Here is a 72,089-nt window from a genome sequence, read left to right as displayed (position 1 = left end):
GTTTTCCTCTATTTCTTTTCATTGATCACTGAAGAAGGCTTTCTTATCTCTTGCTATTCTTTGGAACTCTGCATTCAGATGCTTATATCTTTCCTTTTCTCCTTTGCTTTTCGCTTCTCTTCTTTTCACAGCTATTTGTAAGGCCACCCAATTCAGGTATAACATATCTATGAGATATGTCTTTTTTTTTTTTTTTTTTTTTTTTTTTTGGCCATAGAAGGTCAAACAGAGTTGTGAGCATCAGGTCCTGGTGGCAGATGTATCTCAGACACAGTTTTCTGTGTATACAAAGAAGGAAGATAGGAGATAATTGCTGTGGATTCTCTCCTGAAGTGAAGTGAAGTCATTCAGTCATGTCCAACTCTTTGTGACCCCATGGACGGTAGCCTACCAGGCTCCTCTGTCCATGAGATTTTCCAAGATTCTCTCCTAGAGATATCGATTTCTGTGTATAGGTTAGAGGTACAGATTCCCGTGACCATGGGAAAGGAAGGGAGGGAGAAAGGAAGAGGATAATCCTTGGGGATAATTGATTACACATACAGGTTTCTATGTCTGTGTTCAGATCTCCTAATTCATTTTCTGGCCTTTCACATTCTTTTCTTTTTACTTTTTTTTTCTATTTCTTGGAACCCTTTGTTTGTGTTTGAAATCTCAGAGTTTCTTTGGGCTCATAAATAAGACACTTTGTATGTCTATTAATAATTTGCCTAGCAGGTACATCATACACTATTGTCTTCCTATGCTGACTGACTTCTGTTAGAAATGATCCTTTAAGGTCCATCCTTGTGGATACCTGTGGACACGTGACCCCAGGTTCAGTCTGGGAGGGGGTCACCCTGGAGACTGTGGACATGTGACCCCGTGGGGTCACCTTCAAGAGTGTCCACATGTGACCCCAGGTGCAGGGTCTGGGGGTTGTGTATGTCTCACCCCTCTGCACGAGTCACGATGGTGTGTACGTCGAGACCCTCTCTCTCCCCTTTTACTGTAGCATGTCTTGTTCCCCTGAGATTTCCAACAGCTGAGTTGTGGTGAAGGAAAGGAAGCATATGTTGCAGGTTCTGAGCAAGGGAGCCAGGGCAGACGGAGCTTAAAAGGCTCACGCTCCCAGAAGGCTTTCATGGGAAGTTTAAAGACAAGGTTGGGAGGGGGTTATGGAGTGGGTTATCTGCTCAGGGACCTTCTCCTGATTGGCTGGTGGTGAGGTCATCAGGAGTCAGCATCATCACCTTCTGGTTCTAACGGGTTTGGAATCTGTGTGCTTGTGGGCAGCATGCAGTCAACTTTTCCACCTAGTGGGGATTTGAGTGTGTATAAGACAGCTCACAGGACATGGCTCAGAACACTATCCACAGCCCTTTAGAAGGAGCTTAGGTCCTTGACTTTGTTTAATGGCTATGTTACTGTTTTCTCCTCTTTGACAGTTTTCCTTTCTTTCTGCATGTCCTCACTTCTCTGGTTAAATGCACGCTTTGGATCTCAGATAAGCCGGGGAGTCTAAAGGTTTTCTACAGACAGGAGGCAGGTAGAGGACATGGAATGTTTTCCCTTAAAATTGGATGATTTTTGGATTAATGGATTAATCAGTGCTTCGTAGGATCTTCTCCTCTTGTTTTATTCCCACCTCTTCCCAGGAAGATCAATTTCAGTGATTAAACTGAAGAGGAAAAGTTAACATTTTGCAAACCTCCTGCTCCTTCTGCCTCTGTAACTCAGCTTGCTCCTTGCAAAGTCTGGATCACATAGTTCTCAGAAAGTGGGGACTCACAATAGTAGGAACTGGAGCTTATTGCACTCACCCTTGTCCTGCTCTCTGCAATTACCCAGCCCCTTCAACCCCGCAAACCCACTTAATCATGCCTGTCTGTGTATAAAAACTCTGTAACCCCTTTGTTTGGGGCTCAGAGCTTGGAGTGTTAACTCCTCTGGGCCCACTAGCGTAATAAACCAGAGTTCTCCAACTCTCCGAGTGTGGTGCTTGGTTTCTCGAGTGCTGGTTTCTGCAACAAAGGACAAGGTAGGGACTTCCCTGGTGGTCCAGTGGCTAACAGCTGGCGCTTACAATGCAGGGGACCCAGGTTCAGTCCCTGGTCAGAGAACTAGATCCCACATGCCACAGCTAAAAGATCCCTTGTGCCAGAACAAACTGACCCTGGAACAGAAGATTAACTGTACTTAAAACAAGATTACACTGGTCAGACCACTGATGACCAATTTGAAGGTGACTGACAGAGCTGACTGTGCTGTTTCTGCATGTAGCCCCTCTGCCCCATTCCCACCCACTCCCCCCCACCCCAATCTATAAAAGCTCTCACACCCTGCTTGTTGGTGGTGGGCATGGCCTTGCACAGATGTCCACCACCCAACTCTCCAGTTTCTGGCATCTAAAATAAAGCCCACGTTTCTTTCTGCCAACCTGGAGTGTTTATTGGCTTTCAAGAAGAGAGCAGCCAGACCCCAGCTACTCTTTTCAGTAACATGCTGATTCACAATTGTTTTAATAAATAATTAGGTATTGATTGGGCTTCCCTTGTGGCTCAGCTGGTAAAGAATCTGCCTGCAGTGCGCAAGGCCTAGGTTCAATCTCTGGGTTGGGAGGATCCCCTGGAGAAGGGAAAGTCTACTTTCCCCTACTCCACTCCAGTATTCTGGCCTGGAGAATTCTATGGACTGAATAGTCTATGGGGTCACAAAGAATCGGACACAACTGAGCAACTCACTTTCACTAGGTATTGGTTTAGGCTTATTTTACTGTTAACTTTCAGTGTATGCATTCTGATATAAGCTTTATGCAAGGAGAAACATTTCTTGTTACTAATATGAGGAGTATTGCTTCTATTAATTAATAAATTAAGTTTAGTTCAGTTGCGCAATTATGTCCAACTCTTTGTGACCCCATGCACTGCTGCATGCCAGGCCTCCCTGTCCATCACCAACTCCTGGAGCTTGCTCAAACTCATGTCCATTGAGTCAGTGATGCCATCCAACCATCTCATCCTCTGTTGTCCCTTTCTCCTCCTGCCTTCAATCTTTCCCAACATCAGGGTCTTTTCCAATGAGTCAGTTCTTCACATCAGGTGGCCAAAGTATTGAAGCTTCAGCTTCAGCATCAGTCCTTCCAATGATTATTAAGGACTACTTTCCTTTAGGATTGACTGGCTTGATCTCCTTGCAGTCCAAGGGACTCGCAAAAGTCTTCTCCAACACCACAGTTCAAAGGCATCAATTCTTCAGCACTTGGCTCTCTTCATGGTCCAACTCTCACATCCATACATAACTACTGGAAAAACCATAGCTTTGACTAGATGGACCTTAGTCAGCAAAGTAATATCTAGGTTGGTCATAGCTTTCCTTCCAAAGAGCAAACCTCTTTCACTTTGATTACTGCAGTAACTATCTACAATGATTTTGGAGCCCAGGAAAATAAAGCCTGTCACTGTTTCTGTTGTTTCCCCATCTATTTGCCATGAAGTAATGGGACCGGATGCCATGATCTTCATTTTTTGAATGTTGAGTTTTAAACCAGTTTTTTCACTTTCTTTCACTTTTATCAAGAGGCTCTGTAGTTCCTCTTTGCTGTCTACATATCTGAGATTATTGATATTTCTCCTGGGAAATCCTGATCCCAGCTTGTGCTTCCTCAATCTCAGCATTTTGCATGATGCATTCTGCATTTAAGTTAAATAAACAGAGTGACAATATACAGCCTTGATGTACTCCTTTCCCAATTTGGAACCAGTCTGTTGTTCCATGTCCAGTTCTAACTCTAACTTCTTGACCTGCATACAGGTCAAGGCCTGCCTGTCAAGAGGCAGGTCAGGTAGTCTGGTATTCCTCTCTCTTGAAGAATTTTCCACAGTTTGTTGTGATCCACACAGTCAAAGGCTTTGGCATAGTAAGTAAAGCAGAAGTAGATGTTTTTCTGGAACTTTCTTGCTTTTTGATGATCCAACAGATATTGGAAATTTCATCTCTAGTTCCTCTGCCTTTTCTAAATCCAGCTTGAACATCTGGAAGTTCTCAGTTCACATACTGTTGAAGCCTTGCTTGGAGAATTTTGAGTGTTACTTTGCTAGCATGTGAGATGAGTGCAATTGTGCAGTAGTTTGAGCATTCTTTGGCATTGCCTTTCTTTGGGATTGGAATGAGAACTGACCTTTTCCAGTCCTGTGGCCACTGTTGTGTTTTCCAAATTTGCTGGCATATTGAGTGTAGCACTTTAACAGCATTATCTTTTAGGATTTAAAGTAGCTCAGCTGGAATTCCATCACCTCCACTAGCTTTGTTCGTAGTGATGCTTCCTAAGGCCCACTTGACTTCAGTCTCCAGGATGTCTGGCTCCAGGTGAATGATCACACCATCATGGTTATTTGGGTCATTAAGATCTTTTTTTTTGTATAATTATTCTGTCTATTCTTGTATAATTAATAAAGTAGTCTGATATTAATTAGTTGTTTGCCGGGGTCCAGCCCCAGTGGATCCAGGGAATTCGAAGCAGGGACGGAGTCGGCGAGGAAAAACTTATTTATTTAGAAATATAAAGAGAGATTAGGAAAGAATAGTGTAGTAGGAAAATTAGTGAAGAAAAGATGCTGGATAACTTGGTTTATGTGGAAAACCAATAAAACTCCGAGACAAGGAATTTGCACCGTCTATGTAGGCCACCGGCACCCACTTGAATAGCAGAAGGTGCCTCGCCTTGGGCTCCCTCTTGCATGGGTCTTAGAAGCCAGGGCAAATAAGTAGACACTGTGACCCTCCACGCTCCAGATGGGAATTCATCCAGAAAAGGGAGAAAAGAATGACATGGGGGAGCCAAGCATTGGTGCCAGACCCACAACTTTATTTTCAAAAGCAGCTTATATACCCGAAGTTGTACATAAAGAAATAATGGAATATGCAGAGTTATGCAGGGGCAGCAGTCCTGACCCTCATTGAGACCAGGCTTTCCTCTTGCATACCTTCCCGTATACAAAAGGTCCCAGGTGGTTTTACATCATCTTCTGGCCAGGGGGCCTGTTAACATTTTTATGGCTCTTTTCCTAGATAAATATCTATTCAACCAGGAAACTCTTTTTCCCTAGAAGTGTTTTTTCTTTAATCTGCATCACCCTCAAAATACTAAATAAAGTTACATTTCTGTAGAACAAAGGTGCAGTGGGTTATAACAAAGAAAGTATTTAACTCAAAGATCTAATGTTGCTAATACCAGGTCTACTACCTCATATACATATATATATGTATACTAACTATATCTACAAATAAAAGATATGAAAACTTGGCAGCAAGAATTGGCTCAACAAATGAAATCCTTAATCAGTCCTATTCTAATGATTTTGACTCCTCGGAAGCCGCTACATTCCTAGGATGTTTTAAGCTTCCTGTGCCTCTTGCAGTCGGGAGGCCACAAACAATCACATACACAGCTGTAAGAGTCCGGCAGGCAGGCTAGAAAGCCATCAGAGGGGTTTTTGGATTGAAACACTCTTATTATGCCCAGGAGACTTATTATCTAAAACCTCTAAATTAACTTTTTCCAGAAAAAGGTGGTGGGGGGACAGCCCCTGTTAATGTCAGAAGAGTAGGTGGAAAGCATAACACAGTAAAGCAGACAGACTCTGGTTTTTAGGGGTAGATGCTCGGGAACAGGGGGTCTCCTGAGGCTTGATCCCGCCTTTGCTTATGCCGAGCCTCCTTCCTCATGACCTTTGCCACGGGCTGAGTTCCTCAGTTCCTGGCAGTTGTTGATGTATTTATAGGTGATTATGTGGTTGACCTTGAACGCTTTCTTCATTGATGACTGCTTTTAAGCTGACTGTGGTATTGTGTATGCTTATTCTCTAGAGAGTTTCTTGTTGTTTAGTTGTCCAGTCATGTCCAACTCTTTGTGACCCTGTGGACTCATGGCCTACCAGGCTCTGGCCTGCCCTGGCCTACCAGGCTCCTCTGACCATGGAGATTATCCAGGCAAGAACACTGGAGTGGGTAGCCATGCCCTCCTCCAGGGGATCTTCCCGACCAGGGATCTTCGAGTTTCCTGCATTGGCAGGCGATTCTTTACTGCTGAGCCTCAGGGAAGCCCAGAGACGTTAGTACCCTATAACTAAAAACCTGTGTCTAAAAACTTATACCTTTTAAGATAACACTGAAAGTTATGTTAAAAGTTATGTTTTTAAGTAATATTTAAAGTTGAACTAAAGTTCTTTTCTGGAAAACCAGCTATCACCATGCTTATAAGGCTTATTAGCTTTACTCATAAATGATAGGATGAGTTTGTTCTTGTAAATTGTCTAAAGCAGCTCCTCTGGCTCCAGGATATTTAACTTCTTTTATCATCCTTTATGGCACTTTATCCATAGCACCAGCTTTAAATCTCTATCTCCTACACGTAGATGCTAAGTGAGTCTTTTATTTACTTATGAGAGTTGAATCTGGTGCGAAGTTTGCTCTGATTTTAGCCTAAGTGTTGCGAGGTTTAAAATCTCCCCTAGGCTTCACTTAGTCCATTAAAGAACACTTTCCAGGATGCTCATCTTGTCAGGACTTATCTCCTCTTGTATGTTAGGAGCTTATTAATGGGTTATGAAGTTATTGATATTGGAGGGAGTGACTGTGTGTGCTTCATGACTCAATCAAGCTCTCTATTCTTTATTTACCATTAATTCTCCTTTTTTTTTATTTCTTAAAAACTTTTGTATAAGCTATGTTCCTGAGGTACAAAACACAGCCTACATCTTCCCCTCCCTTGGGCTACGCCTTGACTGAACATCTGATCATTATGGTAATTATGCTTTCTTCTGTTCCTCCCCAGGGTTCCCTGAGGATGGGGTTTACCAGAGGGTTGATTATCAAACAGGCTCCTCTAGAGGAGAGTGAATCACCACCAAGTTCTTTGACTTTTAGGCTGATGCTCATCCTATTCTGGTGAATAATTTTGGTGTTATAATTATGTGAATATAGGGCTAAGGGGATGACAGAGGATGAGATGGCTGAATGGCATCACTGACTCGATAGACATGAGTCTGAGTAAACTCCAGGAGTTGGTGATGGACAGGGAGGCCTGGCGTGCTGCAATTCATGGGGTCGCAAAGAGTCGGACATGACTGAGCGACTGAACTGAACTGAACTGAGGGCTAAGCATAGAAGGATATCTAATCCCAGGGTGAATCTTCCTTGTGGTATAATCATAAGTGTTAAAGTCAGCTTTATGGCTTATTTATGCTTTTTTATTACTTTATTTTTTAATTTAAAAACTTGTCTTCCACTTTTATTGCTATTCAAATGACATATAGAGACCTTATAATTTTAAAATATACACCATAATAAGTTGACTTACATACATGATGAAATGATTATCACAAAAAATTTAGTGAACATCCAATCTTACATAAATACATTAAATAAATATGAAAAAATAGTTTTTCTTTGTGTTGAGAACTCAAGATTCTCTTAACTTTCATATGTAACATGCACAGTGTTAAATTTACTTCATAGTTCATTTTCTTTTAACTGTGGATTTTTACAACTTCACTAGGACTTAACTTTATTTTGAGGTAATCCCATGCTTTACACTGGATTTCTACTGATATGAATTAATCTTAGGACCAAAGTGGCTGGCATGCAATGTGCCAACCCTAATTAGTTAATATAAGTTCCTCAGACTCCTTCTTGTGTGTGCTTTGTCTCTCAGTTGTGTCTGACTCTTCGCAACCCCATGGACTATAGCCTGGCAGGCTTCTCTGTCCATGGGATTCTCCAGGGAAGAATACTGGAGTGGGTTGCCATTTCCTCCTCCAAGGGATCTTCCTGACCTGGGGATAGAACCTGCATCTTCTGTGTCTCCTGCCTTGCAGGTGGGTTCTCTACCTGCTGAGCCTCCTCTTGTGGCTTACCTTTCATCCCTACTGTTTCCCACAGGGTAGGGTTACACAAGGCATAGTTTTTTGCACAGCTGGTGTCTGCTTCTTCTAATCTTCTATGTTTAGAGACCATTCTCACCAGATGCAGATAATTGCATCTGTAATTATACCAATATTAGACATTAATAGACTAAGATCATGGCATCTGGCCCTATCACTTCATGACAAATAGATCGGGAAACAGTGGAAACAGTGGCTGACTTTATTTTTCTGGGCTCCAAAATCACCGCAGATGGTGACTGGAGCCATGAAATTAAAAGACACTCCTTGAAAGGAAAGTTATGACCAACCTAGATAGCATATTCAAAAGCAGAGACATTACTTTGCCAACAAAGATCCATCTACTCAAGGCTATGGTTTTTCCAGTGGTCACGTATGGATGTGAGAGTTGGACTATAAAGAAAGCAGAGTGCTGAAGAATTGATGCTTTTGAACTGTGGTGTTGGAGAAGACTCTTGAGAGTCCCTTGGACGGCAAGGAGATCCAACCAGTCCATCCTAAAAAGATCAGTCCTGGGTGTTCATTGGAAGGACTGATGCTGAGGCTGAAACTACAATACTTTGGCCACCTGATGCGAAGAGCTGACTCATTGGAAAAGACCCTGATGCTGGGAGGGATTGGGGGGCTGGAGGAGAAGGGGACAACAGAGGATGAGATGGCTGGATGGCATCACCGACTCAATGGACGTCAGTTTGGGTGAACTCCGGGAGCTGGTGATGGACGGGGAGGCCGGTGTGCTGCAGTTCATGGGGTCACAGAGTCGAACATGACTGAGCAACTGAACTGAACTGAACTGAACTGAAACTGGAACTTGTTTGTTTATGGGGTTATTAAATCCATCCAGGTATTTACAGGGCTTCACTTTAATTATTAAGCTATATCACCAGGTTGAGTAGGACTTTGTATGTACAAGTTTTAGCATTTAAGTGATATATTGGTATTCAGTGTAGTAGTTTGAGTTAAATTAAAATCAGAATTGAAATATTTAACATTTTTTTTCTTTTGAAGATTATTAAAATGTACTTTATTGCTTATTTTGTTTGAGGTACATGACAGTTTCAGAGTGATGCACTTTTTTTTATACACATTATCTTTTTTATTGGGGTATAGTTGCTTTACAATGAAGTGAATCATTGTGTAGTTGTGAATCAATGAAGCAAATCCCCATCCCACACCTCTAGGTCATCACAGAGCACAGAGCTGAGCTCCCTAGGCTACACAGCAGCTTTCCACTAGCTGTCGGTTTTACAGATGGTAGTGCATATATGTCAAAGGTACTCTCTCAGTTTTCTCACCTTCTCCTTCCCCTACTGTGTCCACAAGTCTGTTGTCTAAGTCTGTGTCTCTAGTGCTGCCCTGCAAATAGGTTAACCAGTACCTTGAGTCAACATTTTGCTTCAGGAGACAAAGACACGGGGGCTCACATGTGGTTTCGTTAGCTGGAGCACAATTAGCTCCTTGTGCCATCTACTTCTTGCCCAGAGGCCAGAGACAGACTGGTCTGGAGGGGGAAGGGCATTTATTCAGCAAAGCTAACTGGAAAATGGGACAGCTGGGAAGGCAAAATTGTGATAATTTAAAGTGGCTCTGCATGGTGGCTTTTGTTAAAAAACCAAAACCAAAACCCAGTTCCAGGAGCCTCTCCAGGAACCAAGGCTGCAGCTGACACAGAGCTGTATTAAACCCAGCCACACCACTCTTGGCACGTCACCACGTGACATTTACATGGAGTTTGTTAATTTACTGGGCTTCCCTGGTGGCTCAGCTGGTGAAGAATCTGCCTGCAATGCAGGAGACCTGGCTTCGATCCCTGGATTAGAAAGATTCCCTGGAGAAGGGACCAGCTACCCACTCCAGTATTCTGGCCTGAAGAATACAGTCCATGGATAGAAAAGAATCGGACATAACTGAGTAAGTTTCACTTTCACTTTGTCAATTTATTACAACTGCTACACTCAACAACACTTTGATATGTCACAGGTATCTCTGCCACTTGCTATTGTAAAATCACATAGAATCTATAGTGATACAGTTCAGTTTAAGTGTGGCTTTCCATTAAACAGCTTCAATTTATTCATCCATATGATAAACTTTTAACCATGATCAGAGTTGGCCTACCCAAGATATTTTTACAAATTAAATGAAGTAATTCATTTTTAATTAATTAATTTTTGTCTATGCTGGGTCTTCACTGCTGCTGAGGCTTTTCTCTAGTTGTGGCAAATGGAGACAGTTCACTAACTGTGGTGTGTGGCCTTCTCCCTGCAGTGGCTTCTAATGCTATAGAGCAGGGCCTCCAGGGCACAGGCTCAGTAGTTGTGGGGCACAAGCTGTTACTCCATGACATGTAGGATCTTCCTGGACCCAGGGATCAGGCCCATGTTCCCTGCACTGGCAGACAGACTCTTCACCTGCACTACCAAGGAAACCCGTGAAGTAATTAATACACAAGAGAATTTTATAGAAGCCATACATGCAAGCAATTCCAGTAGCTGGAATTCTTCAGAAGGAAGTAATGAGCATATCATTTCAGTTTTATATTTAAAGCTTTGCTTGCATAATAGTTTAAAATCATTTCTTAAAAACACAGCAATATACATGCCTCTAAGCAGGAACTTGATGTAGTGTAATGCTGTGGAGAGATAGCAAGAAACATACACATTAATCAGAAATGTTATTAGTGGCTGTTTTCTCTGGGTAGTGGAATCACAGAAAATGATTAAAACTTTGTTTGCTTTGCAGTAAGTTATGAATTTTCCCCCATATATGTATAACTTTGATAACTTTTAAAAAGGAGATTACTTGGGGAGGGGAGAAAATCGATGATTCCCTGTAAAATAGCATTTAGATAGCTCTCCCCAGAATTTTCATTCTACAGAATTCCATTATTCGAGGCTTGCAGTAGAACAGTAAGTGCAAGGCCATTCCTGAGTGCTATCAGAAAAGTCTTTATAGCAAAATTATTGCCTTTCCAAGTAATCATACCTGCAAAAGAAAAGGATTTCTCTTCCATTTCCCATCATTATAAGTTTAAATTAAATTCTGTCTTCTCTTTGTTTCCTTTTTCTCTTGTCCATGTTGTTTCTCTGTGGCTTAGAAGGGGATCATTCTGTCTCTATGGAAACTCTCAAAAAATACAGAAAGAATTGGCCAAGTTAGAATTGGCCAAACAGTGAAATCCATTTCATAGTCCTTTTGTGGACTGTGATTGTCCAGTCCATCTCTTTCTTTTCTGGTTCTGATGCTGAAATGCTTAATCTCTTGTTTTGCATGGCCTCAGCCACCTCTGAGACATGGTGTCTCTCAGACCTGAGGAGGAAGGCTTTACTCCCTATGTCACAGCACCAGCAAGACAGTTGTTCTCATCCCCGCTAACGTGTAGGGGGATCCGAGGTAAAGGAAGCGATGCTTTACTTGCTCTGTTTAGTTCTTTTCTTTCTCCTTGATGGAAGCTAAGGCTCTGTAAATGTTATTGTAATTTATTTATTTTATAACAGCTACTTGGCAAAAGGGTTTAGCCTTTCTTCTCTACTGAATCTCAAATGAGAGCCTTTAAAAATATAACTTCTCTTCTCTCTTGAGGTAATGCAACAGTAACACATATATTGATTTGGGATATGACAAACTCTTGGACAGTTTTTCTTTTTTGTATCCTGTTGGTTGTGGAAGCATGTTCCCTGCGAAAAGTCATCAAGATGCTTGAAGAAGTGGTAGGTGGTTGGTGAGAGTGTGTGTGTAATTAGCATACACTTTTCCCAGATGAACTTATAATAGCAACAGTATCAATGAAATTATTTAATACGTACCATTTTCTAAAATATGTGCTGTTGAAGACCAGCTCAGTGGATGGACTGAGTACAAGCTTGAAAGCACTTCCCAAAGCCACACTTGCAGGAAAAAAAATGTCATGGTAAATGTTTGGTGGTCTGCTGCCCGAATTGATCCATTACAGTTTTCTGAATCCCAGTGAAACTATTACATCTGAGGAGTATGCTCAGCAAATCAATGAGATGCATTGAAAACTGCAAGGCTTGCAGCCAGCACTGGTCCACAGAAAGGGCTCAATTCTTCTCCATGACAATGCCCCACTGCGCATCACACAACTAACTTCAAAAGTTGAACAAATTGGCTATGGTGTTTTGCTTCATCTGCCATATTCACCTGACCTCTCACCAACCACCTAACACTTCTTAAAGCAACTTGATGACTTTTTGCAGGGAGAATGCTTCCACAACCAGCAGGATGCAAAAAATGTTGTCCAAGAGTGTCATATCCTGAAGCATGGATTTTTTTTTTTTTTTTTTGGCTACAGGAATAAACAAACAAATTTCTCATTGGCAAAAATGTATTGATTCTAATGGTTCCTATTTTGATTAATAAAGATATGTATGAGCCTAGTTATAATGATTTAAAATTCACAGCTTGAAACCACATTTATGTTTCCCCCAAACTAATAGATGGACAACAGGCATATAATAAGATGCTCAACATCATTAATTATTAGAAATATAAATCAAAATCACAGTGAAACACGACCTCGCACCAGTCAGAGTGGCCATCGTCCAACCCTTCTCATAGATAGGACACAAATCAGGGATCTTTATGTATCTTTGGACCTATTTGTGTCTTTCATTCATAAAAGTGATTAATAGCAGAGAGGCAGAAAGTAGCATGATGTTTCGAAAGTTTCTTAATTCTCACCAAATGAGAATTTCTAGAAAAGCAATTATTTTATATAAAACTGAAAGATGGTATTAAATGAAAAATTATGAAGAGGAAGGAACTGAAGAAGCTCTGATGCAAACATTGTTGAATTCTTCTTTCAATCTCAGGGAGAGAGTATTAAAGGTTTAATGGCATTTTAATGATGATAACTTTGGAATTAGATTTCTCCAGCAGTGTTAATGCTAAGGGAGGCTATTTAATACACTTTTAAAATGTCATGTAGGTGAGATTTACATAAATAACAGCAGTTATATACGCATGCAGATAACTGAGATTTGCTTTGCTAATGTACATCACTGTAATTCACAGAACAATAGATTAAAACATTTGTGCAACTAATATAACAGGCAAATTAGCTAGTTGCCTTGGGATTGTTAACTGGAAAATTGCTGACTAGATCTAGGTATGGTAAGGTATTTTAAATTAGTGCCTTCCTTTATCAGATAATTTCAATAATTTGAGGACGTGAGAAAGAAGCAGCACATCTTTTGTCTTCAATAGTTCACGATTGCATGAAAAGGATGATGAGTATTCTACATCTGAAAGAGTGGAAAGCTCTTAGTCCTCAGGGCAATAAGCAGTATGATGTAATTCTGTTCCCTTGGGCACATGGAGCTTTAGAACTTCCTGTAAACCCAAGTTCAGTGCTGTTCCTTTGCTTAAGTCTTACATCTCTGAGTAAGTTAATCTTCACGCTACCATCAAGGAGCATGGGTAAGCCAGTTTCATCTAGAGAACTAGAGTGCATGTCCACAGAATTTCATGTAGAAAGAAAACAATGCCTCAGATCCATGAGACTGGCTATTACATGGAAGTTCCTGAGCATGAATGTGTGTGATTTAATCTGCTTCTCAAACCCAGGACACCTGAACACTTGCTCGAGATCCCCAAGGAAAAGAGAGGTCATGAAAGGATAAAGCAAGCTTCATCACCAGGTCCTTTTTGATGGTCCCTGGTCGTAGACATTACAACATGGAGAACATGCCTACATCAGATGGTCCCCAGAGCCCAGGACCCCAGCAGGAGGGCCATAACCACAACCAGGGGCCACTCAACTTGGAATATCAGGCCTTCAGTCTCTACCACGTCTCCCAGCATGCAACAAATACTTAAAATTGTGGAACAGATGAGAGAGTATCACCCTCATGACAATAAGAGATGATCTGGAGCAAAGAGCTTGGAAGAAGGAAATCATGCTTGTCTGATCAGCTACTAGGGCTCATCCCTGTAAAATGTGAGAGTCGGTGGCCTTATTCAGCACAACACACACACAACATACACATGGAACACACACACGGAGAACACATACACAGCACATGTACAGAACACAACACACGCGCACAGAAATTGTTTCATGGGAGTAGAGTGAGGGGAGGGCCTGGGTCCCTTTGGGTTACTATAAAAAAAGACCCCAGCCATGGAGTTAATAAACAATAGATGATTCTGGAGGCTGAAGGCCAAGTGTGGTTCGGGTCAGGGTCAGGGTCAGGATTGGGTCCATGTGGACCCCACAGGGAGAAATGGGGAAGGGCTCCATGGTCCTTCTGTAACAGCACTGACCCCATTTCTGAGGGCTCCACTCTCATGATAAGTGTCTCCCCTGGGCCCCACCTCCTAATACAATCACATGGGCATCAAGATCTAACACATGAATCTGGGGGAGACACAAACATAGCAGGAGCTGAAGTGAACATTCCTGGGCCATACTTTTGAGGTATTGCTTTTTCTGTCTTTTTCCTTAACAAGATAAATTTGAAAGCCTGATGTGATCAGCCAGGATTATTATTCTTTTTAAATTAATATTAATAGAAATGTTGCATCAACTTTGCCTACTTGGAATAAACTACCCTTGATTGTGGTGTATAACTATTTTTATACATTGTTGGGTCCTATTTGCTACCATTTTGATGTAGATTTTTACACTTATGCTCATGAGAGATATTGGTCTCTTCAGTTCAGTTCAGTTCAGTCGCTCAGTTGTGTCCATCTCTTTGTGATCCCATGAATCGCAGCACATCAGGCCTCCCTGTCCATCACCAACTCCTGGAGTTTACTCAGACTCACGTCCATCGATTCAGTGATGCCATCCAGCCGTCTCATCCTCGGTCGTCCCCTTCTTCTCCTGCCCCCAATCCCTCCCAGCATCAGAGTCTTTTCCAATGAGTCAACTCTTCACATGAGGTGGCCAAAGTACTGGAGTTTCAGCTTTAGCATCATTCCTTCCAAAGAATACCCAGGGCTGATCTCCTTCAGAATGGACTGGTTGGATCTCCTTGCAGTCAAAAGGACTCTCAAGAGTCTTCTCCAACACCACAGTTCAAAAGCTTCAGTTCTTCAGTGCTCAGCTTTCTTCACAGTCCAACTCTCAAATCCATACAGGACGACTGGAAAAACCATAGCCTTGACTAGAGACCTTTGTTGGCAAAGTAATGTCTCTGTTTTTCAAAATGCTGTCTAGGTTGGTCATAACTTTTCTTCCAAGGAGTAAGTGTCTTTTAATTTCATGGCTGCAGTCACCATCTGCAGTGATTTTGGAGCCCCAAAAATAAAGTCTGACACTGTTTCCACTGTTTCCCCATCTATTTCCCATGAAGTGATGGGACCAGATGCCATGATCTTCGTTTTCTGAATGTTGAGCTTTAAGCCAACTTTTTCCCTCTCCTCTTTCACTTTCATCAAGAGGCCTTTTAGTTCCTCTTCACTTTCTGCCATAAGGGTGGTGTTATCTGCATATCTGAGGTTATTGATATTTCTCTAGGCAATGTTGATTCCAGCTTGTGTTTCTTCCAGTCCAGCGTTTCTCATGATGTACTCTGCATAGAAGTTAAATAAGCTGGATGACAATATACAGCCTTGACATACTCCTTTTCTTTTTTGGAACCAGTCTGTTTTTCCATGTCCAGTTCTAACTGTTGCTTCCTGACCTGCATATAGGTTTCTCAAGAGGCAGGTCAGGTGGTCTGGTATTCCCATCTCTTTCAGAATTTTCCACAGTTGATTGTGATCCACACAGTCAAAGGCTTTGGCATAGTCAGTAAAGCAGAAATAGATATTTTTCTGGAACTCTCTTGCTTTTTCGATGATTCAGCGGATGTTGGCAATTTGATCTCTGGTTCCTCTGCCTTTTCTAAAACCAGCTTGAACATCTGGAAGTTCATGGTTCATGTATTGCTGAAGCCTGGCTTGGAGAATTTTGAGCATTACTGTACTAGCATGTGAGATGAGTGCAACTGTGCGGTAGTTTGAGCATTCTTTGGCATTGCCTTTCTTTGGGATTGGAATGAAAACTGACTTTTTCCAGTCCTGTGGCCACTGCTGAGTCTGTAGTTTCCTTTCATTTTTTAGAATTTACCTTTGGCTGTGCTGGGCCTTCACTGCCGTGTGGGCTTTTCTCTAGTTGCGACAAATGGGGGATACTCTCCATTTCTGGTTCATGGGCTTCTCTTTGAGGTGGCTTCCCTTGTTGTGGAGCGCAGCTCTAGAGCACAGGTTCAGTAGTTGTGGTGTGTGGGCTTAGTCGCTCAGTGTCATATGGAATCTTCCCGGACCAGAGATCAAACCTGTGTCCCCTGCATTGGCATGTGGGTTCTTATCCACTATACCAACAGGGAAGTTCATTACGTGATTTCTGTTGTTTTAAATTTATTAAAGTGTGTCTGTGGCCCAGAATGTGGCATGGTATATCTTTGTGAATCTTCCATTTGAGTATGAGAATAATGTGTGTTCTGTTGTTGCCATAATTCATAGATGTGAATTATATCCAGTTGATGAATGTTATTTTTTTTAATATTTATTTATTTGGCTGTGTTGGGTCTCAGTTTTGGCATATAGGATCTTCATTGTGTTATGTGGAATCTTTTGTTGCAGCTCACAGACTCTCTAGTTGTGATGTGCAGGCTCAGTAATTGGGGATGTGGGCTCTAAAGCATGTGGCTTCAGCAGCTGTGGCAATGGGCTTAGTTGCTGCATGGCATGTGGGATCTTAGTTCCTGAACCAGGGTTTGAACTCATGTCCTTTGCATTGTAAGGTGGATTCTTAACCACTGGGCCACCAGGGAAGTTCCTAGACGTTATTGTTGAGTTTTACTGTGTCCTTCCTGATTTTCTGCCTGATGATCTGTGCATTTCTAATAGACAGGTGTTGAAATCTCCAGCTCAGATAGTGGATTCATCTATGTCTTTTGCAATTCTATCAGTTTGTCCTTCACACAGTTTGTCCGTTTCTAGGTTCATTCACATGAAGGATTTTTATGTCTTCCTGATAATAGATCCTTTCACCATTATTTAATGCCCTCTTTATCCCTAACACCTCTCCTTGCTTTGAAACTTGTTCTCTGTGAAATTAATAGGCTACTCCTGCTTTCTCTTAACTGCTGTTTACATGTGGATTTTCCTTCATCTGATTGTCTTCATACTCAGTGTGAGTTTCCTATAGACAATGTGTGACTGAGCCAGCTGTTTTGATCCAGCTTATAATCAATTATTGGTCATTTAGATCACTGACTTTCAAAGTGTTTACTGATGTAGTTGCATTAGTATCTACCATATTTGTTACTGTAGTTAATTTGTTGCCCTTTTACATCTAATTTTTTGACACTCTTCCTGCCTTTTGTGATTTTCCCTGAGCATTTTGTATGATGTCACTTTCTCCCTTTTATTAGCATATCACTTAAATATTCAGTTCTACTTTTTTTAGCGATTGCCCTAGAGTTTGCATCATACATTTACAGCTAACCATTGGCCACTTTAAAATAATGTTATAATTAAAGAATTGATGCTTTTGAACTGTGGTGTCGGAGAAGAGTCTTCTTGAGAGTCCCTTGGACGGCAATGAGATCCAACCAGTCCATTCTGAAGGAGATCAGCCCTGGGATTTCTTTGGAAGGAATGATGCTAAAGCTGAAACTCCAGTACTTTGGCCAACTCATGCGAAGAGTTGACTCATTGGAAAAGACTCTGATCCTGGGAGGGATTGGGGGCAGGAGAAGAAGGGGACGACCGAGGATGAGATGGCTGGATGGCATCACTGACTCAATGGACGTGAATCTGCGTGAATTCCGGGAGTTGGTGATGGACAGGGAGGCCTGGCATGCTGCAGTTCATGGGGTCACGAAGAGTCAGATACAACTGAGCAACCGAACTGAACTGAACTGATAAATACCTTAAAATAACAAAACAATCCTTGTCCCTTCCTTCAATCCCTCGAATCTTTGCCGTCAATTTTAAAATTTATATACAAGCATGTTTTTGTTGTTGTTTAGTCACTAAGTCATATCCAACTATTTGTGACCCCATGGACTGTAGCCTGCTAGGCTCCTCTGTCCATGGGATTTCCCAGGCAAGAATACTGGAGCAGGTTGCCATTTCCTTCATCAGGGGATCTTCCTGACCCAGGGATCAAACCTACATCTCCTGCTTTGGCAGGCAGATTCTTTACTGCTGAGTCACCTGGGAAGCCCTTATACAAGCATCAGTTCAGTTCAGTTCAGTCGCTCAGTCGTGTCTGACTCTTTGCGACCCCATGGATTGCAGCACACCAGGCCTCCCTGTCCATCACCATCTCCCAGAGTTCACTCAGACTCACGTCCATCGAGTCTGTGATGCCATCCAGCCATCTCATCCTCAGTTGTCCCCTTCTCCTCCTGCCCCCAATCCCTCCCAGTATCAGAGTCTTTTCCAGTGAGTCAACTCTTCACATGAGGTGGCCAAAGTACTGGAGTTTCAGCTTTAGCATCATTCCTTCCAAAGAATACCCAGGGCTGATCTCCTTCAGAATGGACTGGTTGGATCTCCTTGCAGTCCAAGGGACTCTCAAAAGTCTTCTCCAACACCACAGTTCAAAAGCATCAATTCTTCGGTACTCAGCCTTCTTCTCATTCCAACTCCCACATCCATACATGACCACAGGAAAAACCATAGCCTTGACTAGACGGACCTTAGTCAGCAAAGTAATGTCTCAGCTTTTGAATATGCTATAGAGGTTGGTCATAACTTTTCTTTCAAGGAGTAAGCGTCTTTTAATTCCATGGCTGCAGTCACCATCTGCAGTGATTCTGGAGCCCAAAACAATAAAGTCTAACACTGTTTCCACTGTTTCCCCATCTATTTCCCATGAAGTGATAGGCCCGGATGCCATGATCTTCATTTTCTGAATGTTGAGCTTTAAGCCAACTTTTTCACTCTCCTCTTTCACTTTCATCAAGAGGCTTTTTAACCCCTCTTCACTTTCTGCCATAAGGGTGGTGTCATCTGCATATCTGAGGTTATTGATATTTCTCCCGGCAATCTTCATTCCAGCTTGTGTTTCTTCCAGTCCAGCGTTTCTCATGATGTACTCTGCATAGAAGTTAAATTAGCAGGGTGACAATATACAGCCTTGACATACTCCTTTTCCTATTTGGAACCAGTCTGTTGTCCCATGTTCAGTTCTAACTATTGCTTCCTGACTTGCATACAGATTTCACAAGAGGCAGGTCATGTGGTCTGGTATTCCCATCTCTTTCAGAATTTTCCACAGTTTATTGTGATCCACACAGTCAAAGGCTTTGGCATAGTCAATAACGCAGAAATAGATATTTTTCTGGAACTCTCCTGCTTTTTCCATGATCCAGCGGATGTTGGCAATTTGATCTCTGTTTCCTCTGCCTTTAAAAACCAGCTTGAACGTCAGGGAGTTCACAGTTCACGTATTGCTGAAGCCTGGCTTGGAGAATTTTGAGCATTACTTTACTAGCATGTGAGATGAGTGCAATTGTGTAGTATACACAAGCATATATAAGTATACAATATATGCTCAGATAACTGAATATATTATTGGTAGTCTTATTTAACAAAATATTATCTGATAGATACATGAGAACTAAGAAAAATAAAAGTTTATTTTTGACTTCACTTATTCTTTCCTCAATGTTCTTTCTTCCTTTATGTATGCCTGATTTTCTGATTTTCTCTCTAAACAACTTTTTTCTTCTATCTAAACAATTTATTATTTTCCTTCTATCTAAACAATTTATTATTTTCCTTCTCTAAACAACTTACTTTTACCATTTCTGCCAAGGCAATGAATTCACTCAGTCTTTGTGTGTCTGAAAAAGTCCATATTTCTCCTTCATCTTTGATAGACAGTTTTGCAGGATATAGAATTCTAAGTTGGTCATTTTTTTCTCAACACTAAATATTGGACTCTCTTCTTGCTTTCATGGATTGTGAGAAATGAAATGTAATCCTTAGCTTTGTTCCTCTAGGGTGTTAGAGAATGATTAAAGAAAATTCAGGAAATACAGACAAACTTTAACCCTTCATGAAGCAAAAAGTCTCCATTTGGAAAATTGCAAAATGGAGGAGAAGACAAGAAGTTTTTCTAAGAAAGAATGAAGAACAAAATGGAGATGAATAGAAAATTTCTGATTGGCTGGACAACATAGTTGATCTTGTTTAGATGAAAAGGAGCAGGCAATAAATGTAGAGCCCAGAACTAGCTTGGCCTTTGGGGATTGACTGACTGGATATGCAGTGTTTCTGGTCAAGAGGAACATGTCCAGAAACACAAAAACCATGTAGTTTCAATTTGCTGCCATGGTGCCCTAGGCAGGAGCAGCTCCACCGTGGACCTAGAAAGTTATTTCAACACCAGACAAGTTGCTTTGTTTTTGTCCCCTCCCCCTCGCCACTCCCCCCCCCCCCCGCCCCCGCGCCGGTGTCTCTCAGGATTTCTTGTTTGTCTTTGGTCTTATCTAGGTTGAGCATAAAATTCCAGCCAATATTGTTTCATAACCCTAAAAACGAGGATGTCATACAATTGCTACACTCAGTGTGCCAGCAAATTTGGAAAATTCAGCAGTGGCCATAGAGCTGGAAAAAGTCAGCTTTCATTCAAATCCCAAAGAAAGGCAATGCCAAAGAATGTTCAAACTACTGCACAACTGTTTATTTCACATGCTAGCAAGCTAATCCTCAAACTCCTTCAAGCTGGGCTTCAGCAGTATGTGAACCAATAAATTCCAGATGTACAAGCTGAATTTAGAAAAGGCAGAGGAGCGAGAAGTCAAATTGTCAGCATCTATAGGATCATAGAAAAAAAAAAGAGAATTCCAGAAAAACATCTACTTCTGTTTCATTAACTATGCTAAAGCCTTTGATTGTATGAATAATAACAAACTGTGAAAAGTTCTTGAAGAGATAGGAATATAAAACCATCTTACCTGCCTCCTGAGAGACTTTTATGCAGGTCAAGAAGCAGCAGTTAGAACCAGACATGAAACAGTGAACTAATTGGGAAAGGAGTATATCAAGGCTGGATATTGTCACCCTGGTTATTTAACTTATATGCAGAGTACATCATGTGAAATGCTGGACTAGATGAGTCACAAGCTGGAATTAAGATTACTAGGAGAAATATTAGCAATCTCAGATATGCAGATGATACCTTTCTAATGGCATAAAGCAAAGAGAAACTAAAGAGCATCTTGATGGAGAGTGAAAGAGAAGAATGAAAAAGCTGGCTTAAAACTCAACATTCAAAACTCACCATTTCATGGTTACTGCACCTTGAAAATTAAAAGACATTTGCTCCTTGAAAGAAAAACTATGACAAAGCTAGCCAGCATATTAAAAAGTAGAGACACCTCTTTGCTGACAGGGCTGCATCTAGTCAAGCTATGGGTTTTCCAGTAGTCTTATATGGATGTGAGAGTTGGACCATAAAGAAGGCTGAGTACTGAATAATTGATGCTTTCAAACTGTGGTGCTGGAGAAGACTCTTGAGAGTCCCTTGGATAGCAAACAGATCAAGCCAATCAATCCTGAAGGAAATCAACCTTGAGTATTCATTGGAAAGACTGATGCTGACCCTCCAATACTTTGGTCACTTGATGCAAAGGGCCAGCTCATTAGAAAAGACCCTGATACAGGGAAAGGTTGAAGGCAGAAGAAAGGATAACAAAGGTGGTTGGATGGCATCAGTGACTCAGTGAACATGAGTCTGAGCAAAAGAAACTCCTGCACCATCCAGGAGACGGTGAAAGACAGGGAAGCTGTTGTCCATGGGATTCCAAAGAGTCAGACATGACTTAGTGACTGAACAATGATAAATTATTTCATGTATTTCATTGGTTTCTTTCTCTCTGCTCCTTCGGTTAGGCTCTGATGATCCCCACGTGGGTTAGGTTCTTCTTCTGTTGCTGCTGCTGCTAAGTAACTTTAGTCATGTCCAACTCTATGCGACTCCATAGACGGCAGCCCACCAGGCTCCCCCATCCCTGGGATTCTCCAGGCAAGAACACTGGAGTGGGTTTCCATTTCCTTCTCCAATGCATGAAAGTAAAAAGTGAAAGTGAAGTCGCTCAGTCGTGTCCTACTCTTAGCGACCCCATGGACTGCAGCCTACCAGGCTCCTCCGTCCATGGGATTTTCCAGGCAAGGGTACTGGAGTGGGGTGCCATTGCCTTCTCCGTCTCATTCCTAGGCTTCTTCAAGTACAGCCTTATTAAGAAGAACAGAGTGCTCTCTCTGTTGGAGCATAAAGAGTTTTCTCATTTATATTTTATGTGAGGACCTGATGACCTGGTTGAGCTCCTCAGGGAAAACCCGACAATCTTGTGGGTGTCAGCCCCCTTCATTATGTCCCTTCTGGATTTTTTAACACAGGTTGTCTCCCCTGAGCCTCTGGCAACTCATATATTATAGTTAAGGCTTTCCTGCCCCAGGACTGGCTCCTGTGGTAATTTCCACTTGTGGAGTCTCCACTCCAGATGTTTTGTTCTCCCATGTGGGATGCAGGAGGGAAACAGAGGTGGGTAGTTCCCAGGGCAGCTAGGCAGTGAGGAAACCTGAGTAGGTTAGCCTCTGTAAAGTGGTTTCTCTCAAGGTCAGGTATGGCGAAGGCCTGGAGCATTGGGAAAAAATGACACTCAAACATAAAAGTGTTGTGAAGAAGTCCTTGGACCTTATAAGCAAAGGTAACATTCTTTAGTGCCAATAAAAGTCAAAACATTATGTTTTGACTTGATTCACTGATCATTGATCCTTGAGTTGACAAGATCCCATGGAAAATGGAATGGCTACCCACTCCAGTATTCTTTCCTGGAGAATTCCATGGATAGAGGAGCCTGGTGGACTACTGTCCACGTGGTCACAAAAGAGTTGCACGATTAAAGTGACTGGCACACTTTTACTTCTTATCCAGTATAATGGAGCAAGATGTCACCAGTGACACGTTTTCAATGTCATTTATATTATAATAACATTTAAAGTTTGTGATGGACAGGGAGGCCTGGCGTGCTGTGATTTATGGGGTTGTAAAGAGTTGGATATGACTGAGCGACTGAACTGAACTGAAAGTTTTGAAAATGCAGGTTTGTTAGTCAGACTTCATCCTCTCTACACTCAGAAACCACACCCTGTAAGTATAAACTGGGAGGACATTTGTACGAGTAATTCGAGGAAGCTTGAGAATGTGACTGTGTTGTCAAGTTGTGATGAACTCCGTGTCAGACAAGTGTGTGTGTGACTTGCAGATGAGATATTCAAGGCCACATAGAAAGTTAGTTCAGACACTGTCTTGACCGAGGCCTTCCCAACAGGGTGATTCCTAAATGACAGACTCTGAAGAATAAGTAGTCTGTTCCTTGGAACCACAGGAACGTCTGTCTCCTCATTAGATGTTTGTTTACACAACAAATTGTTGCCTGAGATACTGAGCCATCCTGAATCCTTGACATACTGTTTTTGTGCAATATAGAAACTCACAAGTGTTTTCTTATGTGACTGTACAAGCCACCTAAAATATTTTAGCAGGTTCAAGGCAAATTCTGCTTTCACCTGACTCATTCATTTTGGAGAGAGAGATCTGTTTTTAAGGTAAAGTTTGAATGGTGCATGAGACCAGAATCTCTTTTTTCTTTAAAAAAAAAAAAATTCTTGGAGTATAATTGCCTTACAGTGTTCTGTTCATTTCTACTGTATAGCAAACATAAAAGTTTGCACATTTCAAAAACAGAGGGGATTCAAAATAAAAAAAAAGATATAGTTATACATACAGCTGAATGTATAACTATATCCCCTCTTTGTTTGGATTTACTTCTCATTTAGGTCACCAAGGGGGACAGAGAGGTGGGATGATTTGGGAGATTTTGATTGACATATACACACTACTGATGCTAAGAATACAATAGATAATTAATGAGAACCTATAGTACAGTACAGAATCTTTACAATTTTTCTTTATTTGCTTAAGGCTGTGCTGGGTCTTCATTGCTCTGTGGGCTTTTTTTCTAGTTGTGGTGCATTGTGGCTTCTCTTGTCCTGGCTCCAGGGCTCCAGAGCACCGGCTCAACAGTTGTGGCACTGGCTTAGTTGCTCTACAGCATGTGGGATCTTCCTGGACCAAGGATCGAACTCATATCTCCTGCATTGGCAGGTGGATTCTTTACCACTGAGCCACCATAGAGCCCCCAGGATTGCTCCATACACTCTTCTCTTGGCCTTTAACACACGCTGGCAATCAGATTGATAGACTGTTTAAATAAATTTAAGTTTCTTTTTCTTTGGGTAGGGGAAGTTGATACTGCTTCAAATATCTTCTGAAGTTAGGCTTTAAATTTCACATTCGTATACCCCAGGAGGTAGGCAGGACTTTCCGATATATGACAGTAAGGGTCAATCACATTTAAATTCATGCTTAATCATAACATGCTTACATTGTGGAAATTTGCATAAATTATTAATTATAGCTCATTAAAATTTTACAAATAGCAGCCCACACCAGTAGTCTTGCCTGGAGGGCTACAGTCCATGGGTTTGCAAAGAGTCAAACAGGACTAAGCAACTACAATTTCACTTTCTCAACTTTCCTCAAGGCAAAAAAAAAAAATCTAGTTGTTTATACTCTCATAAATTCAAGAGTGTCTTGTTAAGATCTGTTGGGATGTACCTTGGTCTTCATGGTCTGAATTTCTGCAGCTTCTTCTCAAAATGCCTCCAGCTGTCACCAAAGCTACTCTTGGTCTCTACTCAAAACTTGCCCCCTCCACTTTTAGCAGGAGTGAGCATACGGCTTTAAGTTAAAGGGTCTAGAGACTTCAAGCCAGGCTCCTCAAGAAGTTTATAGCTGGTTTTTCAGGGGTCATAAACCTAATCCCAGAACACCAACCAAGATGACAACACATCCAGGAGACAACTTCTCCAGAAAACCCAGGAAGCAAGCTCCCAATATCAGAGGCGAGTTGTCCTATTCCAGTCTGCTCTCCCGAGTTCTCTCCTTGTACCCTCACTTTCTTCTGCATTTACTTAAGAATCTAGATTATTAACAGATACTCACACCTCTTATTTACAACGTGTATGTGTTTCCCATCTTTAATTTTTCTTGTGATGCTTTGAATCACTCCTTTGTGTGTCTTTTGATTAAGGTGCACGTTCAGGATAATGTTTTTACTAGTGTTCCTTTGGATGACAACCAGCTTTATTTGATTCTAGTTCATTGCAGTAAGAAAGTTGGTTTTCTGTGTAATTGGAATCAAGCAATAAGTGCTTTGTAAATGACAAAACACTGGGTCAAGTGGCCAAAAAAATAAAACTCCCATCAAACCTAGACATGAAGATGTCTTCCTAAACAATAACAACACTTGGCAACTTTGTAGCCCATGTTTCAAAGAAATAGAGCTTGGGAACCCTTTCAGTTCAGTTCAGTTCTGTTCAGTCGCTCAGTCATGTCTGACTCTTTGAGACCCCATGAACCTCAGCATGTCGGGCTTCCCTGTCCATCACCAACTCCCAGAGTTTATCTAAACTCATGTCCATTGAGTTGGTGATGCCATCCAGCCATCTCATCCTCTGTCGTCCCCTTCTCATCCCGCCCTCAATCTTTCCCAGCATCAGGGTCTTTTCAAATGAATCAGCTCTTTGCATCAGGTCGCCAAACTACTGGAGTTTCAGCTTCAACATTAGTCCTTCCAATGAACACCCAGGACTGATCTCCTTTAGGATGGACTGGTTGGATCTCCTTGCAGTCCAAGGGACTCTCAAGAGTCTTCTCCAACACCAATTGTTCAAAAACAATTCTTCAGCATTCAGCTTTCTTCACAATCCAACCCTCACATCCATACATAACTACTGGAAAAAACATAGCCTTGATCAGATGGACCTTAGTCGGCAAAGTAATGTCTCTGCTTTTGAATATGCTATCTAGGTTGGTCATAACTTTTCTTCCAAAGAGTAAGTGTCTTTTAATTTCATGGCTACAATCACCATCCCCAGTGATTTGGACCCCAAAAAAACAAAGTCATCCACAGTTTCCCCATCTATTTGCCATGAAATGATGGAACCAGATGCCATGATCTTAATTTGCTGAATGTTGAGCTTTAAGCCAACTTTTTCACTCTCCTCTTTCACTTTCATCAAGAGGCTCTTTAGTTCCTCTTCACTTTCTGCCATAAGGGTGGTGTCATCTGCATATCTGAGGTTATTGATATTTCTCCTGGCAATCTGGATTTCAGGTTGTGCTTCTTCCAGCCCAGTGTTTCTCATGACGTACTATGCATATAAGTTAAATAAGCAGGGTGACAATATACAGCCTTGACATACTCCTTTTCCTATTTGGAAGCAGTCTGTTGTTCCATGTCCAGTTCTAACTGTTGCCTCCTGACCTGCATATAGGTTTCTCAAGAGGCAGGTCAGGTGGTCTGGTATTCCCATCTCTTTCAGAATTTTCCACTGTTTATTGTGATCCATACAGTCAAAGGCTTTGGCATAGTCAATAAAACAGAAATAGATGTTTTTCTGGAACTCTCTTGCTTTTTCAATGATCCAGCAAATGCTGGCAATTTGATCTCTGGTTTCTCTGCCTTTTCTAAAACATTTCAGTGTGATTTTATATTGGAATATAAGTGATTTCTGAATTTATGTGTGTTTCAGTTGTACAGGAACTTGATACATTCATGAATGAACATTTATCTATTCTCTTTCAAGTTCTTGTTCCCATCTAGGTGATCACAGTGTGTTCAGTAAACTTCCACCTGCTATTCAGTGGGTCCTTTTGGATCATCTATTGGATATATATGTGTGTGTCTATGTTAATTCAAATCTCTTCATTTACTTCACCTATACTGAAGATTGAGGGCTCCTGCAGAGGGCAAGAGACACTGTAGGAACATTGTGGGGTCATATTGGCTGCCACATCCTCCCAGGACCCTGAGCCCCAAAGCAATCAATCCAGCCCGGGACTCAAGCCTACCCAGTCTCCAGAGATATGATACCAGCCAAGGTTACTATGGGATGAGGGGAATAGAGTCGGCATATGTTTCTATATTTATTGTGTTTATCTAGTTATTTGAACTTGAGTGTATAGGTGAATTACAAGCCAGTTTTTTTTTTTTAATTCATAGTCACTTGATTCACTCACACATTGATGTCTACATGCTGTATTTCAGGGATTGGTCCTGTATAGATTATGACAGATAGTGGAGTATTATTCCTAGTGTTACCCAGTAGGTCCTTGGGGCTTATTTTATAAACAGCAGTGTGCACGTTAGACAAGTAGCTTATTTCTATGTGCCCAACCCCTTTCTTCTCTGCTAACAGTAAGAGAGATGAGTTTTTTCTAAGTCTGTGAACTGTTTATCTTGGCTCAAAGAGCTCCTATGTATCCATTTTTAGATTCTACTGATAAGTGAGATCATGTTCTATTTGTCGCTCCCTGTCTCTCTTACTTCACTTGCTATGATCATCTCTACCTTCTTGCTGGTGCCTGAACATGGTATTGTTTCATTCTTCCTGTTGGCTGATTCCTATACCATTATGTGTATAGGACCCATTTTCTTTATTCATTTCTGTGTCCTTGTCCACTTAGGTTGCAGCTGTGGCCTTCCTTTGGAAACTGATCTAGTGGGGATGGCATGGGTACCCTTGTCTTCGAAAACCTTTCTTTTTCCTGATTGTATGACCAGGTACGCAATTGCTGTTTCCTCAGGCACTTCCATGTTTCATATTTTAAAGGTCCTCCATATTGTGCTTTCTAGTGGATGAACCAATGGAGATTTTTTAGTAGTCCAATCCAAATTAATTTCTTGATGGGAGTTTCTATTCCTAAACTTTTCTCACTTTTATTTTTGCAAACCTTCAGTCTTGATTATTTCTTGTATTTGTAGCCATCCATCCACTCTTTCTTTTTCAAATGAGGTACAGTTGATTCACATTACTCTATTTGCTTTGGGGTACAACAGCATGATTCAATATTTTCATGGCTATATACCACTTAAAGTTACTGCAAAATCTTGGCTGTATTTCTCTCTGCTGCACGTGGTATTCTATTATTTTTCTTAAATTATACATAGTGATTTTTATTTCTTAATTTCTACTTCAATCTGGCAAGACAGCACAACCAAATCCCCATAGGCATCCTTTGTGTGTGTGTATATTAGTCACTTAGTCATGTCTGACTCTGTGACCCCATGGACTGTAGCCCACCAGGCTCCTCTGTCCCTGGGATTCTTCAGTCAAGAATACTGGAGTGAATTGTCATTTCCTTCTCCAGGGTATCTTCCTTACCCAGGGGTCGAAACTGAATTTCCCGCATTGCAGGCAGAATCTTTACCATCTGAGATATAAGGAAGTCCACACACAGGCATCTGTTTGTTCCTGGATTTATGAGTCTCTCTCTTTCATAGATAAGTCCATTTGTGTCTTATTTTAGATGGAAATTAAATGTGATTTTCTATGGCAGTTTTCTCTGAGTTTCTGACAACTTCATAGATACTCTTGCCTCTTGCTGGGCCATGGGGGACCCTGGGACACAGCCTTCTGCATGCCCCTTCAAGAGTAGGTGCTCTGCCTCTTGCTGGGCCATGGAGGACCCTGGGGTCACTCCTGCCCCATGCCTCAGCAAGAGTAGTCAATCATAATAGTAAAAAAAGCACCATTTTCAATTGTGTAAATTTAAAGGAATTTCCTATTAGATCAGGTGCAAGACAATGATGTCCATTCTCACCATTTCCTTTCAGAAGAGTTTTGGAAGTTCTAGTCATGGCAATCAGAGAAGAAAAAGGAATAAAAAGAGTCCAAATTGAAAAATAATAAGTAAAACTATCACTGTATGTAAATGACATGATATTATACGTGTGTGTGTACTAGATCACTTCAGTCGTGTCTGACTTTTTATGACCCCATGGACTGTATCCTGCCAGTCTCCTGCATCCATGGGATTCTCCAAGCAAGAATATTGGTGTGGATTGCTGAACCCTTCTCTAAGGGATGTTCCCAACATAGGGACTGAACCGTCTCTCTTACATTGCCTACATTGGCAGGCAGGCTCTTTAGCACTAGCACCACAGGGGAAACTTAATACCATACGTAGAAAATTCTAAAGACACTTTCATAAAACTAAAAGAGTTAATCAATGAATTTAGTAAAGTTTCAGGATACAGAATTAATACACAGATTTCTCTTGCATTCCTATCCACTAAAAATGAAAAATCTGAACAAAATTAAGGTAACTATTCTATTTACTATCACATCCAAAAGAAAAAAAAAAAAAAAAAACACCTAGGAAAACCTCACCTAATGAGGCAAAAGATCGATACTCAGAAAACTCTAAGATACTGATGAAAGAAATAAAAAATGAACAGATAGAGAAATATAACATGATTTTTAATTAGAAGAATCAATACTGTCAAAATGATTGTACGACCCAAAGTAATCTACAGATTCAAAGAGATCTCTACCAAATTACTAATGAGATTTTTTTTGAAAACTAGAACAAATTTTTTTAACAATTTGTTTTAAAATAGAAAAGACCCCAAATAAACAAATCAATATTGAGAGAGAAACATGGTCTGAAGGAATCAAGCTTGCTGACTTCCAACTATGCTACAAAGCCAGAGTCATCAAAACTATATAACACTGGCACAAAAACAGACATATAGATCAATAACACAGGATGGGAACCCAGAAATAAACCCACATACTTATTGCCAGTTAATCTATGACAAAGAAGGCAAGACTATACAGTGGATAAAAGACAGTATCATCAACAAGTGGTGCTGGGAAAACTGGACAACTGTATGTAAAAGAAAAAAATTAGAATAGTCTCTAATATCATATACAAAAATAAATTCAAATTAGATCAAAGATCTACGTATAAGGCTGTATACAATAAAGCTCTTAGAGTAAAACATAGGTAGAACATACATTGCAGCAATATATACATTTATATATGTCTCCTAGAGTAACGAAAGTAAAAGAAAACAGGCAAATGGGACCTAATTAAACTTAAAATCTTTTGCAAAGCAAAGGAAATCATAAACAAATTGAAAAAACAAACCAGAGAGTGCTAGAAAATATTTGTAAATAAAGTGATTGATAAGATATTAATTTCTAACACAAAGAGCACATGTAGGGCAAAAAAGGATTGATGATCTAAATAAACATTCCTCAAAAGAAGACATACAGATGGCCACTAAAAATATGTAAAGATGCTCAATATCACTAATTTTTCAGCAGTTCAGTTGCTCAGTCAGGTCCAGCTCTTTGCGACCCCAGGGACTGCAGCAAGCCAGGCTTCCCTGTCCAGCACCAACTCTCAGAGCTTGCTGAAACTCATGTCCTTCGAGGCAGTGATGCCATCCAACCGTCTCATTCTCTGTCGTCCCCTTCTTCAGTCTTCAATCTTTCCCAACATCAAGTTCTCTTACAATGAGTCAGTTCTTCGCATCATGTGGCCAAAGTACTGGAGCCTCAGCTTCAGCATCAGTCCTTCCCATGAATGTTCAGAGTTGATTTCCTTTAGGACTGACTTGTTTTATACAGTCCAAGGGACTCTCAGGAGTCTTCTCCAACAGCACAGTTCAAAAGCATCAATTCTTCAACACTCAGGCTTCTTTATCATCCAGTTCTGACATCCACACATGACTACTGGTAAAGGCATAGCTTTGACTATATAAAGCTTTATAAGCCACATATGTCTTTGCTTTTTAGTATGCTGTCTAGGTTTGTCAGAGCTTTTCTTTCAAGGAGCAAGTGTTCTTTTAAGTTCATGACTGAAGTCAATACCTGCAGTGATTTCGGAACCCAAGGAGATAAAGTCTGTCACTATTTCCATTGTTTCTGATCTATTTGCACTGATGTGATGGTGTGTGTGCCATGATCTTCATTTTTAGAATGTTAAGTTTTAAGCCAAATTTTTCACTCGTCTCTTTCACCTTCATTAAGAGGCTCCTTAGTACCTCTTTTCTTTTCACCATAAGGGTGGTTTCATCTGCATATATGAGGTTATTGATATTTCTCCCAGAAAAATTCAAGCCTTGACTGCATGGAACTTTGTTGGCAAAGAGACGTCTCTGTTTTTTAATATGCTGTCTACATTCCTCATAGCTTTCATTCATGGAAACATTTTTTAAATTTAATGTCAGCATTTTTAATGTTGTTAGGCTTTTGCCCAGCTGTTTCACTCCTTGTGGAGCTAAAAGTAATTGCCCTCTGCTCTTCCCAAGTAGTATATTGGACAGTATCTGATCTGAGGGACTCGTCTTCCAGTGTCATATATTTTTGCTTTTTCATACTGCTTATGGGGTTCTGGAAGCAAGATCACTGGCATGGTTTCCCATTTCCCCCTTCGGTGGACCACATTTTGCCAGAACATTTCAAATGACCTGTCCATTTTGGGTGGCCCTGCATGCTGTGGCTCATAGCTCCACTGAGTTATGCAAGACCCATTTCCACGACAAGGCTATGACCCATGAAGGGGTAGGAAGCTCTTAGAATTACCTTCTTTTTAATGCATTCTATTTATTCCCCTCAGCTAAATTCTAAGTGTAATTTGTCTTTTTTTATTCACTGATATATTTCGCACATGTAGAATAGCAACTTTTATTTCTAAAAGATTCACAATAATTCTTTATATATTGTCTTTTATATAATAAATAATTATTTACTATATAAAGCATTTAATATTATATATAATATAATTCATATTTATTATATAAATAAGTAATTCCTTTATATATTGATATATCATGTCTAAATCATTATGACAGTGATGATTTTTTAATAATTTTCAGAATTCACAAAATGACAAATTATTTACTATAGAGTACTTATAATTAAAAGAAATATCTGCCAATTATGTTCTTTATGATCTCCTCAACTTTCTGTCTATGGTAATTCCAGAAAAGTGCAAAATTTTATCTCAGCATTTCATATTACATTTCTTCCTTGTGTATGAGTCCATAATATGTGAACTCAGCCAACTACACAAACTGTTCTGTTATCCAAGTATTTATCAGGTGCCTGATACTGCAGTAGGCCTGATGGAACACAACATAGGTGCATTACACAGCGACACACTAAATATTTCTGATACACATTAAAGGAATGAATTGAAAAATATTGACATTAAGGAAATGGCAATTTTTTGAAATTTATAAAAGATTTTGCATTATCAAATATAGATGTCAATTTCTATAAGCTCAACATACAAAAATGAAAAACAGTGGGCTACAGAGAGAAGAAATATATAAACATTAAAATCATCTAGTGAATGTTGTCTGGCATTATAAAATAAATACCTCCTGGGCACTAAAGCAATACACTCATTTTTCATAAACTCCTAAAAATTAAAAGCTTAAACAGAATTGACAAACGTTAAACCAGACTAATCAAAAAAAAAAAAAAAAAAAAGGAGGAGGGCCCATAGAATATAATCAGTAATGGAAAAGGAGAAGGTACAACAGATTACACAGAAATTCAGTCGACTATAGAGACCTCTACAATGAACTACACACCAATCAAATAGAAAGTCTAGAAGAAATGGATAAATTCTTAGAAATGTGTAATACCCCAGTACTAAAGCAATAAGAAATAGAAAACACGAACAGACAAATTACCAGTAAGGAAACTGAATCAATAATTTTAAAACTCCCCAAAAAATAAAAGTCCAGGGCAAATTGGTTTTATAGGTGAATTCTACCAATTTAGAGAAGAGTTAATACCAATATTTCTGAAAAGACTCCAAAACTTTGCCATGGAAGGGATACTTCCAATCTCAATCTAAATGCCACCATCACCTTGATATCAAAATTACAGAAGTTACCCCCCAAAAGAAATTACAGTCCAATAACTGTGATGAACATAAACACAGAAACCTCAACCAAATACTAGAAAACCAAATCCAACAATACATTAAAAGGACCAGACGCCATGATCAAGTGGTCTTTATCTTAGGGACACAAGGCTTTTTCTCTATCTACAAATCAAACATTGTGATACAACACATTAACAAATTGAAGGATAAAAGCAGTGTAATTATCTGAGTAGATGGGAAAAAAAAGAGTTTTTTGACAACATTTAGCAACCCTTTAAGATAAAAACAAAACAGAACAAACTGTTCCAATAAGTGGACATAGACAGAACTCACCTAAACATGATTAAGCTCTGATTAAGCTCATATACAACAAACTCGAAACAAGCATCATTCTCAATGGTGAAAATTTAAAGGAATTTCCTTTAAGATCAGGAACGGGACAATGATGTCCATTCTCACCATTTTTATTCAGCATAGTTTTGGAAGATCTAGTCATGGCAATCAGAGAAGAAAAAGAAATAAAAAGAAACCAAATTGAAAAATCATAAGTAAAACTATCACTGTTTGTAGATGATATGATTTTATACATGTGTGTGTACTAGGTCACTTCAGTTCAGTCACTCAGTCATGTCCAACTCTTTGCAACCCCATGAATCACAGCACACCAGGCCTCCCTGTCCATCACCAACTCCCGGAGTTCACCCAAACTCATGTGTATCGAGTCGGTGATGCAATCCAGCCATCTCATCCTCTGTCATCCCCTTCTCCTCCTGTCCCCAATCCTTCCCAGCATCAGAGTCTTTTACAATGAGTCAACTCCTTGCATGAGGTGGCCAAAGTATTGGAGTTTCAGCTTTGGCATCATTCCTTCCAAAGGACACCCAGGGCTGATCTCCTTTAGAATGGACTGGTTGGATCTCCTTGCAGTCCAAGGGACCCACAAGAGTTTTCTCCAACACCACATTTCAAAAGCATTAATTCTTCGGTGCTCAGCTTTCTTTATAGTCCCACTCTCATATCCAGGCATGACCACTGGAAAAACCATAGCCTTGACTAGACGGACCTTTGTTGGCAAAGTAATGTCTCTGCTTTTTAATATGCTGTCTAGGTTGGTCATAACTTTCCTTCCAAGGAGCAAGCAGCTTTTAATTTCCTGGCTGCAGTCACCATCTGCAGTGATTTTGGAGCCCCAAAAATAAGGTCTGACACTGTTTCTACTGTTTCCCCGTCTATTTCCCATGAAGTGATGGGACCAGATGCCATGATCTTCGTTTTCTGAATGTTGAGCTTTAAGCCAACTTTTCACTCTCCTCTTTCACTTTCATCAAGAGGCTTTTTAGTTCCTCTTCACTTTCTGCCATAAGGGTGGTGTCATCTGCATATCTGAGGTTATTGATATTTCTCCAGGCAATCTTGACTCCAGCTTGTGCTTCTTCCAGACCAGACTTTCTCATTATGTACTCTGCATATAAATTAAATAAGCAGGGTGACAATATACAGCCTTGACATACTCCTTTTCCTATTTGGAACCAGTCTGTTGTTCCATGTCCAGTTCTAACTGTTGCTTCCTGATTTACAATAGGTTTCTCAAGAGGCAGGTCAGGTGGTCTGATATTCCCATCTCTTTCAGAATTTTCCACAGTTTATTGTGATCCACACAGTCAAAGGCTTTGGCATAGTCAATAAAGCAGAAACAGATGTCTTTCTGTAACTCTCTTGCTTTTTCCATGATTCAGCGGATGTTGGCAATTTGATCTCTGGTTCTTCTGCCTTTTCTAAAAGCAGCTTGAATATCTGGAAGTTCATGGTTCATGTATTGCTGAAGCCTGGCATGGAGAATTTTGAGCATTACTTTACTAGCATGTGAGATGAGTGCAATTGTGTGGCAGGTCACTTCAGTCATGTCTAAAGCATTATGACTCTATGGACTTTAAATTGTATACTTTACTGTATACTTTAGATAATGCTTGCAAATTGCTTTGTACAGTGAACACACATGGTAGATACTCAACAACTGTCACTATGGTGTTATTATTGTTGTTAATTGAATCAAACCTTGTGCTCTTTTTACTGAAAAAAATTTACTGTCTGTATATAAGTACAAAACTAGGGGAGCTCATTTGAGGTAGTTACAATGGCCCAGCATTTTTGGAAGAGGGCTGCAGGCATAGGGAGGAGGAAGGAAGAAATGAAACAGTTCCTGGAGGGTGCACAGAGAAGGTGCTAGAATGGAGGTGCAAAAATGTGGAGGATAGCTTTGCGTAGTTGGAGGGCTTGAGTCAGTATGTTGAAAAATAACTCCATGGAATTGAATTCACTCAGCAGTCACTGAAGGTCTGCTTAACTCAAAGCAAAGATAAATCTGATTTTACTGTAAGGTCATTGCCCAGAGAACAAGACATGTAAATTATACCTGTTTGAATTTGGAGTGAAGAATCCAGGTGTGTGTGGTGAGGAGTTAGGGGACACTCTCATCTTAGGAAGTGGTATAAAATATCAAAACGAAGCAGCGGGAAGAACTAGAAGTCAGGTGGGACAATCTGTATATATAAAATAAATAAATAAAACATTAAAAGTGAAATTTAAGAATTGCCAGAGCAAACAAAGGGTAAAAACAAGTATGAAAACTGGGATATGGAACCAGAAACTGGGAATGTGGGAGGTGTAAATATGTTTAAACAAGTTGGGAGGAACTGGGTGGGGTGGGGTTGGGAGAGGCAAATATTTTTTACAGTTCTTTGTGCTCATAGAAGAACTTTATGACAAATAGCATCACACTTTTTAATTAACACAATGTACCTTTTCATTATAAGTTGACTTTTAAATTTATAATGTTTTTTATTGAATAAAGTAGATAAATTTGATGGAAGATTTATTACTGAATGATTGTTCACAATCTCTCACCCCTGCTTCCTTCTCTTTCTTTGCTTCTGTTATGTGGGGAGGTTTCCTGCTTCTTGGAATGTCTTCCAGGTAGGGAAAGTTGACTAATGCATATCACAAAGAGGAAATGACAAGAAGCCAGAGCGTAAATTAACTGATACAATCAAGGGCTAAGAAAAGGGAGGGAGAGAGAAAGCAAGATGAAGTGCAGAGTAAGGAGTTTCAAAGATCTGAGAGGGGATGTGAGTAGAGAGAGACTGGGAACAGATGAGCAAAGTCCAGAGTGAGAGGGAGATGCTGGGGGTAGGGCCAGGGCTGAGAGAGTTGCAAAGGGATTGACAAGATGGCACTATGGGTTCCCAACTGGAAACCCGTTAGTGTTCTTCCAAGAGACAGAAGTAAAGTGTGGAATTGCTTTTTGATCATTTCTGGTTGCTGCCTGTCTGGACAAAAATACACTGTAGGCTACATGTGTCTTTTATACATATAGAACTCAGTGGGCTTTATCTGCATGATACTGATAAATGGAATATTTCCTACCATGAGTTCAGTTGCTCAGTTGTGTCCAACCCTTTGCAACCTCACGGACTTCAGCACACCAGGCTTACCTGTCCATGACCAATTCCCAGAGCTTGCTCAAGTGCTTGTCCATTGAGTTGGTGATGCCATCCAACCATCTCTTATCAGTAAACAAAGAATGTCACAATCATCAGTGATTGTAGCCACCAGGGAAGGTGAGCTGGTGAGCCCTAATGAAACTCAGGAAGAAAAGAAAACCTGCCATCTAGCAGTCATCAGATAGCACCCACTCCCCACAGTGAGCCCTGAGGCAACTCTGGGATGAGAAAATACAGAATCCTGGCCCCAAACAGCTGAGAGAAATGATTTTATCATTCAAAGATTTTATCATACCAAAGAAATGATTTCAGTGAGCCCAGGCTCTTGCATCTTCCCACATACAGAAAAGTGCTAAACTCCTTAACTTGGGATATATGGTTTTCTTCAATTTACAGTAATCTTTTAGCATTCAAACTACCTGCCTTTTGTCGCAAAACCTCTATGTAATCTGTATCCCCTTCACGCCCCTCCCCGCCGCCCCTGGTCCCATGCCTCCTCACCTCCTCAGAGCAATTCTTCCTGGGTTACTTAAGATGCTGCCTCCCCAGCTTGAAGTCCTAAAAATTCCTGACTAATAAAAAGTAACTGTCAACTTTTATGTTGTGAATACTCTTTTAATTTCACAATACCATTCACTTTTACTTCCATTTCTTCTTTTGCTACGCAATCATTTAAAGGAACCATAAAAAAAAAAAAAAAACAGATGTGTTAGACCTTTTCTTCAAAATGGTCTGTGTCAAATAGCTTTCCTTAGAATGAGTATGCTTCCTACCACGTACACATTTGCTGGGCCTGCATTCCAAAAATGTTGCAAGAATACGTGCACAGCTTGGTTGCCCCATGACACAGCAGCTGCATGATGTGTTGCCATTATGAATCTGCAGGAAATGTGCTTTGCATGTGGAGTGGTCTTCCTTTCTTTCCTCATGAGCAGAAACATATCATTAGGGAGGAGCTGCTGGGTCAGCACTCAGGGTGGATGTGGTGATGACTAGAGGTTCTGGAGCTCTTTCCTGGACTAGGGCTGGAGGGTGGGAGCAAAGGTACAGGGGTGCCAACAACCAAGTCTTCAGCACAGATCTCTGTTAAAGGAGTGGGGTCTGGGGACATATGGTGCTAAGCCTTTTGTACCTCCAGAGATCCTCAACTAGCATTTGTGTGGTGAGAGGTGAGCAGCTAGAGGGCTAGCCCTGCTCAGGCAGACGTTCATTTAACAGGGAAGAGCCAATTCTGACTCCTTGTTTGATCTGTTTCTTTGACTTTAAACTTTGCTTTTTGTTGCTTTTGTTATTATAATCATACATAATGGCCTGAAGCATCAAAGAATTGATGCATTCAAACTGTGTTGCTGAAGAAGACTCTTAAAATCCGTTGGACTGCAAGGAGATCAAACCAGTCAATCCTAAAGAAAATCAACCCTAAATCAACTGAATTATTTTGTCCACCTGATGTGAAGAGCCTGTGCATTGGAAAAGTCCCTGAAGCTTGGGAAGATTGAGGGCAGGAGAGAAGGGGGCGACAGAGGATGAGATGGTTGGATGGCATCACCAACTCAATGGACATGAGTTGGGGCAAACCTATGGGAAATAGTTAAGATTAGAGAAGACTGGCGTGAGGCAGTCAACAGGGTCACAAAGAGTCAGACACGACTTAGGGACTGAGCAACAACAAATAATGGTGTTTCTCAGGGAACCCTGCCCCTCTGCCTGACTGTGGCTTTGTTCAGCTCACACAGAAACAATCTCATTCTGTCCACCTGTGAATGACTGCAGGAAAGAAGATATTAACACATCCTCACCTAGTTTACAAAATAAACGGCCTTTATACTTTGTTTCCTCACCTCCCTTCCCCTCCCATCTCTGTTCTATAAAAGAAACTGGCATCCAGACCCTGATAAGATGGTTATTTTGAGACGTGGGTCTGCTGTCTTATGGGTCTGCCAGCTTTCAGTTAATTCCAATAAGTCTGTAGACTTAATGGCCTGATATATGATGAGCAGAACAAACTTGGACTTGGTAGCGTTCAGGCATGCTGAGGGAGGGCTCAGGTTTTGCCCTGACTGCATCATCGAAAATTTAGGTAAGGTTTTTAGGGGCCTCCCTGGTGGCTCAGTGGTAAAGAATCCACCTGCCAATGCAAGAGACATGGGTTCAGTCCCTGATTCTGGAAGATCCCACATGCCATGGACCAACTAAACCTGTGTAAGACAAATATTGAGCCTGTGTCCTAAAGCCTGGTAGCTGCAACTACTGAGATCACATGCCATAGAGCCTGTGCTCCACAAGGGAGAAGCCCCTATAATGAGAAGCCCACACATGGCAACTAGAGAGTAACCCCTTGCCTGCAACTAAAGAAAAGTCCATGTAGCAGCGAAGACCCAACACAGCTGAAAATACATAACTCAACATTATTTTTTAAATTAGATTAGGTTTTTACATCAAGTCTGCCAAGAAATTTGATTCCATCAGCCTGTAAATGGAAGAGGCAATGTGAAAAACTGGGCTTTACTAGAGAGGAGGTTAGGGGTTTCCTTATAATGTAGCAGATCCTATTTTCTAGAGCAAGGTGAACCAGCTAAGGCTGAGCTGAAGGATGGAGGCTGGATCTCTTAATTTGAAATTTTCCTTCTATAATCCTTCTCTGCTTAGGTTTCATTAGAGTTTAAGAGCTATGGAGAAAGCCACCTGCATTATTAATAGGTTGCATGTGTGCATGCTAAGTCACTTCAATTGAGTCCAACTCTTTGCAACCCTATGGACTGTAGCCTGTCAGGTTCCTCTATCCCAGACAAGAATACTGGAGTGGGTTGCCATGCCTTCCTCCAAGGGATCTTCCTATTCAGTTCAGTTCAGTTCAGTCACTCAGTTCAGTTTGAAACACCGTGGACTGCAGCACGGCAGGCCACCCTGTCCATCACCAACTCCCAGAGTTTACTCAAACTCATGTCCGTTGAGTCAGTGATGCCATCCAACCATCTCATTCCCTGTTGTCCCCTTCTTCTCCTGCCTTCAATCTTTCCCAGTATCAGGGTCTTTTCAAATGAGTCAGTTCTTCATATCAGGTGGCTGAAATATTGGAGTTTCAGCTTCAACACCAGTCTTTCCAATGAATATTTAGGACTGATTTCCTTTAGGATGGACTTGTTGGATCTCCTTGCAGTCCAAGGGACTCTCAAGAGTCTTCTCCAACATCACAGTTCAAAAGTATCAATTCTTCGGTGCTTAGCTTTCTTTATAGTCCAACTCTTACATCCATACACGACTACTGGAAAAGCCATAGCTTTGATTAGAGGAAACTTTGCTGGCAAAGAAATATCTCTCCTTTTTAATATGCTGTCTATCTTGATCATAACTTTTCTTCCAAGGAGTAACTGTCTTTTAATTTCCTGGCTACAGTCATCATCTGCACTGATTTTGGAGCCCCCAAAATAAAGTCTGCCACTGTTTCCATTATTTCCCCATCTATTTGCCATGAAGTGATGGGACCAGATGCCATGATCTTCGTTTTCTGAATGTTGAGCTTTAAGCCAAGTCTGACTTTGGCAGTAAGGAGTTCATGATCTGAGCCACAGTCAGCTCCCAGTCTTGTTTTTGCTGATTGTATAGACCTTCTCCATCTTTGGCTACAAAGAATAAAGTCAATCTGACTTCAGTATTAACCATCTGGTGATGTCCATGTGTAGAGTCTTCTCTTGTGTTGTTGGAAAAGGGTGTTTGCTATGATCAACATGTTCTCTCGTTTTGACCTGCTTCCTTTTTCACTCCAAGGCCAAATTATTCTGTTACTCCAGGAAGTTCTTTACTTCCTACTTTTGCATTCCAGTCCCCTGTAATGAAGAAGACATCTTTTTTGGTTGTTAGTTCTAAAAGGTCTTCACAGAGCCGTTCAGCTTCTTCAGCATTACTGGTTGGGGCATAGACTTGGATTACTGTGATATTGAATGGTTTGCCTTGGAAATGAACAGAGATCATTCTGTAGTTTTTGAGATTGCATCCAAGTATTGCATTTTGGACCCTTTTGTTGACTATGAGGGCTACTCCATTTCTTCTAAGGGATTCTTGCCCATAGTAGTAGATATAATAGTCATCTAAGTTAAATTTACCCATTCCAGTCCATTTTAGTTCACTGATTCCTAAAATGTCATGTTCCCTCTTACCATCTGCTGTTTGACAACTTCCAATTTGCCTTGATTCATGGACCTAACATTCCAGGTTTCTATGCAATATTGCTCTTTATAGCATCGGACTTTACTTCCATCACCCATCACATCCACAACTGGGTGTTGTTTTTGCTTTGGTTCCATTTCTTCATTCTTTCTGAAGTTATTGCTCCACTCTTCTCCAGTGGCATATTGGGCACCTACTGACCTGGGGAGTTAATCTTTCAGTGTCATATCTTTTTTCCTTTTCATACTGTTCATGGGGTTCTCAAGGCAAGAATTCTGAAGTGGTTTGTCATCCCCTTTTCTAGTGGATCACGTCTTGTCAGAACTCTCTGCCATGACCCATCCATCTTGAGTGGCCCTACGTGGCATGGCTCATAGTTTTATTGAGCTAGACCAGACTGTGGTCCGTGTGATCAGCTTCATTAGTTTTCTGTGATTGTGGTTTTCATTCTGTCTGCCCTCTAATGGATAAGAATAAGAGGGTTATGGAAGTTTTCTGACAGCATCTAATGTAGAGCTACTCCAGCCATATGTAGGTTAGGATGTTAGGCAATGCATTGCCAGAGGTCACTTATCCTGGGAGTGTCCAGTTTAACCTATTGACTGAAGACTTCTCATTTGCTAATGACTTTGCCAGGCTCTGCGGAGGTCAAGAATGAATACCACATTGTCTGATGCTGGTAGTCCTGATAGCTCCTTAAATAATCACAGAAATATAGACTCATACATTTCAAAAGTGGAAAGAGCATTGACCTAAAACATTTAGATTTAATTTAACTTTGACCATTCATTAACTATGAGGCACATCCTTTGACTGCTCTTTTATCCTGTTTCCTCAGCTGTAAAGCAATGATTTATCCTGGTTAAACAGTCATTGAACATATTTAATAAGATAATGTGTATTAATGGGACTTCCCCGGTGGCTCAGATGGTAAAGAATCTGTGTGTAATGTGGAGACCCAGGTTCTATCCCTGGAAGGGGAAGTATCCCTGGAAGGGGAAGTTTCCCTGGAGAAGAAATTGGCAATACCATTTCAGTATTCTTGCCAGGAGAGTTCCATGGACAGAGAAGCCTAGTGGGCTACAATCCATGGAGTTGCAAAGAGTCAGGCACAACTGGGCAACTAACACAATGTACCGTAAAATATTTTATAATTTATATGGGACCACCACAATGTGGAAGAGACAGCTGAAAATGACACAGCCAACTATTATCAGATGTCAATATAATGCTCAAGTGTTATCGTTAAGAGATAATTATGTCTTAATTATATCTCTTAATATCTCAAGAGATAATTACTAAAAATACTCTAATAATAATAATGTGCTCAGTTGCAGGCCAACTGTTTGCAACTCTGTAGCCCACCAGGCTCCGCTGTCCATGGAATTTTCCAGGCAACAATACTGGAGTGAGTTGCCATTTCCTTCTCCAATAATAAAAATATTGAGTGCTTATTATGATTAGACATTCTGTTCATGCTTCACCTGCATAATTTCATTTATAACAACAGTTTTGAATACAGAACATGCAACTATTTTCAAATTGCTCCTACTTTATAACTTTATCCAAAGCTGTTAGAACTCATGAGTATTATCATATTTTAGACAGCTGTATTGGAAATGAAGGATATGTGGGCAAATTTTCACACTGATATGATAAGAAGGAAGAGGATCTTGTTTCAAGTTTATGATGCCATAAACCTATAATACTTAAATTATACTCATGAGTTCCATATTAGAAAGTCATGCAAAATGATTTCAATATGAGTCATAGATTCAGGCTAAGAAGTCATGACTGTGACAATTATGATGACCAAAGTTTCTTCCTTGGTGGTGGAGTTCTCCAAAAACTTTTTATAATCCACTTTAGTTACAAACTCTTATTCCATAACCCATTGTAGTAGTTTGTAACTACTATAGAAAAGTTAAATTATTATAGTCAATCTCATGTCCTGCCAAAGTGTGGACAGATAAACCAACACTTTCAAACAGGTTTGGCCAAGAATTTCGCTTGTGTTTTTCCATAACCCAAACGTACTTCTTGGCAAACCCAATATTAAGGCAACAAGCTTGTGGGGGCAAATATGGAAATTACCAAGAAATAGGATTAAAATAGTGTTGGAAGGGTGATAAGAGCAAAATTCACTGAGACACAATATACTTTGGGGAATATTCATTCCTTTGATTCAGACTTCAGATCTGTCAGAGCTCCAAACGAATAGATTATGTAACTAGAAGCAAATGTCAGGGGGAAAAAAAAGTTATCACAAGTCCAGACCTGATGGAAATCTGAGATGTTCTGATCTTTGTATGATTTCATTAGCTTATTCACTTCAGTGTCATTCACATAAATCATTTATTTCTTTCAATGAGACTAATAGTCTTGCCAATCTCACATAATCTATAACCTAAAAAGTGGTGTTTAGCAGCACCTTTAAAAATTCCTTTTTCAATTAAAAGTTTTACTAACTTCTTTTTGGAGTCAAGTGTCCAATACAAAACTTGGAAAATGAAAGCAGATGGAGTAGTCTTCTTCCCCTATAAAGTCTACTTTCTATGGCCTTGACCCTTATCATCTTTTAGTTCTTTGCCTCCTTCCTGAGTACTGATACTTCCTCACTGCTTAGAACTCTTGGGGTCCCAGTTTCACTCAAACTCTGGAGTAGAGGAGATGATTCCCCTTCTACAGGCCTGACACCCTCCATGCTTGGTGTCCAAGATGAATGGGGTCTGTTCCTTTGCCTACCTGCCCCTGAATTTCCCTGAGCTCCCAGACCCAGGATCCCAGCGTTCACCTCATATCCAGTTCATGGGACCCACTGTTAACTATTCTCTGTCCTGGAAGGTTGGGTTTTTGAGAAATGGAGTATTTGCTGCCATATCAGTTAAAAAAAAAAAAAAAAAAAAGGACATCACAGTCATCAGAGATTGCAGTCACCACAGATGGTGAGCTGGTGAGCCCTGAGTAAACTCATGAAAGAAAGAGTATCGCCATCTAGCAGTGATCAGACTACACTCACTCCCCACAGTGAGCCCTGAGGAAACTCGGGATGTGAAAACAGAATCCGGGCCCCAGACAGCTGAGATACATTCCAAAGGAATGATTTCAGTGAGCCCAGACTTTTGCATCTTCCCACATATTGAAAAGTGCTAAATTCCTTAACTGGGGATACTGATTTTCTTTAATTTACGATAATACTTTGACATTCAGACTATCTCCCTTTTGTTGCAAAACTTCTATATAACCTGGCTCTCCCCCATCACCTTGTTTGGAACAGTTCTCTCAGGGTTACTTGAGATGCTGCCTCCTGGGAAATTCCCACCAAATAAAATGCAACTCTCAACTTTTAGGTTGTGGGGTTGTTTTTTTTTTTTTTTTCAGTTAACATTTTCTATCGTCATAGAGAAGGGGAAGGAAGAAAAAACCACATTTTGGGTAATTCAGTAATTCTACAGAAGATCAATATCGAGACACAAAAGTTCACTTTCAGTTTAGTTCAAAAAACAGTAAGTAGGTATCCACAATGAGCACATATTATACCAAATTACAAAATGATACATCTAATTTCTGCCCTGAAAGAGACTTAGGGGGAAACAAATATGCAAAGATAGCACTTTGATATAATTTCCAAGTATATATTAGAGGTGATAGTAATCAGTGAATGATTAATCAATGAATGTGATAGTAATCATTAATTTTGATTACTTACTATGTGCCAGCTATTGGCTTGGCCAAAAAGTTTGTGTGGATTTTTCCATAATATGTTATGGAAAACCAAAAAAACTTTTTGACCAACTCAATATTATGCTAAAAACTTATCTAGAAGTCTTTAATGTGGTTGGAGAGGAAGGCATGGGCTAGATAATAAATGGTCCTGGACTCATGTAAACCCAGTTAGGACTTTGAGTGTGTGTGTGCTCAGTTGTGTCTGATTCTTTGTGACAGTTTTGGACTGTAGACCACTAGATTCTTTTTTCTATGGGATTTCCCAGGCAAGAATGTTGAAATGGGTTGCATTTCCTTCTTCAGGGGATCTTCCCAACCCAGGGATTGAACCCATGTGCCCTGTGTCTCCTGCATTTCAGGTATATTCTTTACCACCTGAGCCACCAGGGAAGCCTTACTTGACAGGTAGCATAATGGAGACTCACTGAAGAATTTGAAGAAGAATCCAGGCTGGGTCAGATTTACATTGTGAATACAACAAGCTGTGGCTTAAAGGACAAGACATGGAAGACAGATCAGGGCAGAGATGATTAAGATCTGAGCCCGGGCAATAGTTTAAGAGGGAAAAAAAGAGAAGCTTGTCAACTCAACATATCTTAAAACTAAAATTAGTGAGATCTGCTAAATGATAGATGTGACAGTGGATAAAAATAAAGGCATCAAGGATGTGGCTTTGATTTTGGCTTCCTAGTAGATGGGGAGTATATGAGGAGAAACATGTCTGGGAGAATGATGTGGAGATGACGTGTCCAGTTTTGGACACGCTGAATCCAGAGTGGCCATGGTCAAACAGTGGAAATGTCCATAAGAAGTTGGATTTGGCATTTCAACGTCTGGGAGAGGCAAAGGCTGGAGACTGAGTTGTAGAAGTCTATGCTGTTTCCTTTCCCTCCTCCCTAGTCATCCACGCATCGCACTCACAACCCCATATTGCTGTCGATACATTCCATGAATTGTGACTAATGGATGGGAAGACCTGAGCAACAGTTTCCTCCCCCTCCTCCTCATTTGACACAAGCCTAAATAAGGCTATCATAGTTTGAAGATAATCTGGATTCTCTGGTTTGATCCTGTGATAAAACACATCCCTGCCTCACACTTCATCTAACTTTTCTCTGCCATGTCCTTCCTTCCCCCTAATCATTTAATATGAGATCAAATCTGAATCTGTATGTGAATCAGGCATGTAACTTAGTAGTGAATGTCAATTGGTCTCAGGTCTTTTATCTACTCAAAGGAAAAAGAAATACAGAAATTCATAGAAGTGTAAAACAAAAGTATTGATACCTCCATTTGGAGTACCTTAAATAATTAAGTGATTATTTACCATCTATGTATGTTTTATGAAGGTTGAAACTAAAATGTGTTCCTTTTACTAGGCATACACCATTGACTGAGATGTAGTAGGAACACACTAGATAAGAGAGAGAGTAAATTAAGGCATGTTACATGATATAATAATCCATTTTTAGGAAAATGATCACAAGGGTAATAGAGGGTTGAGTGATGCATGCAACTGTGGCTACAGGAGTCCAAGAATATATCACTAGATCCTTGAAGGAAATGCATCATTGTAAGTGTAGTTTCACCTGGTGTGCATGGTGAGTGAATTCGTGATTCATGATGCATTCTGAGGCTGCTCTGAAAAAGGAGTCTCTTTGCATGCTTTTGTCATGACAAGTTTTAGGAAGGTTGTTGACTTTCTCAAACAGCTGAGCCACAACACCCCGGATATATGTTCCCACAGTCTTCCAACCACAGCATCCATGTTGGGTTTATCACTTGGCAACAAGATAAATACTCTGATGAGGTGTTACACTCCCTAACAAAGCTTGTTTCATGTACAAACTTTCTCACACTCATGGCTAGCCCAGGGCAACATCTCAAAATAGGTGAGGCTTGCTTTCTGTTGTCCTGGATTCTGGAAGTGTCACTCTCTGTGGCCTAGCCTCAATCTCATTAAAAACCTTCTCATTCTCTTGCTTATCTTCTTCACACACCCCGAAACTCCTTCCCTGACCATGTCTCCATCTACTCCATCAAAATCCTCTCTGCAGGAATTTGAAAACATGTATTATCTCTCCAGGAGACATTAGCATGCTATATTTTATTTTTATTGCTAATTGTAAAAAGAGATGTTTATTCTCTTGGAAAGATACTTCAGGGAAATTATGTTGGAGGATGTTTTAGTCAAGGTGACCCCAAATTCACACTACAGGGCTAACTACTTTCATATATACTTGGTCCTGCTCCCAGCAACAACTATTTAAATTTCTAGAGTGAATCATGCTATTTAAACACACAGGTTAATTTGTTCTAATGATCTTTGTTATAAAAACCGTGTTGTAATATATTTAACTGAAAGTCTTTTATAAAATAAGATTACTATATGGAGTTTTGTTTTTTTAACAATTTATTCTCCTTACAATGTTATGGGTTGTCTGGACTTTTTTCTTTTTTCATTTTGTTCCAGTGATATTTGTTGGAATAATCTGATATTTGTTGGAAATGTCTGAGTTCAGCTGGTGTTCAAGTTGGGGTGTTCTCCATAGCTTTTCTCTCTCTTGATGTCTTATCTTTAAGGGCTGTTTTATTTTTTTGGCTATGCCTTGCATGAGGGATCTTATTTCCTGGACCAGGGATCAAGCCTGTGCCCCCTAAAGGGGAAGTTCAGAGTCCTAACCACTGGATCACCAGGGAAGTCCCACTATATGGACTTTTGTGTCAAACGGGACTTCCTTTTTGACCTACATTTACATTATCCTTTGGATAACTTCATTAATGACATTACTGCTGGGGGAGATACATCTTTCTAAATTGTACAGTCCCCAATTACCAGCAAATCACATGGAAAGGATAATTGGGAAGAGTTAGTGTTTGTTCACTTAGCATGGAGAGAACAGAAAGACATCAAAATGTGTTGAGGATGAATAAGTCATTTAACAAGCATTTAGTGGGAAACAATCTGAGCCAAGTGTCTATCCTGGCCATCAGGAAAGATGATTGTGGTTGTGGAACTCCTCATGTTTACCCATCTGGCAGGAAGACAGACACTGAATAGTTAACTGCAAGTGCTATTCAATCACAGTTGAATGTGTGTTTTGAAAAAAAGGACACTGTATGTCATCTCTAAATTAGAATATTAGAACCTTATTCATAAAGTTGTTTTCTAATTTTGGGTATTATTTCTACATATTTTTCTACTTTATGCACACTTTATTGTAGTGCTACTGGAAAGAAAATGAACACTTCAATATACTATGATAATATATTTCTGATTTTAAAATAAATGCATACCAATTATAGTACACGTGAAAATTTCTGAAGTAAATGAAAAAATGACAAGTATCTATAAAGCCATAACCCAGAGAGATCACTGTTTACATTTTGACATATTTCCTTCAAATCATATTTCTGTACATATTAAATATATATATAGTCGATGTCATACTGTATATTTAATTTTATATCCTTCCTTTTTCCACTTAAGATAATTGCATACACATTTCCTAGAAGATAAGAAAATAAGGTGAAAGATATTCTGCTCATTTTATTCTTTACTTCTATAGAAATGATCTGTCCTATAACTGTTACATGTACTATTTCAGGGTCACTAATCTTACCATAAGACCTAATCAAACATATTTTACAACAGTAAGGAACACTTTGTAGAAGCTGTGCTTTTCAAACTGGTATCCTAAGATGTGTCTCATCCTTTGGGTTCTTTCTCTTCCAGACTTCTCAGATTTTTCTTGGTAAAACACCACTTTTTACAAGTTACTTCCCTTCTCCAGGGTGTGCAGTAGGCTGCCTTTAGATTGGGTTTCCCTGGTGACTTAGTGGTAAAGAAACTGCCTGCCAATGCAAGACACATAGGAGATGAGGGTTTGATCCCTAGGTCAGGAATATTCCCTGGAGAAGGAAATGGCAATCCACTCCAGTGTTCTTGCCTGGAAAATTCTGTGGACAGATGAGCATGGTGGACTATAGTCCATGGAGTTGCAAACAGCTGGACAAGACTTAGCAACTGAGCACCCAAGCACACCTTTAGATTAGCTCTCAACTCCATCTAGCTTTAAAGGGCCCTCTGTAAGATGCTGTCTTCTTTCCTCTCTCCAGCTCCTGGACACTGACTGCTCCAGGCAGACCTCAGCCAGCCAGTCAGTGTGCTTCCCACTTTGTAATTTTAGTGTCTTTCTTTTTCAATCTCCATTTTTAAAAATTTATCTCAACTGTTTCCTTGAGGTCCTCACACACAGTTTTAATGCTTTCCTCTCCTCCCTATAACACTTCCTACCTTTGACCCTATTCAGTTTGGCTCTGAATCATATATTGCCTTTTACAACTTTCTCTAATTGCTTGATTGGTGAATGTCTTTTTTTTGGATGTTGAGCTTATCAAATTGCTTTAATCTAGGCAGGGCGGCGACTTCCACACCTGATCACCAGCAATCACTCTGTTATACCAGCTAACACCATGGGGCACTTGCCATGTGAAGAATAATATGTTAAGTACTTGACAGACAGTAACTCATTCATTCTTCACAAAATTCTGTGTCTTTTAGGAATGCTTTTGGCTGCTAATGAGGACCCGAGATGGTTCACAATGCCTAAACAATACAGATTTATTTATAATCTATTGACAGTAACAACAAGAACAAAAACTGAATGTAGGTGGTTTCCAGCATTGGCTAGGAACTCGGATGTCAGGGTTCTGGTTTGGCATCTCTACAAGTCTTTCCAGCTTCCCGTGGTTGCGATATGGCTATAGCATTTCCCCATATCATATCCTCACACAACCCTGCTCAAGGTCAGGCAGGAGGTGTGATGTAAGGCAGGGGGTTCTCTTTGCATATCTCCCTCTTATCAGGAGAGAAAAATTTCCCCAGATTTTCCCCAGCAGACTTCTCCCACATCTCATTGACTAGAACTGGGTTATCTCTCTGCCTTCTAGATGAACAACTAGGTCCTTCTTCCCAAGATCAAGAAAACTCTGAATAATACTGAAAATCAGGAAGAAAGATGTGAAAAATGAACTGCTCTTGCACTGGCAATGAAATGCTCCAGCTGTGGAGCATGTTAGGAAATGTAAGCTTAGAGAACCTGAGGTATTTGCACAAGATTACCCACTCCAGTATTCTTGCCTGGAGAATCCCTATGGATAGAGGAGCCTGGTGGGCTACAGTCCATGGAGTTGCAAAGAGTCAAATGCAACTGAGCGACTAAGCACAAGGATAGGACATACAACTAGTAAATAGCATCTTTGTTGTTGTTTAGTCACTAAGTCGTCTCTGATTCTTTTGTAACCCCATTGACTGTAGCCCACCTCCCAGGCAAGAATACTGGAGTGGGTTGCTATTTGTTACTCCAGGGGATCATCCTGATCCAGGAACCAAACCCTCTTCTCCTGCCCAGGCAGGTGGATTCTTTACCGTCTAAGCTACCAGGGCTTCCCACTAAATGGCATGAAGATGTTTCAAATCAGACTTTTGGAGTCTCTCAAAATCCGCATCTTTGCTCACCACACTATAAGGTCTTTCTAGAGAGTTTTAGCATCTTGTTCAGTTCATCAAAAAATATTCAGTGTCCATTTGATGCTCAGCACTGTTCTTACTGCTGAAAAGGAATGAAGTATATAACCTAGTCAGTGACAGAATCTCAACTCAGGCGAAACAGCTGGAACACACAAGGTTAATTAATCAATAATCATACATTTTTATGTTGCAAGTTCAGCTTGAAAGGGTATGGTTCTATATCACAGGAATTCACCGAGTTTGGTAGAAGTCAGACTGGACACTATGGAGTGTGAATCAAATCATACAGATTTGATTCAGTGGGAATAAATTGGCTTAGGAGACTGTTGTGCTGCCTATGTGTGGTTAAAAAACAGTTGAACAAATTGAAACAGGAGAGACCTAGACCACTAAGCAATAGCACCCACTAAAAGTTCACTGAGGCAGAGAAGTGGCTGTGAAATTTTATAAAAGGGTCAGTGGTTGCCTGCAAGTTTTCTGTGGTCTAATGGAGAAACCGAGGATTTGAAAGATCACTCTTGAAGTGAAATTTCAGCTCTTTTTCTTTATGTGACCTGACATCTTCCAGAAATTAGTAAACCGAATAATTTGGCTTTTGATGCCCAGATACAGATTCTGAAGAACACACCTATCTCATTGTCCCTTTAATAATAACGAGGGGTTTGAGTTAATTCTGGTGGTTCAGGTGGTAAAGAATCATTCTGCAGTGCAGGGAACCTGGGTTCGATCCCTGGGTGGGAAGATTCCCTGGAGAAGGGAATGGCTCTCCTCTCCAATATTCTTGCTTGGAGAATCCCATATACAGAGGAACCTGGAGGTCTACAGTCCATAGGGTCACAAAGAGCTGGACACAACTGAGCGACTAACACTTTGGGTTAAGTCAGCCTCCTCCTTTTTGACCAGAGACTCACATTAGCAAGAAGAGCTAAAGATAAGTCTGGCTCTGTGGACCACAATAAAGCTAAGAAGCTCACACAGGGCTCAAACTCACAAGCTTGGTTTCATGGACACCCCAGACTGTCAACTCAGCTCTTCAAGTGGAGACATGGGGCTTGCTACACCAGCAGAGAAGAAGCACAGTGCTTTTACTTCTTTTCATCCCTATTGCTTTGGAGATTTCCTATGCATGAAAGTTAAGTGTGCCACTAGAGATTATCTTACTAGGTGAGGTAAGTCAGAAAGAGAAGGACAAATATCATATGATATCACTTATATGTAGAATCTAAAATGTGGAGTGAGTGAACATCTGTGGAACACCTTCAGACCTAGTGATCAGACTTGTGGTTGCCAAGGGGGAGAGAGGAGAGGAAGTGGAATAGACTGGGATTTGGGGGCTGGTAGATGCAAACTATTACATTTAGAATAGGTGTATAACCAGGCCTTACTGTATAGCACAGGGAAAGTATATCTAATCTCCTGGGATAAGCCATAATGGTGTTTGTGTACACTCAGTCATCTCTGACTCCTTGTGGTCCTATGGACTGTAGCCTACCTGGTTCCTCTGTCCACAGGATTTTCCAGGCAAGAATACTGGAGTAGAGTCCAATTTCCTACTCCAGGGGATCTTTCTGATCCAGGGATCGAATCTGCCTCTCTTAGTCTCCTGCATTGGCAGGAGGATTCTTTACCTCTAGTGACATCTGGGAAGCCCATGATAGCAGAATATAAAAAACAAACAAAAAACTATATATACGTGTAAAGCTGAGTCACTTTGCTGTGCAGTTTTACATCAACTATGCTTCAATAAAGAAACAAAGTGAAGAGAAGAAAAGCTATCTTTACAATGTGTTGTAAACACTTTTCAATAAGCTCTAACAATATGAACATTTTAAAACTCAGCTTCTCTTTCATTACGCATATCTTTTATCTATTTTTACTCCTCAGATTCCTTTGATTGTATGTAAAAATCTAGTAATTTTCAGAATCATATTTTCGACATCACAAATTCCAATTAACACCTTAAAATAATTTACCCACTTAAAAGTTAAAGTACACAGTGGATTTTCACTGTTTAGTTAAAGATAAAATTTATGTTCTATAAAAGGGCAAATGAAACATTCTTTGGGTGTGGTTTGTGACAGGAGATTAGGGTGGAACCCAGAATTATTTCAGAAATTATAGCTTGAGAAAATGTAAGAGGGTTTAAAATAGAGAATTTATAAGGAAGAAAAGTGGTTTTTTTTTTTCTGTTCCCAAAGAATTGCTTGGGGGCTGTCTAGATTCAAAAGACAAAGGATTCCATTACTTTTAAGTATTGCAAAACGTCAAAAGATAGAAGAGATGTTGTAGAATTTCTTACTAGGAGAGCAAGTTATAGCGGGGACTGTTGAAACTAGGGCTGACAGATTTTAGCTAATTTTAACAGGCATGTATAGGTATTGCCAAATTCTCAAGTTTCTGAATGATGTCATCTTTCCAACAAATTTCTTAAATGATGTCTTAGCAAACAAGCATTTCTATTCTAATGAGGTCTGAGTAAAATGTTGAATCACTCAAAGGATACAGATAGAGAGAGAAAAAAAATGCCATGTGGGAGGGGCAGAGCTTTATAAAACTAGTCATTGCCATGTCTGAACTCTAACAACACTCAGAAGACCGTTTCCTGTCAGGCAGAGAAGAACCAGGTATTTCAGTCATTTCTTTATCTCTGTCTATGAAATAGGGTTTTATTTTGCATACTGGTATTATTAATATAATGAAAATTAAACTGTGGGATGTTTTCAGAGGATGAGTAAAAATTTAATGGTGTTTTCTTGTTTAGTTGCTTGTTTGAGAATATTTTGGTTCAAGATTTGAATTAAATTAACTTAGACCTGATCTTAAATCTCAGAGACCAGCAAATGCCTATGTAACATTCATCAAACCAAAATGTACATTCTGGTTGTGATGTCAGTTTTACCAAACAGCTCAGAATGTGTGTATTCTTTACTAGTTAGTATTTGGCACTGAATTTAATGAAAATAGCCAGACCAATTAAAAAGGATTATTTTAGTAACTGAAAGTAATTTATAAATTGTGTATAAATATGATAAAGACAAAAAGAGGACTCAGTTTTCATCTTAACCAGAAATTAAGCAAAATCTGGGTGCTTCAATTCAATACCAGAATATACTTACTGAATTTAGTTTGATAATTGGTCAGTTTAGTGAAAGAGAAAGAACAGCCCAGTTAGTTGCTGGATCAGACTGAAGTAATAGTTCAATAAATAATTTAATATCCCATAAACAAATAACTTCATTATGAACAGAATCAAATACAGAAAAGCTTTTTAATTTTGTGAGGGCAGAAGTTGGTGATTTGGAATAGGAAATTTCCTTGAAGTATTGTTTTTTCTGTGTCATTAATTTTTCTGGTCAATTTCAAAATATTTACACTGTGTTACTGCAAAAAAAAATTCATATAAAATGCTACAGCAAACTCAAATCTAACGTTCAATGCCAGTGAGCAGAAGGACCGTGGTTGTGGGTCTGAGCTCTTTGTCATCTGTGCCAAGTTTCAGTGGCACGTTTGTCCACTTGTGCTGCAGGAACTGACACGAACATCACAGAGAGCAGCCCCTCATATGCTTTTCATCCGTTTGTTCCTCTAAAGATGATATTAAATGTTAGTTAGGAGCATAATATCTAGAAATTGTTGAAGCTGTGTAGCTCACTCTAGTGTTAAGAAATCCACAACAGGTGTTTCCTGTTCTGAGAGGTTCTGATGTCACTCAGTGACTTCCATTTTACATGGTCTTAGGCAGATTCCCATTTAAATGCAGGGTGGATGTGTGGTAGAGTCGGAAGACACACGCACAAACGCACACACATTATATATATATATATGGAGAATCCCAGGGACAGAGGAGCCTGGTGGGCTGCCATCTATGGGGTCGCACAGAGTCAGACACGACTGAAGCGACTTAGCAGCAGCAATAGCAGCATATGAAATATATTCATAGATTTCTACAAATATAAACTTCTCAAACCTGATTTGAAACATCTGTAGGAACAGCCCTAGAGCTGGGATCAGAAGCTAGTCTAGGCTTTGAAACTAGCTGTGCTATGGACATCATATTCTCACTGGTATAACAGGAATTACTAGCTTTATCAGACAAGTAATTATGCAAGTTAAATAAAACAGTAAGGCTGAAGGAATTCGGTAACTGTGATATAGACATAACACATTATTTTTTATGTTAAATGCAGTTAATTGCACCTATCTTTAAATGTTTAAAAATAGACTTTAAATGTTTTTAAAACAAGTAAATACATCTGGGGTGATTTAATTTTGTCCTTACTCATTTTTTAATTTTTTAAAAAAATAGTCACAGTCAACTGAAATTCTAACTTGGCATTAAAAGCCCTTACTGTCTTGACCCTTAAATTTTGTTAGTGTCAAAGTGACTGACTATTCAGGTCATTAAAAAGAATTGGGTGTAGGAGGGGCCTACATTAATTTATTAATTAATTGATCACACGGTGCAGACTGTGAGAGCTTAGTTCACTGACCAAGGATTGAGCCCATGCCCTCAGCAATGAAAGTTCAGAGTCTTAGCCACTGCACCACTAGGGAATTCCCAGGCTTAAGCTTATTTTTCTAGCTCTGATTCTTTATTTTTTCATACACAATAGAGTAATATTTATGCTATTAATTATCTGTTTCTGAAATGTTATTGAGACAATTTGCAAAAAAAGATCTACCCAGGAATAATTCATTATAAAGATGATTTAAAATGTAGAAGGAAGAGGAAACAAATTTCTGTCACCCAGGTTAATCTGATCTCAGTGATGAAGCAAGCAAAAAAGAAACTGACTTTTAATAACCTTAATAAACCTTCTAGAAGTATCAAAAACTGGCTTCCTTCCTCTTTTTATTTCCTTTTTCTAGCATTTCTCAAACCAGTAGCTGGGTGAAACTCTTACACATAGTAATTAAACTTCAGCAGGTAAAGTTTAAGTGACATTGGATAGAGTGGGTTTCTGAAGCTTGAATCCCTGCACCATTACATACAAACTCTGTGAACTTTTATAAGTTACTTAACCTCTCTGGGCATCAGGATGTAACCTCTATGTACCTCACGCTGATCCTGTGAATATCAGATATTAAAGGAGACAAGAAGACATGAGAGAGTTTCAGGGACAAATTTTATTGAATTTACTATTTTGTCTTGATAAAATACAATTGGGTGGTAACTCACACGAGAAATTTTGATACAAACGGCAATCACTTTCTTCACAAGAAATGTTCATGAACCAAATGTTCACATAAGACACCCATGGACTAGGGAGCCAGGAGCCTGGAGACCCTCCTGAGGGAGCCCACAGCTATAGAGCACCTCCTACAGGGCCGCTCCCAGCGGCTCTGCAGCCACCATCCCCAGAAGGCTTCCTGTGGAGTGATGAGTGTCAGCGTCACTTGGTATATTTATAGATTTTGGTAAGTACAGGGTGTGTTTGAAGCCATTATGAAAACATAAGATACAATCTGTTGGCTAGAACCAGCAGGTACCCACCCACACCCAGGTGTGTCCAAGCATTTGACTGCATGTGAGTCTTAGGTCATGGAAATATATCTGTCATTTTTCTTCAGATGGTGGATGGTGTGTGTGTGTGTGTGTGTGTGTGTGTGTGTGTGTGTGTGTGTGTGTGTGTGTGTGTGTGTGTGTGTGTGTGTGTGTGTGTGTGAGTTCCATATATCCAGGACCACCCTCACAGGGGGACCTGGTGTTGACTGCCCTGCTAGGGGTGGTGGAAGGAGGGGGCCTTTCCAGCACTCCCAGTAACAAACTGCTCAGCACAGAGGAATTTGGAAGAAGGACTGTGGTGTGAGTGGAGGGGGCCCAGGAATGGGAGATAAGGTGATGTGAAATGCCCACTCTTGAAAGTTGAGTCTAGGTCACTTCTAGAAAGGAGTTTGACCATCTCCACTGGGGCCAGCAAGAGTATGAGTGCACGTGGCATGCATTTAAATATGTGTGCATTTGCCTCTAGTGTGTACAATGGTGATGGTTTAGTCACTAAGTCGTGTCCACAGACTCTTGTGACCCTGTGGACTGTAGCCTACTAGGCTTCTCTGTCCATGAGATTTCCCAGGCAAGAACACTGGAGTGGGTTGCTATTTCCTTCTCCAGGGGATCTTCCCAACCTGGGCATCAAATCTGAGTTTCCTGCATTGCAGATGGTATTCTGCATTTCAGGTGGATTCTTTACTGACTGAGCCACCAGGGAAGGCCCTCATGTGTGTATCTGTGTGTCTGTATGTGTGATGTGTGTCTGTAGGTACAACACTAAGGTTGAGAGTATGACCCTGGAGGTACCCACCCACCTTCAATATCCAGGCCTGTCCCTTACAGTTGAGTGACATGGGTCACTTTTCTGATGCTCTCTGGGCAGTAGCTTTTTCCTTTGTAAGCACAAGAATAGCAGTGCCTTTCTCACAGGGCTTGTGTAAGGATTACCTGGTTAGTACAGGTGAAATGTTGAACACAGCATCTGTTGTACAGTTAAGAATTCAATCAGGGCTATTTATTGTTGTTGCTGTTATTATCATTATTATGAGGTGGAGGGTCACCACGCATCACAGGACTGTTCCCTGTATCTCAGAATCAGCTGTATAATTTGCAGGATCCAGTGCAAAAGGGAAATGAAGGCAGGACCCTTTGTATAAAATCATTAAGGAATTGCCGGGTTGTGACAGCAGCTCATTGCACCGAGAGTGGAACATTTTGTGGCTGCACAGGTCCCAGGGTCACAATGCTTCTGACCCTATTCAGTGAAGGGAGAATAGAGAGGGAACCCCTGCCCTGTGCAGGGTACAGCCTGTACTATGCTGCTGACATCCTCAAAATGTTGACTCATCTTTTAGAGCTGTTGCTTTTCCTCATTTTCTTTCCAGATTGAGACAATGGAAGAACTTAATGTGGCAAATACAATCTTTGCCCTCAATTTCTTTAAGCACCTGGCAAATACAAGTGCCAACACCCAGAATATCTTCTTCTGTCCCTGGAGCGTCTCCTCCACCATGGCCATGGTCTACCTGGGCGCCCGGGGAAATACTGCAGACCAGATAGCCCAGGTAAGTTTCTGTTCAGGTTCCCAACTGGGACTGAAGGATTCCTGAACTGAATTGCAGAACTGATCTGATTATACGCTTGTCGTATCTGGACTAAAACAAAGTCAGTGGCTTGTGGAATCTTAGTTCCTCCACAAGGGCTTGAACCAGTGTCATCAGCAATCATCACAAACCATTACAGCACGTGTTACTTAGATTCAAATCTATAAAAGAGCCAAACCACAAAAACCCTCAATGGTTGATATAGTGGGAGGATCTTCAGTTTCCTACAATGTTAGAAATAGTTAATAGTGACCATATCTGACATCTGATAATATTTATATTTTTCAGAGGATTTGTGTGCTTTATCTCTTACGGGTTTTAAGACAAGTGTCACTGACAGATGAGCAGTGGGACTGAAGCACCTTTCCCAGGGGTTCCTCTGGTTTCTGCTCGGTCATCTCAGGCTCCTTCCATTTATGTAAAGAATTCCTCTTAGTGGTTTTGAGAGTTCTACCAAGAGGAAATAAAAAATAAAAAAACTGTCCCAGAGCTCAGTCTCTGCACTCTGGGGGAGGCACAGAGAGCACCATGACTTCAGAGGGCCTCAGCCAACATTCTCCACCCCGTGAGCTCATGTCAACAAAATGGGGCTGACGGGATGGCCAATCCTCAATGTCAAGGTGGTCAGGGGTGGGACAGCACTGTGGGGGATTTCTGTCAGGGCCACTGGCCTCCTTCCTTGGTGAATGGACACCAGGTCAGTCAGAAGATCCTTTCATTGAGTCTGGGACTGTGGAAACACGTTGAACTAGTTTGCCTGTACACAGCAATCAACCTATGGGATGAATGCAGCACTATTAAAATTCATGTGATCCTTCATGTCAATGTAGGGCAAAAGCCACTACAATATTCTTAAGTAATTAGCCTTCAAGTAAAATAATTAATTAAAAATAATTCATGGGATCCTGTTTTCCCTGGGTCCGTGACCAGACAAGGTAATTATACCATTAAAATTCTTTCCTAGTCCCGTTTATATAGACATTAGCACTGAATGCTATGAGTACAAGCTCTGGTTTCCCACAAGCAGGGATGCTGCTTTCAGTCACACCAGAATGCTGCTGGCTACTGTTGAGTTTCTCGTAAGAATCGCACCCGAGTGTGTGAATACAGATAGATGGATACAGTCGTCCAGGTACATGGTGACCCATTTAAAGCAGGACTTGTTTGGAGTGGCTCACACAGAGTGTTAGCCAGTCTCACCGCAGGAGGAAAAAGGATGGGAGCTTTGCTCTCTGTGTTTGTGGCAGTTTAAACATGAAGACTTAAGACAAAGCCCCATTGCTCAACTCTCTGATACCAGCCAGATTTTGTAAAACACCTTCCCCTTTATTTTCTTTGCCTTAGGAAAAAAAAAAAAAAAGGCAGTGAACTCCATTAAAAACTTTAGAAAACATCAAGGACTTCATTTTTTATTTTTATTTAGTTTTTGGCCATGCTGTGAGGCATGTGGAATGTTAGTTCCCTGCCCAGGGCTCGAACCCATGCCCCCTGCATTGGAAGCATGGAGTCTAAACCACTGGACCACCAGGGAAATCTTTTACAAAGTTCTCTAGGTGCTAAAAGTAAAAACCTTGATTTTGATATCAGAGGAAAAGTAACTTATTGGTCACTCAGGTACAACACAGTTTTTCTGTGTTTGGAAACTATTTTCTGCACATGGGACAAGGATTTTATATGCAGTAGTTTTCTTGTAACTCTGCTACATGGGAAGAAGGTGAAAGCCTGGACTTTGGGGACAGACCTGCCTGTCTTTGGTTGATGGCTTTGCTACTAACTAGGTGTATAAGTGAAGACATTTAAATGCTCTGAGCCTCAGCTTCCTTATTTTTTATTTTATTTTTTAAGAACAGCTTTGCTGATTTATAATTCACATTTCATAAAATTCACCCATTTAAAGTTTATAATTCAGTAGTTCTTAGTATATTCACAAGAATTGTACAGCCATCATCACAATCTAATTTTAGAATATCTTCATCTCCCCTAAAAGAAACTCTATATGGTCTATGCCTATACCACCCTGGACCTTCCTGATCTTGGAAGCTAAACAGGGCTGGGCCTGGTTAGTACTTGGATGGAAGACTTTCTGTACCTATGAACTATATTAATTTGATCATACGTAATGTGGATGATTAACCACATATTTTGTACATTGGTTACAGACCTCTCAAACACCATTTGATAACTCAGAAGAGTCTAGTGGTAACTGTCTTATTTTTAAAATGTAAATGAAAATGTGTATTGGGCAAGATGGGTATGAAGATTATAGTTAACTGGAGAGGTACATGGTGGAACTAATTGTTTTCTTAGCTGATACTTACAATGCCCCATCCAGGCATCTGAATGTTTTAGGAATTTATCCACAGAATACAAAATCCTATGAAGTAGGTGCTCTGATTACCATATTCACTTTACAGATGAGAAAATCAGGGCAGGAAGAGGCCACACAAAGTTTGGAACAGGTGTAGTTGGTAAGGCTGGAGCGGTTGTAATGGAAAAAAGGGTAAATAGAATAAATATATACCCTTTTATAGAGCACAAACAATGTGAGATTTGCAGGAGTATTTTTACCCAGCTCTTATCTTTAGGATAAGGCCACAGACCAGCCCAGGGCAGGCCACCTCTCTGGGCAGGGTGCCTGCCTCAGCCTGGCTCAGGATCATTTCACATGCCCCACACCTGCAAGGACTCTTGCCGTGACTTAAAAGGGCTTCAGTGCTGCCCAGAGACCCTGACTTATGGGTCAGCTTCCTTAAAAGGTAGGCCAACCAGAGAAGCTGCTACACAAAATAGTCCCCCTTGTGCAGCGGCAGTCAGACCGCTTCTTTTCAGAGAGTATTAGGTAGGAACTTATAACATATGATCTGAAGAGCAGAAAAAGATCCCAGAAATCCTAATACCTCTCCTTCCAGCCTAGAAATTCACCTTCTGCTGGACAAACTTGCATTCCTTCACTTGGCAGAACCTCCACCATCAACGCATTTACCAATAAGCTCCTCCCTGCCTGGGGCCCTATAGGGCTGGGACCCAAGAGATGCTGGAGGTAGGGATGGGTGGGTGGCAGCAGGACCAAGCTGAGGAGTCTACAATATTGGAGAGGGGACCTGAGTACCTTCCAGGGCAAGTCTGCACCTGCCAGCTTCACTGTTAGCTGGATCTGCCACTTACAACATAAAGAAATTCACATTGGGACTTCCTGGTGGTCCAGTGACTAAGACTCTGTGCTCCCAATGCAAGAGGGCCTGGGTTTGATCCCTGGTCGGGAAACATGTGGAAACGAAAGATCCTGCATGCCTCAACTAAAGATTCTGTCTGATTCAACCAGGGGCAGCTAAATAAATCCATAAATGAAAATAAATATTTTTTAAAAGAAATTCATATTTTCATCTCACTCCTGCCATCTGCCCCCAACACGGACAGAAGTGGGGGATTTCTTCATGTGTGGAAATGTTTAAATGATCTCTGGTAATACTGAGCAACCTGTTTTTGTGCTTAAGATAGCTGTGGCTGCTAATTTTTGACAGATTAGATGGGTATAAAGGGCTCCCCTTGTAGCTAAGTCAGTAAAGAATTTGCCTGAAATTGCAGGAGACCCTGGAACGATCCCTAGGCTGGAAAGGTCCTCTGGAGAAGGAAATGGCAACCCACTCCAGTATTCTTGCAGGCTACAGTCCATGGGGTTACAAGAGTCGGACATGACTTAGCGTCTAAACCACCACAGAAGGGTATATCATGTAAGGCCACTGAATAGGGAGATGAAAGGTCAGGAGTTAACCTTAATACTTCTTTCAAGGCAATTTATGAGTTGGGTGATAATGTAATTAAAATGTTATAAATCATCTCATAATAAAAAAAATTATTGTCAAAATGGCCAGTATTTGAATTAGTATAAAATAACTCATGCTAATTCCTATGAAGGGAATCTCACTGACTTGTTGTCCAGACACAAAGGCAGGGAAGTAGACGCAGGACCACTAAGAGGTACCTGACAACTGTTGGTTTAAAAGCTAAATAATGCAGCAGAAAAATGTACCTAATTTTCTCGAATTCCAATTGTAGGTGCTTCAGTTTAACCAAGTTGGAGTCCACAAAGGCACCCCAGTGACCCAACAGAGTCTCACCAGTTGTGATTTCACGCAGCAGATCCAGAGGGACACCTATCCTGATGCTATTTTGCAGGTATCTGACTCATCCGTTCCTAGTTCTTTTGTGTTTCGCTTCCAGAAACTTCTTGTTATAAAGTCACAATATTTATGAAGAAACCTAGTACAATGTCCACTTTTCACAGTAGAAAACTAAGACTCACAGTCCTTGAGTGAATGTCTTATGGTCACTCTGATAAGGAAGGGCAGAGCTGGGGTAGAATCCACGTTTTATGACTTCCAGGTCAAGACTGTTTCTAAATTCTGTCACATCACTCTGCCATTAGTTGGTATGTATAATTTATTCTAAAGCCATCATAGAGACTCCTAGAATACATGTGTGAATGCAGATTCCCAGAGTCAGCGGTGACAAGTAATTGAGGAATGGAGATGGCCAGGCTTGGTGTCTTCAGGAGACGTCTCTGACCTTCACATATCCTTTATCTCCTCTCTATCTATCTATCCAGGGCCTCCCCGATGGCTTAGTGGTAAAGAATCCGCCTGCAATGCAGGAGACGCAGGACATGTGGGTTCAGTCCCTGGGTGGGAAGATCCTCTGGAGCAGGAAATGGCAATCCACTGCAGTCTTCTTGCTAGAAAAATCCCATGGTCAGAGGAACCTGGTGGGCTACAGTCCAAAGAGTCTCAAAGAGCTGCACACAACCAAGCAACTGAGCATGAGCACACATCTATCTATCTACTGTCGCCATTATGATCATCATCTACTATCCATCAGTATCTATCTGTCTCTCTTCTATCTCCCTATCTGCTGATCTATCTTCATCATAATTAGCAACTGAACAATAGCAATCTATCTACCTATTTATCATCATCTACTGTCTATCTATCTATCATCCATTCATCTAATTTATCTCAGGTTAATAATCTTTTCCCAGTAATTCACTTCCGTAAACACCAGCCATCCAGCTACATTATAAGAACCTGGAGTAGATGGGCTCCTGTTGGTAAACAACTTGCACTATCACACCCCTGAGTTAGGTCATGGGGAGATATCTCTCATGGTATCTCGTTCCTGGGAACACTGACGCTCCACCTGCCTGTCCTGGTATCTCTTCCTTCCCTGGAACGCTGATGCTCCACCTGCCTGTCACCCAGGGAATTACAAACTCAAGATGGAGACAGGGCCTCTTCAATATGGCGATTCTGCCAGGTGTGGGTGGACAGCGGGTGGTTCATCTTCAGGGCTCTGACCTCGACTTCACCCAGCCGTTTCTGTGACTAAGCCCTGTGTCTGTCATCGTGCTTGCAAACTTCAGGTTGAGGATTGGAACTCCCCTCGATTTTATGTTTTCTAAACTCCAGATTTTCCATTGCACAGACTACTCCTTAATTATGCCATGGGACTTGTTGAAGTTAAATAAATATTTAAAGAACATTTCTAAGGTAACATTTTAATATAATAAAAATTGCTTAGTGACTTTATAGTTTAGCTAAAGTATCAAAGGAGCCTGACTTTTTCTAGGATCTCAGCTCTGTCACAGTTAAATCCAATCCATAGGCAGAGCAAAATCTGAAACAAGTAAAAAATTGTCTGATAAATTTTAATGTACTACATCCATATCAACAGTATTTCCTCAGAGTTACCTTCAAAGTGACAAAAAAATGTATATTTTAATACATCATTTTATTGATATCCTAGAAAAAAATACTATTGCTTCAGAAATATCGTGTTTAGGAGTCCTGAGTCATATAAAATGAAACCCTCCTTTCTTTTTAAGGCACAAGCTGCCGGGAAAATCCATTCATCCTTCCGTTCTCTCAGCAACGCCATCAACGCGTCCACGGGGGAGTATTTACTTGAAAGTGCCAATAAGCTATTTGGAGAGAAGTCTGCAAGATTCAAGGAAGTGAGTGAAACCTGCGATTTAAATGGCAGGGTCCCAAACTTGCAACTAGGTCACTTTCGAAGCTGTTTTCTCTGATTGATTCCCAGTGGGTCAGAATTCCACTTGGGCTCGCTAAGGCTCCCCGAGTCCATGGGACAAGATCCAACGCAGCTATGCTTACGCTCCCTCCGTGGGTGCTTCCTCTTTCTACTGTAAAAATCCCACGTGTAAAGTCACAAGTCAGGAGGTGGGCACAGCTATTGCCAGAAGCGCTAACCCCACGCCCAGCCTCTCCTTCTGTACTCTGTTCATAGTGTATGCAGGGGAACAAATGCAGTCTGGACTGGACTGGGGCGGGGGGCGGTTAAGAGGGCGCGTAATCAGCCCCCCAGCCACCCTGCTACCCGTTCTTCAGGCTCCCCAGTCTTAACAGGAAACCTGTAATTTACAATTACACCACGGCTTGTGGGGTATCCAGGAGAAGGGCATGGCAACCCACTCTAGAATGCCTGCCAGGAGAAGGCCATGGACAGACGGAGAGTGATGGTCCACAGTCCATGGAGTCACAGAGTCGGACCCGACTGAGCGACTAACACTTTCACTTTCACTTGTTGGGTGTATATTCTATGTACCCTTTGTCATTATTGTTTTCACTTTAAAGGAATACATGCAACTCTCCAAGAAATATTACTCTACAGAACCCCAGGCAGTGGACTTCCTAGAGTGTGCAGAAGACACCAGAAAAGAGATCAATTCCTGGGTCAAGACCCAAACTAAAGGTAAAACCAAAGAAATAGTTTCTGCTCTTCTTTCCAGATAGAAAACTGATTTTTTTTTTTAAGTCCTTAAACTTAACCCTTACTCCCAACCTTAGTTATTTTGGCTAATGTAACCTGATACTTGTTGAGCTTTGTGGTGTTTTAAGTGAGGAAAAAAAAAAATTATGGAGGCATCCTAATAGAAGATATATATTCAGTACTTCAATAATCTGGTTTTGGATTATTACCTTAGAATAGAAAGTAAGAGGCAGATCTTTTCTAACATAGGAAATAACAGTGACTTTATGTTTACTATGAACAAAAGCAAAAAACAAAGGCACAATTGTCAACTGAGTAATTGGTGTGAGAATATCAGCAATGGAAAAAGGAGAGATCATAAAATTTTAACTCTTTCTTCTATTGCACCATTCAGAGTCAGTATGTTGTCAATTTCTTTCAGTCCCTGCTTTATCTCTCATTGATCATCTAAGCTATTTCTACCTTGGTTACACAGGTCCTCAGTTCTTAACTGACTCATCCAAGATGCCACTATCTGTTAGTGGTACATCTGGGGTTCCCTCTTCTTCTGAGCCTTCGTCTAATTCTGGAATTCTTCAATTTAATGCTCAAAGAGTTTGATAACTTAATGCAGAAAACATATTTTCACTTATCTCCTATGTTGATTTATTTACTTTTAAACAATGTTTTTATTTGGCTATGATGGGTCACCGTTGTGGCATGTGAAATATAGTGCCCTCACCAGGGATTGAATCTGGGCCCCTGGCACTGGGAGCATGGAATATCAGCTGCTGGACTACTAGGGAAATCCCTACATCCTATGTTTAAAACATTATTTCAAGCCATAGTATGCTATCCTGCTTTCTTAGCTACCATAATAGAAAAACTTGTATTAAGTTCTGTAGAATTGAAAAAAAGTATTATTGTTTCTCTAAAAATAGTTGACCTACTTCAGTTCTTCATTTCTAGATTTTTAAATTACTGTTTTAAAAGACTGACACACCACTGACAAAAAGAAAGCAGAAAAAGTGAAGATTTAACAGAAATGAAAGTCAAAGTGGATTGCAAAATTAAAGAGACACATGAAAGCTTTGCTTTTTTGAGAACAGCAAGAATTTCTCTTCTTTCTGAGCATTTGTGGTGAATGGCTATAAATCAATCAGTGGAATTGCAAAAATGCCAAATAGTCATTTGGACTGATTTTTATAGTAATTTGAGAAAATGTTTCTTTATTCCTTGTTATGATCAAATACTATGTGTCACAAAGTTAAATAACATCCCAGCAGATTTCCAAGTGAAGTGAAGTAAAGTCGCTCAGTCTTGTTTGACTCTTTGTGACCCCATAGACTGTAGCCCACCAGCCTCCTCCATCCGTGGAATTTTCTAAGCAAGAGTACTGGAGTAGGTTGCCATTTCCAAGTAGTAACCAGGCATCTTTATTGCTAGGGGGTATATTGAATGAAGATATTGAATAACTATACTGAAACTGGTCAGACTACAGTGACCTTTTCGCTTGAGTCCCATATCTGTCGGTAGAAATGGAAGATGGTGGAATTCTGACTGGCTCTCAAGCACTGTGACCTAGGAAAGGTTATTAATATCTCACTATAGTGTCCATTTGTGTGGTTGTTCAGTTGCTAAGTCTTGTCTGACTCTGCCACCCCATGAACTGCAGGGTGCCAGGCTTCCCTGTCCTTCACTATCTCCTGTAGTTTGCTCAAACTGATGTCCATTGAGCCAGTGATGCCATCTAACCATCTCATCCTCTGTTGCCACCTTCTCCTCTTCCTGTCAATCTTTCCAGCATCAGGGTCTTTTCCAATGAGTCAACTCTTCCCATCAGGTGGCCAAAGTATTGGCGCTTCAGTTTCATCATCAGTCCTTCCAAAGAATAGTGAGGGTTGATTTCCTGCTTGTGTAAAATGACACTAATAATACTTCCTTACTAGAGTGGTTGTGAGGTTAAATAAAGTAATGTGGTTGAAATATTGCAGAGCAGGTATTCACTATAAATAGGCTGTTTCTTAAACTAACTTAAAAAAATTCACACTCAGATATTATTATTTCTGGGAATGTTTTTGGGCTCAATCATTCACTCCCTTCTCTGTGTTGTCACAGTTCTCTGCATTATTCAGCTCTCTTATGGAACTTACTGCACTTTTTTTTCCTAAATGATTTAGAATGTTGCTCCAATATTCTAAGCCTCCCCAGGACAATTCTTCCTTTCTTACTTAATGGAATCTGTGCCATTCCTTATGTAGGTCTAGCACAACTTTCAAAACATTGTTTTTGGGTGAATCAGCGAGGCCCATGGGCTGTCTAGACCAGATCTAGAAGAAGCCCTAGTAACTTACTGGGGAAATGCACTATTATATTCCTTGTTAGTGTTAGTCACTAAATTGTGTCCATCTCTTTGCGATCCCATGGACTGCAGCCCACCAGGCTCCTCTGCCCATGAAATTCTCCAGGCAAGAATACTGGAATGGGTTGCCATTCTCTTGTCCAGGGGATCTTCACCACTCAGGAACCAAACTCAGGGCTCCTGCGTTGCTGGAATATTCTTTACCATCTGACCACCAGGGAAGCCCATTATATTCCTTGAGTCTCTTTTTCACTCCCATCTGAATGAACTAACTTCATATAACTACAAAACTTTGAGAAAACAGTATAAAAGGAATTTAAAATTTTCTGGGACTTTTCTGACAGTCCAGGGGTTAAGACTCTGCACTCTCAAAGCAAGGGATGCAGGTTCAATTCCTGGTCAGGGAAATAAAATCCTGCGTGCAGCACAGTGTGGCCAAAGGAAATAAATTTTAAAAAGAAACTTAAAAAAAAATTTCCAAGTCTGATAGTAATTCTAAGTCATAATTATATTACTTCTTCATTTTCTCTTTAATTTTGTAAACCTGAAAATTTTGGTCTCAGTTTTACTTATGATTTAAATAAATTAAGAGAAAAATTTGAAAGTGACTATCAGCATCTCTGCAGAGTATGATAAATGTGGATGCTGAGCTTGATGGTGACTCAAAAGACTCAAGAAATCATAATGACTTCATAATGGTTAATCATGAAACCTAAACATATATCATATTTTCTGTAGGCAAAATCCCAAACTTGCTACCTGAAGGTTCTGTTGATGTAGACACCAAGATGGTCCTGGTGAATGCTGTCTACTTCAAAGGAAGGTGGAAGACTCCATTTCAGAAGAAATTAAAGGGACTTTATCCTTTCCGAGTGAACTCGGTATGAAACAATGACAACAAATTGAATTTTCTTAACATAGAGTTTAAGGCCTTTGACAAAATAGAGAAAGAATAATTAGGGACCACTCATTGATACCCATACATGATTTGCTATTAATAGTTATAAGTTATGTACACAAGATAGTTTATTGACCATTTCAGGTTACTGAATAGCACTCAGTAGTTTTCTGAGAGGCCTTATGAGTAGTGGTGAAGATCATGCACTTTATAATTACACAATCTGGACTCACATTTAGGCTCTACTCCTGACCAACTATGATGTTACTTGTGGTTCATGCACTCCATTTTTTGATTTGTGAAACTAGTATGATAATTTCCAACCCAAAAGGTTGTTATAAAGATTCAGTGAGATTTTGCACAGTTCTTGACCCCTAGTAGGTACTGAACAAATGTTTTAGTATTATTATAATTATAACTGTCCATCTTATTACTAATGGGTACTATCTTGAAAATAACAAAATAGATCAGGATCACTGTGAGAATATGCAAATAATAAATTTTTATTTTTAAAATATATTTTGGCATTTCTAAACAAATTTTAAAACAAATGTTTAAGTTTTGAAAAACATATTTCTTTAGCATAAAAGCGTAACCCATTCTCTTTTATGTCTGATTGTAAATCTTTGACATCTTACTATCAACTTTCATATTTTACTTTTTAATTACTTTAGACTCAGCGCAAATCAGTAGAGATGATGTTCCTGAATGAAAAGCTAAACATTGGATACATAGCAGACCTGAAGGTCCAGATTCTAGAACTCCCATATGCTGGCGATGTCAGTATGTTCCTGCTGCTCCCAGATGGAATTGCTGAATCCTCTACAGGCTTGGAGTTGGTAAGAATTCCAGCTTCCATTGTTTTAAACTTCTGGGGCCAAACTCACCTTTGCACATGTCTGCTGCTGTTGCTATTTAGTCGCTAAGTCAGGTCCAACACTTTGAGAGCCCCTGGACTATAGCCCACCATGCTCCTCTGTCCATGGGATTTCCCAGTCAAGATTACTGAAGTGGGTTGCCATTTCCTTCTCCAGGGGATCTTCCCTATTCAATCCACCTGCGTTGGCAGGTGGATTCTTTATCACTGATCCATCTGCGAAGCCCTTGCGTATACGTACAACTCCAGGAGTTGGTGATGGACAGGGAGGCCTGGCGTGCTGCGATTCATGGGGTTGCAAAGAGTCAGACATGACTGAGCGACTGAACTGAACTGAACACCTGAGGAAATGGTGTGCAGTTTGAATACGTGAACTGGTTTAAGAGGAACTGTGCCAGCTTTCCCACTGTCGTTCATCAGTCTTAAACACATGTTATACATGCTATCTTCTTGCAAAAGTTTTACCAAGCTGTTAAATTTTAATATTACCTAAAATATAGTGAAGTCATTGGTTGTCAACATTAGAGGTTGCTGTCCTTCTCTGCTAAGCATTCATTGGTTTTTTTTATGCTTTGGATTCGTAGCTGGAAAGTGAAATCACCTATGACAAACTCAACAAGTGGCTCAGTGAAGACACCATGGCTGAGGATGACGTGGTGGTGTATATCCCCGAGTTCAAATTAGAAGAGCGTTATGAACTCAAAACCATTCTCACAAGCATGGGCATGGGCGATGCCTTCAGCCAGGGCCGAGCCAATTTCTCAGGCATGTCGGGAAAGAATGACCTGTTTCTGTCCGAAGTGTTCCATCAGGCTTCAGTGGAAGTGAACGAGGAGGGCACTGAGGCTGCTGCTGGCACTGGGGCCATCATGACAGGAAGAACAGGCCACGGAGGCCCGCAGTTCGTGGCAGACCATCCTTTCCTCTTCCTTATCATGCACAAGATAACCAAGAGCATCCTCTTTTTGGGCAGATTTGCCTCACCCTAAATTGAAAGTTTCTGTTTCTGCACAGGAATTTGTAAAATGAGTGTAAGCCTCAGGATTTATGCAAGTGCCAAAACTTCTCTGCATGTTTCTGTTTTTCTGAAAAACTTTTATTACATACTACCTAGATAACACAGACATAGCGTGACATCTGTGAATCATAACATTACCCCCCTATCAATCATTTGGCCTCCTAAAATGGGATGATATCTTATTTAGTTCTTTCTAACTCTTGGTTTATTTTATAGCATTAACTTTCACTGTATTATTTATTTTTTTATATACTGTTTTTTTTTATTATGGTCACTGCCTAGTATAGTTGATACATTTACAGAAGCCAGTTATCACTTATTTTTCTTTCTAAGGAAAAATATGTATTTGTGGGCTTCCCTGGTGGCTCAGAGGATGGAGAATTCACCTGCAATGCAGGATACCCAAGTTCGATCCCTGGGTCGGGAAGATCCCCTGGAGAAGGAAATGGCTACCCCCTTCAGTGTTCTTGCCTGGAAAATTCCATTGATGGAGCCTAGCAGGCTACAGTCCATGGGGTTATAATAAGTCAGACATGATTTAGTGACTAAGCGTGCATGCATATGTATTTGTTCTTATAATGAAGGATAAGTAGGTGGCCTTCCATGACCTTTTGTAATAGAAACCTAGAAGAAAGCATTGAACAACAGGGAAGTACATATTGTGTGCATTTCTAAACAAATGTCTAATATTATGTATCACATACACATGGCTGTAACTTATGTAAGGTTGCTAAATTATAGAAAATAAACCTATTTTCACAAACCATTTGCTTGTTTACATTCTACTAGGTCTTTAGGTTATAAGACCTCCTTATCTTATTTCTCAGAAATCAGTCATCACCACTCATCTGTGAGACCCAAGCAAACAGAATAAAGGAGCCAAGGGAATAACCAACTGCTTTGCAAGGGGCCCCAGTCTTGGGGGTAGGGTGGAGTTGTGTGAAAAATTGATTAGAACTGCCTTCTCACAGCAAAAAAACGTATAACAATTCAAAATGATAGTTTAGGTCAGAGTCCTTTGGGGACCCCTGTATTCAAATCAGGACATCGGGAATAAACACCAAGCCAAGTGGCTGCAGACATAGCATCAAGGTCATAATCACTGAGTGAGTTGACAGGGAGTTCAGAGGAGTAGAGATGAGCTGGGCACAAGGGTGGAAGGAAAATATAAGTCGACTTATTTTAAGTGTGTTTGCTTCAAATAGCACTGAACACTTTAGAGTGGATCAGCAGCAGAGAAGAACGTAATTTAAGTCTTGAGAGCTAAGGAAGATCTAAGGATTAGGGAGTCTGACCTGGCTGCAGAAGTGTGGCTTGGATACTGAAAATGCATTCCAGGCTTTGGATACTGAAAATGCATTCCAGGCTTTGACCTCTTTATGATGAAAGCCAGGGATGGGTGACCCACTGGAGCATGGTGGCTAAAGAGGTAGCCTCATGACTTTAACTTAACTGCACCCGAATCCCAGTTCAAACACTTATGTGTCCTCTTAATTATAAGCTGGGAATGATGCTTCTTCACGCTTCAGTTTTATTTCATTGTAAACTAGGGAAAACAGTGCTTTTCTCATAAGTTTGCTCTGATGGTGGTATGAATTCATATCTAACAAGAAATTAAACAAATTCTTAGCAGATAAATACTAGTGATTATAGTCATTTTCTTAGTTGGCAATAAAACTGTCTCAATGTCAGATGATCAAGCATAGCATCCCAGAAAATTATTCAGTTAATTTTTTAAGGCTTGAATTATGGTTTATTTCCTCGAAATCAGATATTCTTAAAAATTATAGGTTCTTCCTTGCATTCTCCTACTTACTTTTAGATTCATTTAAAAAATGTATATTATCAATTCATTCAGCAAGGTAATAAGTAGTAACTTTCTGAATCATTGTGAGGTTCTGAGTCTTAAGATATATATCACCTTCATTACTGAATTAGAGCATGAGCACAGAATTCTAGGTTCAAAGTATTCTTCGCACTTTGTTGTTGTTCAGTTGCTAAGTTGTGATCAGTTGTGTCCGACTCTTTCCTCCTCCATGGACTGCAGCATGCCAGGCTTCCCTGTCCTTCACCATCTCCCTGAGTTTGCTCAAACTCATGTCCATCCAGTAGGTGATGTCATCTAACCGTCTTATCCTCTGTTGCCCTCTTTTCCTGCTCTTCCCTCTTTCCCAGCATCAGGGTCATTTCCAATGAGTCAGCTTTTCTCATCAAGTGGCCAAAGTATTAGAGCTTCAGCTTCAGCATCAGTCCTTCCAATGAATATTCAGGGTTGATTTTCCTTATGATTGATTGGCTTAATCTCCTTGCAGTCCAAGGGACTCTCAAGAGTCCTCCAGCACCACAATTCAAAAGCATCAATTCTTCAGCACTCAACCTTCTTTAAGGTCCAGCTCTCACATCTGTACATGACTACTGGAAAAACCATAGCTTTGACTCTAGGGACCTTTGTGGACAAAGTGATGTCTCTGGAGTTTTGCTTCTTATAGTTTTAATAATTTTATTTTTGCTTTTGATGCTGTTCTTAATATTTCATCACATTATGAGTGCTTTAAAATTGTTTCAAAATTTAGTTTATTCATCAGGAGATGTTTTCCATTTGGATACCTGTGTCTTGCTTTAGTTCTGGGAAACTCTCACCCGCCACTATGGCCTGAATATTTGTTACCCTCAATCCAACACAAATGTTGAAACCCTAATCCCTGATGTAATGTTGTTTTTAAGGGGGCCCTTTGGGAGATAATTGGAATTAGAATTGGTCATGAAAGTGTGTCCCAGAATGTAATTAGTGTTCTAATGTAACCGGGAAGTGTTAATTTGGAATTCACAATGAATCTACTCTGTGCTTTTAACCCTTACATTGTCGATTTTGTTATTATAGGCATACATAATGGTCTGCCTCAGGGAGATAACCTGATTCTGCCCACCTGTGAAGGACTGTGACATTCTTGGATTCATTGTGTTGCCTAAAATTCTTTGTGTGGCAAATGGCAGGGACCTCCCTTGTCTGCTGCTTACTGGTGGGGCCCAAATATTCACATTTTGGGAGGCGGGCATCACAGGTAGATGTGGCATCTTTGATTTCTAATGACAGGAGATATTCCCTTTCACACCACCCATGAAATCACAATTGATGCTTTTGAGCTGTGGTGTTGGAGAAGACTCTTGAGAGTCCCTGTGAGCCAGGAAGTGAGCCCTGACCAAGTGCCCAATCACATTGGCACCCTCATCTCAAACCTGCAGAGTCCAGAACTGTGAAAAATGGATGTTCTCCAGGCACCCAGTCAGTGGTCTTGTTACCTGACCAATGGTTGAATAAAGCAGCCATTATCCACACAATTGCCTGGGCTCCACCCTATTTCCTTTCGTCTTCTGGATTCCCATTTGAATAGTGCTAATGTACCTAGAGTTCTTTTCTTATCTTCTAACAGATTTT

General features: G+C 40.4%; 1 protein-coding gene across 1 annotated transcript; it reads left to right on the top strand.

Annotated features, from left to right (window-relative positions):
* LOC102170373 (plasminogen activator inhibitor 2) lies at positions 52,157-68,887 on the top strand. The gene is made up of 8 exons (XM_005696965.3): positions 52,157-52,265; positions 56,518-56,697; positions 60,793-60,912; positions 62,615-62,743; positions 63,384-63,501; positions 66,599-66,741; positions 67,433-67,597; positions 68,220-68,887. Exons 2-8 carry the CDS (start codon positions 56,527-56,529, stop codon positions 68,622-68,624), a joined length of 1,251 nt encoding a protein of 416 aa, XP_005697022.1. The 5' UTR covers positions 52,157-52,265; positions 56,518-56,526; the 3' UTR covers positions 68,625-68,887.

The sequence above is a fragment of the Capra hircus genome, chromosome 24 (assembly GCF_001704415.2).
Source record: "Capra hircus breed San Clemente chromosome 24, ASM170441v1, whole genome shotgun sequence".
Classification (NCBI taxonomy): Eukaryota; Metazoa; Chordata; class Mammalia; order Artiodactyla; family Bovidae; genus Capra; species Capra hircus.
The sequence above is the reverse complement of the archived record's forward strand: the minus strand, read 5'-3'. Positions and strand labels throughout refer to the sequence as shown.

Bases quoted from the DNA above. Each gene is read 5' to 3' on its own strand.
- LOC102170373 (XM_005696965.3), top strand. From the start codon at position 56,527: ATGGAAGAACTTAATGTGGCAAATACAATCTTTGCCCTCAATTTCTTT. The intron at 60,913-62,614 runs GTATCTGACTCA...TTTCTTTTTAAG, and splicing joins ATCCTGATGCTATTTTGCAG to GCACAAGCTGCCGGGAAAAT. The intron at 63,502-66,598 runs GTAAAACCAAAG...TATTTTCTGTAG, and splicing joins GGTCAAGACCCAAACTAAAG to GCAAAATCCCAAACTTGCTA.